At 47.5% G+C, this 72089-nt stretch overlaps 1 protein-coding gene across 10 annotated transcripts; it reads right to left on the reverse strand.

Moving 5' to 3' along the window:
• Positions 1-14204: 14204 nt before the first annotated feature.
• Positions 14205-54549, reverse strand: pogzb (pogo transposable element derived with ZNF domain b). 10 transcript variants are annotated; one of them, XM_048525805.2, is made up of 21 exons: positions 54281-54548; positions 43218-43359; positions 41219-41317; positions 40209-40390; positions 39270-39384; positions 35704-36069; positions 35375-35497; positions 35043-35240; positions 33865-33965; positions 31917-32236; positions 29350-29507; positions 27484-27584; positions 26628-26774; positions 26016-26150; positions 24944-25170; positions 23798-23947; positions 22431-22487; positions 21020-21141; positions 19933-20088; positions 18371-18407; positions 14205-16100 (listed from the first exon to the last, which is right to left on the reverse strand). In XM_048525805.2, the coding sequence occupies exons 2-21, from the start codon at positions 43345-43347 to the stop codon at positions 14264-14266; spliced, it is 4761 nt and encodes a 1586-aa protein (XP_048381762.1). In that variant the 5' UTR covers positions 43348-43359; positions 54281-54548; the 3' UTR covers positions 14205-14263. The 10 variants fall into 10 exon arrangements, with proteins under 10 accessions (XP_048381762.1, XP_048381761.1, XP_048381760.1 ...); XM_048525804.2 differs by having other exon boundaries at positions 35704-36072; XM_048525803.2 differs by having other exon boundaries at positions 39249-39384.
• Between the last annotated feature and the right edge of the window lie 17540 nt (positions 54550-72089).

Below are 72089 nucleotides of genomic sequence, written 5' to 3' on the forward strand. Positions count from 1 at the left end.
ACTATGGGACAATTTGGCACGGCCAATCCACCATAACCCACACATCCCTGGGCACTACAGGACAATTTAGCACGGCCAATCCACCCTAACCCGCACATCCCTGGGCACTACGGGACAATTTAGCAGGGCCAGTCCACCCTAACCTGCACATCCCTGGGCACTACGGGGCAATTTAGCACGGCTAATCCACCCTAACCCGCACATCCCTGGGCACTACGGGACAATTTAGCACGGCTAATCCACCCTAACCGGCACATCTCTGGGCACTACGGGGCAATTTAGCATGGCCAGTCCACCCTAACCTGCACATCTCTGGGCAATACGGGACAATTTAGCACGGCCAATCCACCCTAACCCACACATCCCTGGGCACTATGGGACAATTTGGCACGGCCAATCCACCATAACCCGCACATCCCTGGGCACTACGGGACAATTTAGCACGGCCAATCCACCCTAATCTGCACATCCCTGGGCACTACAGGACAATTTAGCACGGCCAATCCACCCTAACCCACACATCCCTGGGCACTATGGGACAATTTGGCACGGCCAATCCCACCCTAACCCACACTTTCCTGGGCACTATGGGTCAATTTAGCACAGCCAATCCACCCTAACCCGCACATCCCTGGGCACTACGGGACAATTTAGCACGGCCAACCCAACTTAACCCACACATCCCTGGGCACTATGGGACAATTTATCACGGCCAATCCCACCCTAACCCGCACATCCCTGGGCACGACGGGACAATTTATCACGGCCAATCCCACCCTAACCCACACATCCCTGGGCACTACGGCACAATTTAGCATGTCCAATTCACCCTAACCCACACAACCCTGGGCACCACAGGACAATTTATCACGGCCAACCCACCCTAACCCACACATCCCTGGGCACTACAGGACAATTTATCACGGCCAACCCACCCTAACCCACACATCCCTGGGCACTAGGGGTCAATTTAGCACGGACAATCCACCCTAACCCGCACATCCCTGGGCACTACGGGACAATTTATCACGGCCAATCCACCCTAATCTGCACATCCCTGGGCACTACGGGACAATTTAGCACGGCCAATCCCACCCTAACCCACACATCCCTGGGCACTACGGGACAATTTATCACGGCCAATCCCACCCTAACCCGCACATCCCTGGGCACTAGGGCACAATTTAGCACGGCCAATCAACCCTAACCCGCACAGCCCTGGGCACCACGGGACAATTTGTCATGGCCAAACCACCCTAACCCGCACATCCCTGGGCACTACGGGACAATTTATCACGGCCAATCCACCCTAACCCGCACATCCCTGGCCACTACGGGACAATTTAGCACGGCCAATCCACCCTTACCCGCACATCCCTGGACACTACGGGACAATTTCACATGTCCAATCCACCCTAACCCGCACATCCCTGGGCACTGCGGGGCAATTTAGCACTGCCAAGCCACCCTAACCCACACATCCCTGGGCACTACATGACAAATTAGCACCGCCAACCCACCCTAACCCGCACATCGCTGGGCACTACGGGACAATTTAGCACAGCCAATCCACCCTAACCCGCACATCGCTGGGCACTACGGGACAATTTAGCACGGCCAATCCACCCTAACCCGCACATCCCTGGGCACTACGGGACAATTTAGCACAGCCAAGCCCACCCTAACCCGCACATCCCCGGGCAACACAGGACAATTTAGCACGGCCAATCCACCCTAACCCGCACATCCCTGGGCACTACGAGGCAATTTAGCACGGCCAATCCACCCTAACCCGCACATCCCTGGGCACTACATGACAAGTTAGCACGGCCAACCCACCCTAACCCGTACATCCCTGGGCACTACGGGACAATTTAGCATGGCCAATGCACCCTAACCTGCACATCCCTGGGCACTACGGGACAATTTAGCATGGCCAATGCACCCTAACCCGTACATCCCTGGGCACTACGGGACAATTTAGCACGGACAATCCACCCTAACCTGCACATCCCTGGGCACTATGGGACAAATTAGCACAGCCAATCTACCCTAACCCGCACATCCCCGGGCACTACGGGACAATTTAGCATGGCCAATCCCACCATAACCCGCACATCCCTGGGCACTGTGGGACAATTTATCCCGCCCAATCCACCCTAACCTGCACCTCCCTGGGCACTACGGACCAATTTAGCATGGCCAACCCACCCTACGCTGTGCGCCTTTGGGCCATGGGTGGAAAACGGAGCACTCAGGGGGATCCCACGCAGACACGGGGAGAATATGCAAACTAAACACGGCCTGTCGCCTGACGGTGCAATTGAACCCGGGTCCCTGGTGCCATGAGGCATAGAACAAATCGCAAATTTTGACAGGGACCTTGCAGAATGAAATGTAAATGTCACGCTATCAGGGTCGCCCACTGGTCACAAAAGGCCTCAGGTGTACCACTGAGGGACCATCTGTGCCCACACCATGGGCACTGAGAGATGGATGTTGGGGTTAGAGGCCACTGTCCGATGCTGTCTGGCTGGACCCGTTAATGGACACATTGGCCAGGGGCCACAATCGGCCAAATGCGGAGGTCCTAGAATACAGTGCAGACCTCACACCAGTTCGCAGGGTGTGTGGGGGCCTCAAAAATATCAAGAGCATGGATCTGCAGTAGGCATGAAAGATTAGCAGCACTGTCCCACCCCCTCACCCAACGTTTTCCTGGCTACCATCAGTTCTGAGCAAGGGTCACCGGACCCAAAATTTTAACTTTGCTTTGTTTTTTGGTCTTCGCAGATGCTGCCAGACCTGCTAAGCTTTTCCAGCAACTTCTGGTTTTGTTCCTGATTTACAGCACCCTTGGGAATCTTTTATGAGCCCTTTCAACTTTCACGACATCCCTCCTGCAGCAGGGAGACCAGGATTGAATGCAATATTCCAAAAGTGGCCCTAACCAATGTCCTGTACAGCCGCAACATGGTCCTCCCAACTCCCTGTACTCAAAGCTCTGACCCATAAATACCAAGCACTTTTTTCACTGTTGTATCTACCTGCGGCTCCGCTTTCAAGGAACTATGAGCCTGCACCTTCAAGTATTTGTTCAGAAACACCCTTTCCAAGTCTACTGGATCCTTCAATGTTTTGTAGACATCAATTAAACCTCTTCCCTTTCCTCTCAACTCCAGAGAATACAGACCTAGCTCATTCCATCTCTCCTTGTTACACGCAGCCTCTTAATCTCAGGAAATAAACTGGCAAATTTAAACAGCAAAGTTGGTCTGTTTGTGAATGTCTCCATCTACTGGTACCGATTCGATGGCAGGTAGGGAAAAGAAATATCAGGTGTCATGTCTTTAAGAGGTGTATTTTGTCCTGATATTTTTTGTGAAGAAAGGTTGAGACAGAGGAGTGGAGTGGTCTAGTCCAGGCTGATAAACAGCTTGTGAGGTTCTGGTATTTTTTTAAAAATTGGAATAATAGACGCAGCCTGAATGGGTGGGTTCAAGCTCCCACAGATCCAGCACGTTTAGTTTTAGCTCTGAGCAGTTGCCGGGGTCTTGAAGTGGGACATGGAAGGTCTTATTCCTCTCTCTATGTGATAGCTAAAAGCTGGGGTTCTGTTCCTGCTGCTGGAATTGCATGAGACAATCTGTATTACTGAAGTTGCCTTTATCCCCATCTCCCACCTCAAGCCACACCTCCATTTCCTACCTCCTAACCTCATCCCGCCCCCTTGACCTGTACATCCTCCCTGGACTGACCTATCCCCTCCCTACTCCCCCACCCAATACTCTCCTCTCCACCTATCTTCTCCTCTATCCATCTTCGATCCGCCTCCCCTTCTCTCCCTATTTATTTCAGAATCCTCTCCCCATCCCCCTTTTCTGATGAAAGTCTAGGCCCGAAATGTCAGCTTTTGTGCTCCTGAGATGCTGCTTGGCCTGCTGTGTTCATCCAGCTCCACACTTTGTTATCTCAGATTCTCCAGCATCTGCAGTTCCCATTATCTTTGCTAAGGGTGTGTTTAGGGGATGTTACTATATGAGAAGATTTACTGCTTACTGGTTAATTAATCTATTATTGTTCTGCTTTCCAATTGAGTTAAGATATTCCAATTCTTCTTTCCTTTCATAGAATCCCTATAACGTGGGAGCAGGCTGTTCGGCCCATTGAGTCTGAAGGGCATCCCACCCAGACCCAACACCTTACCCTATTCTATGTGACCCTGCAATTTCCACAGCCAATCTATCCTAACCTGCACATCCCTGGGCACTACGGGACAATTTAGCACGGCCAGTCCACCCTAACACGCACATCCCTGGGCACTATGGGAGAATTTAGCATGGCCAATACACCCTAACCCGCACATCCCTGGGCACTACGGGACAATTTAGCACGGCCAATCCCACCCTGACACGCACATCCCTGGGCACTACGGGACAATTTAGCACGGCCAATACAACCTAACCCGCACATCCCTGGGCACCACGGAACAATTTAGCACAGCCAATCCACCCTAACCCGCACATCCCTGGGCACTACCGGACAATTTAGCACGGCCAATCCACCCTAACCTGCACATCCCTGGGCACTACAGGACAATTTAGCATGGCCAATCCACCTTCACCTTCACCTCTGGACGATGCTTTCAGTTCAGCAGTGGCTGCAAAGCACTTCCATTCTGGTCACTGCCCAAAAACAGGTCACAATCCGTTGGTACCAGCTACACACACACACACACACACATAGACTCTTACTCAGACAGAAACATACAGACATTGACACACGCTAATTGCCAATTCCTTAGGATGTTCACAGCATGTCTTCAATGCTCCACGAGGGAGCACAGCCCTATGTTGCAGGGTGCACCAGGAACTAGCATTGAAAAGCTACAACCTGCACAATTTATAGGCAAGGGTAGACACCAACATGTGATTTCATCAGGCTACATTTCAGGGGCTGTTCACTTGCTCTCTTAATGCTCACTCACCTAACGCCCAGCCACATTGGGCAGTCCTGCCGCAGTAAGACGATGGTAGCCTCTGATTCCACTCCAGAGGTTAGCCACAGTCAGCCACCTGGTTCAAGGAGTGGTCATTGCTCTGTAGTCTGGGGAATTGGTCATGATCAACACATTGACTCCATAGTGGCCACTCTGAGGGGCAGCAGGGGGAGGAGAAGGGTGCCATGCAGTTGAGGAGATGTACAGATCTCAGTTAAAGTTCTGGGCTATTCTCCTCCTGTGCTGTTCACTGAAACCACTCAAGGAAGCAGAATACAGTCAGTCCGTTGGGTCCGCACAGAGGAACTGAGGATAAAGTTGACCACTAGCATGGGAAAGGATCTCAGGAAACAATGCATAGGAATTGGAGACTGAGGGAAGGCAGATGACAATTGTAAAGGGAAGGCAACTTCTTGTTTGTATTTTAACTACAGAGTAAAAATAAATCTTTGCTTAAAAGCTGTGTAGTGTGACCAACCGAGTTACACCTGCAACACGGCACCTTACCCTTGCCTTCAACTGAAAGTTAGGGTCTAGGCTTTTTTCTTATATATTTAGTATGGTCCATAACACAGTCACTAAAATTGGCTTCACTTTTCTCTCTCTGCTACAGGGTTAACATGAATTACTCTTGCAGTGTGGACAAGGTCAGAAATCACACGATACCACGTTATAATCCAACAGGTTTATTTGAAATCACAACCTTTCGTCGCCAGTGGTTATACAACCTGGCGCTGTGAGACTTCTGAATTTGGCCAGGGGTGAACAACACGATGATTCGTGGCTACCATCATCCACCACGAACAGATGTGACTCAAATAACGGAGATAGTAGGAACTGCAGATGCTGGAGAATCTAAGATAATATGGTGTGGAGCTGGATGAACACACAGCACGCCGAGCAGCATCAGAGGAGCAGGAAAGCTGATGTTTCAGGCCTAGACAATGCCTACAATCCCAGACAGAGGGTTTTTTGAGATTTGGAGCTCTTCCACCAATGGCAGTAGATGCCGGACCAGTTGTCAATTTTTCATCCGAGTTCGATAATAAGGTCCAAAGGCAGGTCTGTGGAGTTAGGCCACATATCAATCACAATCTTATTGATTGGAGGTATGGTTAGTTAAGTTTGCAGACAACAAAATTCGTGGTTGCAGTGGACAGCGAAGAAGTTACCTCAGAGTACAAAGGGACCTTGATCAGACTGGTGGAGGAGGAGCGGCAGACGGAGTTTAATTTAGGCAAATGTGAGCTGCTGCATTTTGGGAAAGGCAAATCAGGTCAGGACTTACACACTTAATGGAAAGAGCCTGGGAGATGAACAAAGAGAGCTTGGCGGGGGCAGTTTGGTAGCTCCTTGGAAGTGGAGTTGCACGTAGACAAGACGGTGAAGGTGACGTTTGGTACGCTTGCCTTTATTAGTCAGTATATTGAGTATAGGAATTGGGAAAGTCATGTTGCGGCTGTACATGACATTGTTTAGGGCCACTTTTGGAATACTACGTTCAGTTCTGGTCTCCCTGCTATAGGAAGGATGAAGAGAAGCTTGAAAGGGCGCAGAGAAGACTTACAGGGCTGGAGGGTTTTAGCTATAGGGAGACGCGCAATAGGCTGGGGCTATTTTCCCTGGAATGTTGGGGGGTGGGTGCGGTGGTGAGGGGTAACTATATAGAGAATTAGAAAACCATATGGGACGTGACAGGGAGAATAATCAAGGTATTTTCCCACAGTAGGGAAGTTCAAATCCAAAGGGGCATAGGTTTAAAGTGAGAGGAGAAAGATAAAGGGACCTTAGGGGTAACTTTTTCACACAGAGTGGTGCGTGTATGGAACGAGCTGCCAGAGGAAGTGGAGGAGGCTGGGACACTAACGTTTAAAAGGCATCAGGATGGAGACATGAATACTGGAAAATGGGACTAGAATTATTCAGAATATTTGGATACCTGGGCAAGTTGGACCGAAGGGACTGTTTCTGTGCTGTACGTCTCCACGACTCTACATCAGACTTGAGGGGCTGAATGGCCTATCGCATTCGTATCTAATGTTGAAACTGCAACATTTTGGAAAGCACAAGGTCCAGGCTTGTTTTCTTCTGAGCGAAGGTCCAACCTATGTCTCTACAACAAAGCTGTAGGTGCACTGTTGTGGAAGAAATGTAACTATTCTCATGATGGTGATGTACCGAAACAGAGCCCCAAAGAGGGCTTTGGGGAGGACTAGGTAAGATTCTTGCCCCAGCCCGTGGGGTGCAGGAATCAATGACCGTGCACATTATTCTTGCTCACGTGCTCTGGCTGCTGAAACAAAAGTGGAGAATTGCTAGAGAAACTCAGCAGGTCTGACAGCAGAGACAGTGAGTGTCGGAAGAGTTCACACTGCAGAGTTGGATAGGAGTTTTCTTCAGAAAGTCATGACATACTGTCTCAGGCATTTCACACACCCTCCTCCCCCAAATCAATTCCAAGTGTTCCACTGGGGGTGATCATGCCTTCTACCACTCCCAACCCCCAAACTGTACAAATGAGAGGGTGAGAGCAGCAAGACTGACAATACAATGCTCCTCCTCAGGTGCTGAGGGAAGCTAGATGTGACAGCAATTGCTAAGGCAGGGGGCCATGGTGCAGAGGATAGACAAGAGACAGCCTCATGCAAGTTGTGGGGCTGGAGTCACGCATAAGTCACCTCCCCATTTGTGAATGTGATCGGGAGCATTCAATCGTAAATCTATGAATGCATGACCACTAATCACCCAGGCCACCAGAGTTGCTCACCAGGAGGAAGAATCTTGTGATGCAGTGGTGACCTCCCCACCTCTGGGGCAGTAGACGAAGGTTCAAGTCCCACCTTCTCCTCCAGAGACATGTAGCAACATTTCAGAACAGGCTGGTTCAAAAATATCAATGAAGGCATCGTTAATTGAATTGACAGAAAACCACCCAGCGTATAGATTCAATGGGCCTCTTCTGCACTTTGACAGTATTGAGGCAGTCAGGACACTTACCAGTGTTATTTTAACATCTTTATTTATTGGACATGGCCATCACTGCCTGGACTAGTGCTCACTACAGGTCCCTAACTGTCCTCCTTGAGAAGGTGGGAATGAGCTGCAATCTTGAACCACTACAGGGACACTCCCATTTCTTAAGAAGGGTCCAGGCCCGAAACGTCAGCTTTCCTGCTTGGTCTGCTATGTTCATCCAGCTCTACTCCTTGTTATCTCAGCGGTCAAAGAGGTCATTTTTACCTCAAAGGGTTACACGTCTTTGGAACTCCTTTCCATAAAAAGGTGGTGGAAGCAGAATCCTCATATTTTCTCACAAGGTAGAGTTCAATAGGGTCTTAATGGCAGAGTAGGGCTGGAGTGGCCTTGCCCTAACTTATTTGTTGCTCACAGCCAGAGTATCACACCCTGGTCTCACTCGCACATTGGTGCTGACAGATGCCTTGGAGCTTGAAGGAGGGAGAGCTTCAAGTCTGAGATAGTGATAAATTCAACAGGGCTTGCATGGGGACGAGGCACAAGACAAAACAGAAGGGAGGGCGACCCTGAAGCATCGAACACACTCACTCATCACTTCAAAGGGCCACCTTTGCTCTCACGCGAGCATCTCTGTCCCTGGCATGTGGCGATGTTCCAATGAAGCATGATGCAAGTTGCAGAAACAACACCTCCTGTTCCACTTCAGCACTTTACACCCTCAGCAGCCTCAAAACACTGAATTCCAGAAACTGACCATGTTGTGCCTGTTCTCTATTCTTCTTGCATTCATTCCCGCCGCATCTGCGTCTTACTTAATTCACTCTTAATTGACAAGTCCTTCTTCCACACATTAATTTTACACACGCGCTACATCTTTTTCTCTTTCTCCATAATTAAGCCCCACTGATTTTTGGAACAAACTCTCAGAATACTGCAGAAACTCGGGTCTGCCAGAATCAAAAGAAGAGAGGAAATAAAAGGGTTGACCTTTCTGACTTTCAGAAGTATAGATGTGGCTGTTGGAAGTTTTCTCTCACATTTATACATTTTCCAACATCTCTCAGTTCTGAGGTCATACCAGACTGGAAATGTTAACTGCTTCTCTCTCTGATGTTGCAGACCTGTTGAGCATTTCCAACATCCCGTGTGCGCGCTTTCCTCTTTCAGATTCTAAAACAACAATGAACTCCCATTACCTTTCTTCACTACAACAATTGGCTGGAAAAGCTCGGAGTTCTGAGCAAGCATCTCCAGGCCTGAAATGTTAACTCTGATTTCTCTTCACAGATGCTGCTAGAGCTGCTGAGCTTTTCCAGCAACTTCTGTTTTTGATTCTGATTTAAAGCATGAGCAGTTGTTTCGGTTATTAGCTTTCTCCACTAAGCCACAATGGTACGTATGTGGGAGGAAAAAAAAAGTCAAATCAGAATCATACAGTACAGACAAGACCCCTTCAGCCCATCAAGTTTGTACTATCAGCTACTAGGGCCATAGCCTTTAATATTATGACAACATTAGAAATAGGAGCTGCAGTCGGCCATCTGGCCCCTCAAGCCTGCTTCTCATTTCAATAAAATTATGGCTGATCTTTTTGTGGACTCAGCTCTTGCCCACTCACCATAACCCTTAATTCCTTTACTGTTCAAAACTTTGCTTAAAAACATTCAATGAGGTAGCCTCAACTGCTTCATTGGGCAGGGAATTCCAGATTTACAAGCCTTTGGGGTGAAGTTCTCCCTCAGCTCAATCTCAAATCTGCTCCCCCTTATTTTAAGGCTATGCCCCCTTGTTCTAGTTTCACCTTCCAATGCAGAAAACCTTCCTCTTTCTATTCCCTCCTCAATTTCATCTGTTTCTATAAGATGCCCCCCTCATTCTTTGAAGATTCCCATGAGTATAGTCCCAGTCTACTCAACCTCTCCTCATGAGCCAACCCTCTCAACTCTGGGATCAACCTAATAAACGTTCTGAGCCCGCTCCAGTGCCAGTACAGCCTTTCTCAAGTAAGGAGACCAAAACTGTAGAGTACTCTAGGCGTGGCCTCACGGATAAAGAATCATTCAAATATTTTTTAAAAAATAAGATTGCAGTTTCCTGTCTCAATGATCCTGTCAGATGGTGTATTCTAGATTCCTACCATCTTTGGGTGAAAATGTTTCTCCTGAAAACGTCCAGCCGCTTGCTTTAAAATTATGACTACTCCCGCCCCCCAATTTTTGAAGGACCCCCGTGGAAAGCAAAGACCGTCTCCCAACAGCAAAATAAACCATCACAAGCAACCAGCTTACAGTTTATAGAAATGTGTGTGTGTGTTTTTTTTTAAAAAAAACTTTTATTTCCTCGTCCCTTCTCAATTACAGGTACATTGTCCATTACTTACAAAGCAACTGGGGTGAAGGGGTCAAAACGTAAACAAAGTTCAGTGACACAAAAAGTTCAAAAGTTACAGTAATCCATGCAAATTATCGTACATCAGCTTAACTCTCTAAGAGAGGGAGAAAAGAAACCCCAATGGCCACCGCTCGGCGAACCGTGACTATATTTTATTTTTAGAAAAAAAAACTAAGGTTTATTTACCCCTGTCATGACGAAAAGAAGATTTTTTTTAAAAAAATGTTTTTGTTTTCCTCTTTCCAGCCATCGTGCCGGGGCCGATGCCGAGAGAGGGAGGGAGGGAGACAGAAAAAAAGAAAATCTCCCCTTAGACAGCACCAGGCCGGCCTGCGTCTCGCACAGCTCTTGTTCCCACTTCTGCGCCCGTCCTCCTACGCTACGCTCAGACCCCAGGGTGAAGCGGAGTCTCGGATAATTCCCCACGCGAGCACCTTGAATTTAGTTGCACCCAACCCTCACAGTAAATGACACTATAAAATGAAAAGCTGGGGGTGGCCCGTGTGATAACTAAAAATTCACTTCCATTCACAGCCGTCAACCTACAACTGCGCTAGGGTAAAACAGCTACCACATCCCTCACCCCGTCCACAAATTAGCCCAGAACTAACCAATGCAGGGGGATAGGAGGTGTTTCATGTGAAAGGGATGACGGGGGCACCCTGAAATGGGGTGGCTAACTTCTAAAAGGGGTCACACCATTGAGCACAAGTAGTTTTACCTAAATCAGTCATCACCTGCACACACAAAATTTGCTCTTAAGGTTAAAAGAAACACAAAGGTGGTTTAGCTTTCCCAGCTGCACCCTGCCAGTGGATTCCAGTTTTTTGATGATGGAGGGAAGACACGTACCATGAGTCAGGGGAGGGAGTGGTGTTGGACTGGACAGCAATTTTTTTTTGGAGGGGTGGGAGGAGGAGAGAGAGGAGTGTGTTGTAGCCTTGAGGTCCCACTACGTAAACAGGCACTCTTGATGGGTATGGTGTCCAGTGGAGAGGGCACCAGTCAATAAATGGGCAAGGACAACTTGAGGAGAGTAGCCACAGGCAAGGAGAAGGGGGCGGATGGGTAACTTTCTTTCATAAAATGCAGAGGACCCCCTATGACTTGGGTGTCTGCCATGTCCAAAATCAGGATAAATATTCAAGGGAGGGGGGGGGTAAAAAAATTGCCAGGTTAGGGAACAGAGGGGCATGGTCTGAGTGAAAGCTTCTTTCAAAAAGGGCTGGCACAGGCAGGAGGGCAGAATGGTCTCCTCCTGCAATAAGAGCAGATACCACAGATGCTGGAAACCTGTAAGATGGGGGGTGGTGGGTGTGTGGAGAGACTGTGGGATCTTCATCAGCCTTGCAGCCCTTACAGGCGGTGACAGTCAGGGAAAAGAGAAAATGACAGCAAAGGTAAGTGCACAGAAGAAAGACAGCATCAGAGAAATACAAAACAGACAGAAAAAGGGACTGCCAGCAAGACAGGAAGAGAGAAGGAAAGAAAGAGAGACAGGCACAGAACCAAGGGACAGCAAGCACAAGAGAGGCAAAGAAGAAAGGGGGAACGAAAAAGTGGGGCGGAAGCAAAGTGAGAGGAAGGAAAAAGGAGAAGCCCTGTCCTGGACACTAACCCTACCACTCCTCACACTGAACCTGCATTCTGAAAACTTCCTAAACCAGCTGGCCATATGGCAGCCCTAGGTATCCACAATGGGGAAGGTGGCCAACTGGGTCCCATATCATCAGGATATTTGAGTGACCTGGTGACTTAGCCAACCGTATAAGAACAAAAATACCAAGGAAGACAGAGAGCGAGAGGGAAAAAAACACTGATCCTTATATACATCAATTATTTACAACTGTGGAAAAATAACTGAGCAGAGATTAAACATACATTATACACTCATTTAGAATATCTGCTTTAGGAAAGTTCCGTATTGCTGAGTTTCAGGCTGCTCCCTAAAAGCTAGTGCCTGTGCAGAAGTCAACACAAACATACACAGGGTACAAGCCCCAGTTTCACACACACAGGGCCATTCCTCTAACATACCTGGTGACCTGGGAGGGAGAGTATGTTTTCGAACTTGTCCATTGCCTTCACCCTGAGGACAGAGCTGTGGCAGAACTGACCAACGCCCCTCCCACCAAAGTGCCACCTAAGGGCCATTTTACCTGACACGCGTCTCCCCTCCCTGACATATCCTGAAACCGACGTGGCACCACCCTGAGGCCAGGAGACTTTCAAAGCAATATACTGACACTGCCAGCGCGCTCTGCCAAATAAAAAGAACTCGACCCAGTTGACGATACCAATCCCCTTCCCCCATAGCTAAAGTTTCAACAAACTTCTAAAACATCCCCCCACCCCAAACCCCTGTGGATTACACCCACCCCGTTAAAAACAAAAAGTAAAGCTAAACTCCCTTACTGTTCAATTGTGGTAGAAATCACACCACTGGGTTTTTCTTTTGAGGAAGTGGTCGTGGCAAATTTGCAATTGGCTACCTCAAGGAAGGACATTACTCAACCCGCCCAGCTATGGGCCAAAGACAGAAATCCACACCCCAAGGCACCCAGAACAAACTCAACCATTTCAGAGGATTCTGGATTTGACTCCTTGTTTCCTGTTGGCATTTTGCCCACTCACTCCTCTCCTGTGTCGCAGTCTTTAACCGATTTACTTTTGAGGCAGTGTAGTGTTTTCGGGAAAGCAGTCAAGACTGCACATTGCCATCATAAGCTTATTCAAGAGTACATGGGGATGGGGCCACAGCAACAAAAGATCCCAGACGAGCCAAGGTGTTGTGGAGTTAGCTGATTTCAGCAGCTCCATTTGGAAAGGGTGGAGAGGATACGGTAGTTTTCAAATCCCAGCTGTTCAACTGTGTGTTGATACATACACATACACATCTGGGGCCAGGGCTCTACTCAGCGGAGCTGACCTGCCAGCTGGGTTGATTCATTCCTCTCCGGCAACTCTGCAAAAGCGAACAATGATCTGCAATGGAAGGCCAAGTAGTGAGGCTTGGGGTTGATGGTGGGACAGGGAGACATGGTTAGAGTTCCTCACACCTCAAGCTACCAACCATCAAGGCGCTACTGGAAGTGGTCCCATGGGAGTCCTGCTCCATTGTTGAGGTAGGTTAAAACTGTGTCTCGAGCCCACCCTTCCACCCCCAAAACAGTCTTAGCTCACCTGCAGGCCCCTGTGCCCTGAGGTGACCGGGTGGGAGAGCACAAGGAGCGACTCGGGCCAAGAGTCCATCTACCAGCGATCGGGATTGGCCCGAGGATCAGACCGGCTTGAGGGACACCCTTCCACCTGATCCCAAAATGGAAAAGAAAGGGGGGTCAGACCGGGTAACCCACAAGGCCTTGACACCCCCAGTTCTGCTAGGTGTGTGTGTGTGTGTGTGTGCGTGCGTAGGACAAGAGAGAGGGAAAATTGTGTTTAGAAGTTAGAGACCCTCCCCACAACAGCAGAGATTGGAATCTCGCACAGAAATGGCCAACCGTGGACAGACACAAAAATGACAGTTTGATTCCAGTGCTAATGATCAAGCGCTTCTGACAGCACTGTGATGGTTTTTTTTGGGGGGGGGGGGGTCGGTCTGCGAGGGAGATGCCCCAGAGGCAGCAGCTGATGTTCCAATCAGAGGGAAGAGTGGGGAAGCTCGCAGGTCAGGCTGGTGATAACATCATTCTTGCTCGAGGAGAGTCCCACCGACTGTCTGTAAAACTCGGCCTCAGTCCCCCACCTCTCTCTCACATTTGCACATGCCCTCTCTTTCCCCCACCCTATCTCCTCCCACTCCCTCTGTGCCTGGTTCAATCTAAACTCCCGCCCTCCCCCTCCCCCATCCCAACCCACCAACCATTCCCAGGAGGAAGAGCGCCTGGTCACAGTTATTTACAAATCGTTCTCGGGGAAGCCGTGGAAGGAATCGGTGTCACTCTCTGCCTCAAACAGCCTGGTCAGCAGCCTGGGGTCTAAGGGCAGGCCAGTGGGACTACGGTCTCCTCCACCGTTCTCATCCAGCCTAGTACCCAGCTCCAGCTGCTCCTGCAGGAAGCTGACTAGCTCCTCCTGCACCGCCACCCTGCGCTGTGCCGAGGTGGTGCCCGGTAGCAGGCTGGAAGCCACAAATGACTGCCGCACCAGGTCCCCATTAGCGGCAATGAAATCGGCCACCTCCGCCACCCAGTTGAGCAGGGACTGTAGCACGTCGCCATAGACATCGCGGTAGCAGCGTGCCTCACGGGCGTACTCAGCCCAGCGTTTCTGCAGGAAGTTCCGGAAAGCCTGACTGACACACATGTCGAGGGGCTGGAGCCGGGAGGTGCAACCACTGGGGACGACGAGGGGCAGGGAGCAGCAGCGGCTCAGGCGGTCAATGAAGCCATCGGAGAGGTGCTGCCGATTGGCATCCAGCACCAGGGCGCTCCGGCCACGCCGGGCTTGGGCCGCGTGTTGCCTCCACACCCGGTTCAGCCATAGCTCCAAGACCTCAGACTCTCCATGGCCTGTCTCCTTCACCTCCAGGAGGACACCGTTGGGTACCATCAGCCATGGCGGCAGTCCTCCTCGAGAGAACACCATAGTGGGCAGCAGGCCACCATCTGCCAGGATGGTAAAGACAACCACAAACTGCGGCTGCCCGGTGCCGGTCACCCCCAGGCCCCCTGGGGTGCCCTCAGGCCGGCTCAGGACCTCAGGCTCCAGGAAGATCGGGATCTCGTCCATGTTGCCAATCATACGGCGGGGGAAGTCACGGCCAGCGATATGGCGCTGGGCAAACTCCAGGAAGCTACGGGCATTGTCCTCCATCTCCCTCGGCAGTTCACGGGCCACCGTAATCTTGGCGTAGGCGATGAGGTTGTGCCTCAGGAGGAAGCCCACGCCCCAGAGACAGTGGAAAGAATCGGAATCACCGACCTGGTCCTGGGATCCCAGCAGTTCCGAAAGTCTCAGCAGGAAGGTCTCCTCAGTGAGGGGTAGCTGCCTCTCCCTCTGCACCAACACCCACTCGACCAGCCGCTCCTCGGCCTCAGGGGACAGCAGGGTCGAGGCCCCAGACTCGCTATGGACACTCAGTAAATCAAGCTGTTGTGCGCACTCATTCAGCCACTGCTCCACCTGGCTCCGTGTCTCGCTGTATTGTTCTGTGGCAGCCCGCATGCCACAGCACAACGCGTGCAGCACCACCTTAAACTCGTGCTCGGACAAAGACTTCCTCCTCGGGGGCAACTCTTGACGCTGGCTGTCACCGTCATCATCTACCTTGGACAACTCGTTCTTCTCTTCAACAGACTCCAGATTCGAGGCAGCCTCATCCTTGTTTGCCACACACAGTGGACTCGAACCATTCTGGTTCTCCTCTTCGCGCACAGGAGTCGAAACATTCTTGTCTTCTTCTACGAGCACTGGGCTTGAATCGTTCGTGTCCTCCGTGACGCAGGCGGGACTTGAGCGGTGTTCCTCCTCTGCAGGATGTTCTGGGCTTGAGGTGCTCTTGTCCTCCACAACATAAATGGGAGTTGAACTGTTCCTGTCTTCCTCCACACAGATTGGACTCCCAGGCTCTGGAGGAACTGAGTGGCCTTCTCCTGCTCCTAATTCATTACCATCGCTGGCAGCAGCAGGAGGGGTTGGTGAGCTGGCGAGGGCTGGCCGGGTACTGATCTTTGCGTTGATGTAGTTGCTGGAACAGACAGTGCTCAGCCGCACAGTCTTGACTTGCTGAGACCTACGAGAGGCAGATAAACAAACAAAACTGATTAACTAATTCTGGACTGGAGGAAGGAACAGAGAATCCAGGACACTCATCAACGGATCCGTGAAATTTCAAACAGATTCTCTGACTACTGCTCTATCTGCCACTGGGCACACAGTCATCCATCTTACCTGCCATCCCCTTCTCACCCAGGAGGATCTACAGTATACTGCTTGAGAGAGTGGTATAGACAAGTTCAATTGAGGCATTCAAAATAGAATCAGGCTGTTATTTGAAAAGGAACAAGGTATAGGATTATGACGACAAGACAGGAGAGCTGCATTAAGTGAAATTGTTGGACACTGAGGGGCGACCTGCTAGAAGCATAAGAAATCTAGAAAGGCATGGATAAAGTGGATAGTCGGAGATTTTTCCCAGGGTGGAAATGTCAAATACTAGGGTACTTAGGTTTAAGGTGAAAGGGGGAAACGTAACCTGAGATGTGGAGGGCAAGTTTTTATTTATAGGTGCTGGAACATGCTGCATGTAGACATTTAACAGGCAGGGGACAGAGAGATATGGGCCACATTCAGGCACATGGGTCAAGTTTATAATGGCATTATGGTCAGTGCAGACATGGTGGACAGAAGGGCCTTTTCCTGTGTTTTACAGCTCTATGTCCCAAACAATAACATAAACACCAACGAGAAATTTATCCTTGCCCTTAGTCCTCAACTTTCTAAAGAAGGAGACCCGTGCAAAGATACACTGACAATGATGGCACACCAGGGATTGGATACACAGTGAAGCTTTTGCTATTCTTTAAAGGTGAACACAAAGATTCCATAAAACCATAATACATAGGAGTGGAAGTAAGGCCATTTGGCCCATCAAGTACACTCCACCATTTAAATCATGGCTGATGGGCATTTCAACACCACTTCCCTGCACTCTCCCCATAGCCCTTGATTCCTTTTGAGATCAAGAATTTGTCGACCTCTGCCTTGAAGGCATCCAACGTCCCGGCCTCCACTGCGCTCCATGGCAATGAATTCCACCGGCCCACCCCTCTCTGGCTGAAGAAATGTCGTCTCATTTCAGTTTTAAATTTACCCCCTCTAATTTTAAGGCTGTGCCCACGGGTCCTAGTCTCCCCGCCTAACGGAAACAACTTCCTAGTGTCCACCCCTTCTAAACCATACATTATCTTGTAAGTTTCTATTAGATCTCCCCTCAACCTTCTAAACTCTAATGAGTACAATCCCAGGATCCTTAGCCGTTCATCATACGCTAAACCTAGCATTCCAGGGATCATCCATGTGAATCTCCGCTGGACACGCTCCGGGGCTAGTATGTCCTTCCTGAGGTGTGGGGCCCAAAATTGGACACAGGAAGTCAAAAACTACACAGACTCCATTAAATACTCCCAAGGAAAGGGACAGAATAAGATTACATACAGAGTAAAGCTCCCATGACTCTTTCAAACTGAAAGTAAACCTTCCTCAACACTGTCCCCATCAAAGACTCCAGGACAGGTCCTCAGTGGGAATTACATAGAGAGTATAAAACACCCTCTACTTGAATAAACCGCAGGTAAAGCCTCCTCTGTACTGTCACCATTCAACACTCCCAGTACAGCTACAGCACGGTGTTAGATACAGAGAAACGTACCCTTACGTGCTCCCCACCTTGTGCTCCCAGGATAGGGGGAGGACACATGGTATGGCCAACTCTACTCTTTTAAACCAAAAAAAAAAGTAAAGCTCCCTTGACATTGTATCTAACCCCTGGTGTCTTGCCCTGAGTTGTGAGATGGGGAACAAAGTACAGGGAGCTTTACTCTGTACCTAACTTCATGCTGTCCTGGGAGTGTTTGGCAGGGTCAAAGTAAAACGCTCTCTACTGTTTTAAACTAAAGGTCAACCTCACTCTACTTCTTTAAAACTGAAAGTAAACTTCTCTCTGCACCACCCACATCAAAGCACTCACAGGGCAGTGACTGCGTGGTGTTAGATATTGGGTAACTATCTCTACTCTTACACTGAAAGTAAAACTCTCTACTTTTTAAACTCAAAGCAAAGCACTCTTGACACTGTCCCCTTCAAATATTTCCCAGACAGCACTGGGCTGAACTACAAATTATAGATGGGAAGGGAGTACAGTGGGGTTGATGTAATCACTTTTGCACTAACTTTTTATTGCAAGACCAATCGCAGTGACCCCCACATAGCTCCTCACAGGTCACATCAACCCCACCACCCAGCCAATGGAAGCCCAGTGAACTCAATGCAATATGTACTTACTTGGCAACTGGATTCCTGACCTCGCTGATAGGCGGATCTAGAGGTGAGAGATGTGTTCAGAAATCAGATAAGGTCATGCAAAACCCAAAACTTATTTCCGATCTGTTCAGAGATCGGAGAAATGACAAACGCCTGATATATAATAACTGGCTTACATGGTTACGCTGAAGGTTCTTGTGGCACAGAGGTGGTGTCCCCACCTCTGAGCCACAAGTTCAAATCTCACCTACTTCAAAGTGGTGCCATAACACATCTGAGCTGGTTAATTAACATCTACGCGGTTATGGCTAGCCTGATTCCTTGACAACGTCTTGTTTTATTACATTACATGTTTGAGAATGCATACATCACAAGGTGTAGTGGATGTAGGCCATTTGGCCTATCAGATCCACTCCACTATTCAATGAGATTGCGGCTGATCTGATGATCCTCAATTTCACTTTCCTGCCTTTTCTCTGTAACCCTTGACTCCTTTCCTGATTAAATATTTAGTCTTAATGAGACAGTACATTCCCCATTCTGAAATGCATTTAAGCAATCCATGTGGGGTTCCATTAACAACTCAGGATGCTAATCCTGCCTTTGATTTTCACATTCCAAATATACCTCCTCTGAATCGTCAAATATACACGCAAGTGACATCAGAACAATATCACTGACGCACGTCTGATGTATTTTAACTCTGAAAATCTTCTTGCATTATTCTGTTACCAGGAAGATAGGCCCTATTTTGTTCTGAGGACTACAAGCACGTGTAGGCAGGGTCAGCATTTCTAAGTTCTTCACGGACATGGCTGCGTGTCGCAGCTTCCATCATCTATCTCCCCTTCCTTCCTGCTTGAATGACAGAGGCCACTGGCAAACCCCTTGCTGGTTCCTTCCTGACCGCAAGCCCCGTCAAAACTTACTGCCCTCCAAGCAAACCCTAAAGCCACACCATGCAGGCCGCCTCTCCTCTTTAGCAGGCAGTGCTTAGGTGACACAAACAGAGAGCTCAGAAGTTGCCCAAACGGATAGATAGACGTGACAGTTGCTGAAAGAAAAGCTCAACACTCTAACAGCTGGTATTTCCACACAAGAACCATGGGATCATTTTTTTGTGGGGGGTGGTGTTATTAGTACAAGCACCCTCAGTTGCAGCATCCAAATTCACTTCCCACCAGGATCACAGCAGCTCCGTCATCACAGAGCTAGAATGCTTACTGGCTTGTCCTGTCTGCTAGAGTTTCCCATCTTGCCCTTTTGTCAAGGTAGATGTCTGGCTTCGGAGTCAGGATCTTGGGCCTCAGTCTCTTTGCTCTGTGCATAATGCCCCATGAGTTCCATTGCACCTCCTTCATATGGAGACAATGACAGGTAAACCTTGTCTCAGCCTCACCTTCAATCTACAACGTGCCTTTGGCCAGTCCCAGTGACGGAAAGTCCCAGTAAACTAAAGGCTCCAGGTGCTTAGATGGAAGATTACAAGCAAACGCAAACACTGTGTGAACAGCATTTATGACGGATGGGAAGGAAAGCAGCTGGTTGACTTGTGCAACACAGTCTTTTTAACACTTGCTTACCCAGACTTTCATCCTTCCGTTCTTCATCAGCCTTAGGGTTCTGCGCACTGCCATTCCCCACCTCTTCCATTTCGGAATCAGAGGCTGTGAGCTTTGACTGTGAGACTGGCGATGGTTCCTCCATCACTTTGGCTGCTTTCCCCTTGCGATCCCCCACTGTCAAAGAAAGATGAAGGAGACACGTGAAAGTGCAACAAAAATAAACAGAGGGATTCTGGTAATTGTCAAAACCCAGGACAACGAAACTCTTGCACAACAACGAGGAATCCTCCTCTCGCACTCACCAACATTCTTCCACCCCAGCCAAACCCCATCACCCTCTCACATGCCTCTTCACCATCTTGACACTGCCAAGCCCCTCTCCTTCCACAGGCGGAACAGAGGCTCAGCAGTTAGCACTGCTGCCTCACAGTGACCAGGGGCCTGGGTTCAATATCTGTGTGGAGTTTGCAAGTTCTCCCTCTGTCTGTGTGGTTTTTCCCTGGGTGCTCCGGTTTCCTACAATGGTCCAAAGACATATAGGTTAGGCGGACTGGGAGACTGGCCATGCTAAATTGCCCAGAGAGATCAGGCAAGTGCAGGTTGGTTGGATTACCCATGGGAAATGTAGAGTTACAGGGATAGGGTAGGCAGGGTGGATCTGGATGGGATAGCTTTCATAGAACATAGAACATTACAGCACAGTACAGGCCCTTCGTCCCTCGATGTTGTGCCGACCTGTCATACCGATCTGAAGCCCATCTAACCTACACTATTCCATGTACGTCCATATGCTTAGCCACGTAGGGGTGTGGGTGGGTGGGGGTTCAGTGTGGACGCGACAGTTGAATAGCCTGCTTCCACCCTCTGGGGATTCTACATCTCCTGTATCTGCAAACCTGCTTCAGCTCCCAACAACCACCAACACTCCCCTCTCCTTCTCTGACTCCCTTGTCCACTCCAAACAGCACTGCCTCCAACTCCTGATTCCCCCCCCACTTCCTCAGCAACCACCCACTACCCTAGCTCCAGCTGTCCCCTCTATTTTCCCAGTTTCAGCATTCACTTTGCCAACCTCCAACGTCAATTGCCACCTGCCCCCGTTCACCTGAAAACGTCACAAAGCAACAGGGTCCGTGGCCCGGGTTCTGATCCAGATGCTGGGCCATCTCGTCTCCGTCTCCTGTCTCAACAGCAAACGTACAGGATGTGCAGACAAGTAGAATTGCGCTGTCAAGAAGCAGAGATTAGTCCTGTTGGTGAGGGACTTGGTCAAACGAGACCACACCCTGCCCCCACCCAATTCACACCATCCCACAAAGAGCAAAACTGAATGACAAACATTAAGTATGAGCTGCAATTCAGGCCCAGAGGCCAGTCACCCTGTCTCAGAGTTTGAAGGTCATGGGTTCGGCTTGAGGACCCCACTCCAGAAATTGGGTGGGGTGGGGTGGGATGGTTCGGTTCTGCCCAGTGCCAGTATTTCTCCCCGAACCACCAGCACTGAAAGAAGAAACTGAACTGGGTCATTATCACATTGTTGTTTCCTGGAGCCATTTGCATGCAAGTATTTATGGCACTTCAAAAATAATTGATTGGCTGTACAGAGCTTTTGGATCTGAAAAGCACTATAGGAATCTAAGTCTTTCTTATCAACTGTCCCCTACTGTGTCACTGACATAGCCATGTGTTATACAAGTGAATAGGCTGTATGAGTCCACCAACAAGAGCATGGGTACACCTTTCCATCGAGGACTAGAGTCTAAAGGTGCAGAGCAAGAGCTGCAGCAGCCCAGTATTGCAGGCTGACCAGCACTGCACCCAAGAATAAGGGTCCCCCAATTTAGCAACCACTGCTACTTCACCTATGCTACTGTTAGCACACTGGGAGAGCAACAGGCTGGTCAGGACTGAGACTGGTGCTTAGCGTGGTAAGGGTTCAGTGGTGGTCAGATGAATATGCATTTTTCTCACAAGGGCACTGACTCTGAGCCACAAAGCCCCAGTTCAAGTCCCACCTGCTTCAGAAGGCATCTGAACTGGTTAAAAGAGATCATCTACACACTCATGGTTGGCCTGATTCCTTGACTATGTTTTGTTACTTCGCATGTTAGACAGAGCGTGTACATCACAAGACAGCAGCAGGGGTCCGGGAAGCAGATGTTTTGCCAAATCCCAGGGTAGGGTGGGACAGGGTGGACTTCATGGGTTAGTGTTTGCGTGTGTGTGTGTTTGGGATTGGGAGGAGTGTATTTTAGCAGTCCAGACCTCTTTATCCCAGCTGCAAAACATACCAAGACACCAGAAAGCATATAAGCCCAGAAAGAGTAGGTTGCCCCATATGTACGGCATCACAGGTACATGCTGTGCATTTGCAGCTACCACTTCCTCAGGCATTGTTTAGGGCCCACGGCAGTCCTCTGGTTTTTATAACGTGACAGTTCAGGAAGAGGACATAAAGAAGAAAGAAAAAAAAAAGTGGGCTCGACTCTCAAGGAGCTGAAGTTGAAACTAATTACCTTTTCTTCACTTTTCCAAACATCAAGTATTTTGGTTTCCCGCGTTGAGTGTGGTAACTGCAGAATAAAGAAGAGCTGGACTAATGAACATTGCTCAGGAGTATTAAAACGCACCACTGACAAAAACGCTGGGAAGGTATTTAACACACATGAACCGACCTGGCACTCGAAAATATCAGCGTTTTAATTTTGCACCTTGCAGATGACACAAAACTTGTGAAGGCAGCAATCAAAATACTTAGTCAAAACAAAGGTATGATGCATTTCATTGCTCACAGAAACAGTGAGTTTAACTGGGTACGTGTAAACAAAATGCCCAAGAGATGTAAGCAACTTAGCTTAATTTTTGACGGTGAGAGTTGGAAAATTAAGTGAGAGAAGGGTGCATTACAAAACAGACCAGATTCAGGCTGCATGTTGCTATAGTCAAGATGACAATTGTACTAAATAGAACCACTAGATCAAAACAGTGGGAGTTCAAAAACTCTAAAAGACTAAGAACCTGGGAGGGCAGCTACAATTAATCAGCAGGGAGCAGGTTTACACAGCTTCAGTTGTAAACATCGACACTGATTTCCTGTGTCAGTGGTACAGTTGGATTACGGGTGGAGGCATGGCAGGTGCTGTGAGCAAAGAGCTATCGCTAACAATGCATATATGCATGGGAGCAGGCTGCTCAGCCTCTCTGCTCTGTGCTGATACTTCTGCTCCACATGACCCTCTTCCTGCGTCACCACTCCCTCCATCTTCCAAGCCCTCCTCCACCCCTTCTACTCCTGACTCGGTCAAAAATTTACCCAGTTTCCACCTTTAAAAACTCCCTGCAACAGTTTTGCAAGATAACAGGTGATCCATTGCAAACCGTGTTTTCCTGCCTGCTCCCTCCACCTCCACACCCCTTTGTCAATCCAAAATCTAACATGGGCTTTAGAATGTATTCAGTGACTTGGCTCCCAATGTTCTCGGAGAGGGAATTCCACAGACCCATGACCCTGCAAGAGAAGAAATTCCTCCACAGCTCCATGTTGAACAGGAGACCCCTCATCATGAAACCGTGTCCCCTTGCCCTGGTTCTACATTGTTCCACAAGGTGGGTAGTGGGTGGGAGAGAGGCATCCTCTCAGTGTCCACCCTTCCAGGATCTCATCTGTTCCAATGCTCTAGTGTTCTTCTAAATGCCCATGTTTCCAGCTGATCTTTGCCTCACCTTCCAGGGAAGAGTTTTGCATCATCTGTGCACTCGTATGTCCAGGTCACGGAGAAGACTGTGCGTATAGGTGTGTGCATGCGTGTGTGGGGACGGTGAGTAGGTGGGTGTGGAGGGGGGAGGTTGGGGGATAAGGGGAGTGGGTTTGGTGGTGTCCTACCTGATCATGTGATCAGCATAAGCCCGGCTGCAGCTCGTGCTGTACCGACAGCGGGAGCAGTGCACGTAAGTGGGGAAGTGGTTGCTGACGTTGCTGACGTTAGTGATGTCTATGTTGCACTCCAGACAGACCTGGTTACCGTACAGCTTCCTGTCAGGGTTGAAGAGAAGAGAGCAGAATTTCAGCCCCCCCACAGGACAGCAGCGCGTTAAAAACAACGCCAAGGATTTTGGAAAAAATCAACAGGGTAAGTACAACTTGCTGGTGTCTTGTCTGTGCGTGTGTGGAGGGAGTCCTCCAACACCTTTCACAGCTTTGGGGTGATCCAGAAACAATCCACAGCCAATGAAGTACCTTTTCTCACGCCGACCCAACACAAAAGGTCAGTCGTTGTTGTCACATGGGAAAATGCCACAGTTCTGCACAGCAAGATCCCACAAAGAGCAATGCAATAATGACCTAATCCGATCGCCTATGCTTTTAACCCACCCCTCCCCACACCCACCTCAGCTGATGCTGATCAGTGGGCAGTGAAAGCACCTGCCCACCCACTGCATGGGGGCTATGCTTCCAAGCCACAAGTGTGTGACTGCAACGTCCATTATAAAGGGCACTTTTGTGGGGGTGGTTGGGGTTTCAGAGTAGTTTCAGTTTAAATTTTCCATCTGAAGGCTGGCATGTTTTGGAAATCCGCTAGCACAGCACTCCACCAACCCTGCCACTGGGAGAATCAGCTTGGATAAGTGAGATTGAGTCTTAGAATGGGAACTCAAACTCCCTTCCACGAAGGAGGAGAGTCAGAGATCACTCACTGCGTACAACTCCAAACTAGACATTTCCTACTTCTAGCAGCTCACCTCATGCCTTTCCTTCTCCAGTTGGAAGGAAAAGGAATGCCATTTTCAGGAGGCCCACGTGCAAATAAATGCTACAGATAATACCTTGGGAAAAAGCAAGGGTGCTGCAGTGGAAGGCAGCCGCCACTCACTGTCGAGAGACACCTTCCTCCAGAGGTGCAGCCTCAACCAGAAAAAGAACGAACAAAATCTAAAAGACCCATGCTCCTTGGGGCTTGTACATGTCCATTGCGACAGGGTGTGTGTGTGTGTGCGTGTCTGTGTGTGTGTTTGTTTGCACGGCACCCACCTTATGTCCTGCATGTCTATGAGCAACGGGCTTATCCTCTCCACCGCCTTCCTCTTCTCTGCCTTGGGCATGGGCTTGGGGACTGAAGGGACTGTGTGAACCGCTGAGCAAGCTGGAGGCTCCTGTGGCTTCGGAGGCACCACTGGGGGGTACACCTTTCTGGCAGGGACCTCCTGCACGGGCCCTCCAGCAGCACGGGCCTGTCCCATCGAGGTTCTTATTGTGACCTGAAATTCAAAATAAAAAGATCGGTAAACTCAATCTATTCCTTGACTGCCCGAACATGTGCAGGTGTGTCTCCTAAGTTGTCAAACATAATAGCTAAAGTGGAAAGCTCTGCAGGCCTCTGATGGAAACAGCAAGGTGGGGCAAGAGGACACAAATGGCACTGCTCTTGGTTAGTGTCACCACATACACAATAAGCCTCCTTCTCTGCTATAAGCACCACACACGGGTGCCATGGCTCAGTTCCTGATCTGGAGATGATACTCCACTTTCCTTCTAAGGAGGATGAAAGGTAGGGGAGGTAATGGTCAAAAGGGAGCAACAGGGACAGCAAGACAGACAGAGTATGAGAGAGTGTGGAGAGAGAGAGAGAGAGAGAGAGAGAGATAGGGTCTGAGAATGTGTGTCAATGAGTGTGTGAGAGAGAGACAGACAGTATGAGAGTATGAGTGAGAAAGAGAGAAGATGGGAAGAGAGGAGTAGACGAGAACACTAGCTGGTGATTGTCCAACCAAAGCAAGGGAAATTCATGTCAGTTCTGTTGACACAGACACACTGATTAGGCTGCCCTGCCTATTAGGGAAGGATAATTCAGAATAAGATGGACTGAACAATCCTAGACCCTGGTCTATAATCCAAATGCCGTACATGTCGACACTCATGAAAACCTTTGCTTCAGAAATGCATCCTGCAAAGTGAGGTGGGAAGGAACAGAAAGACAGTATGCAAGAGACACAGCATGAGAAGGAGAGAGAGAGCGCACACACTAAAGAGAGACAGAAAGAGGAGGAAGAGAGACAGACGGGGGTTTAGGCTATGGAAGGAAGATCACAAATCTGTCCCCAACCTTGGTACCAGGCTGCAGTCCTTCCAGCTGCTTCGGTTTCTTAAATGTCTTATGGTGTTCAACTTTGTGTTCCATTTTCTCCTTGGCGCTGATGAACTGGAGTCTGCACTTGTTACAGGGGTAGACACTCTTCTTCTGAAACAAAGACAAAACGATGAAGAGAATGCCGAAAAGAGTACACCTGACCAGCAATGCAACAAGTGGCAGGAAATCATGACCCAATCATCTACCCTGGAGGAGGACAAGGACAGCAGATACATGGCCTCATCACCAACTCTAAGGGCAACCTGACCAGTGACACCTACATCCAAAAGACAAGAGAAAATGATCAGGTAAAAACTTGCTGCTCTTGGACCATTCCAGACATTGGGACAAGCCAGACTCAACATCTTTGACCCTGGAAGACACCTTCACAGGAGCACCATTATGAAAGTGCTGTCGCAACAAGTGCAAGGCCAGAAGGCTGACTCGCCCCAGGAAAATTCTGGAACTTGGAAGCAGCGCATGGTGTGCAATAACTGACGCAGGGTGAGGAAATCAGATACAATTCTGCTCAGGCACTGACACAACCTGACTCCGATGGAGTGCACCCACCTTCAGAGACACACTCACCTGGTGCTTCATGTAGTGTTGCTGGTAGGCACTACTGTTCTTCAGCACTTTGAAACAGTATGGGCAGAGCAGATTCTTAGTGTCCTCGTGAATCATTCGGAAATGGTTATCCACTTCCAAGTACACCGACGAGCGATATTCACACACCTACCAGACACAAAATCAAACAAGTCTGAGAAGCTGACCCACAGTACCTGAACTGTCCAAGGGAATCTTGAACCCACCCACAACAGACCCTTCCTTCTCCCAGAAATTTCACTCTCCTCATCCACTGCAAACTTCAACTCCCCTCCCCGGGCTCAAAATCCTGTTAGCATCCAGCAGCCATTGACATTCCCAGTGATTAAAGACTGTTCCTCTGCATAGTCTTGACAACGTAAGGTATCAGTCAGCACCTACGATTTCCCCAAAAGTAGATGCTATGTTCCCACCCGTGCACAAATAGATCCTGCATTCCTGTTTCATTCCTTTGGTTTTTTAAGCAAGAGAGACGGACAAACAAAAGCAAGGCAGTTATGCTAAAGATGTCACAACCCATCACCTGGTAGAGGCCAGTATGAAGACAGACACACACATACACACACACCCCTCGCCCCATCCTGGCTTGGAAATGTATTGGCCTGCCTTTCTGTGCTGCTGGGTGAAAATCCCAGAAACTCTCCTAACGGCACTGTGGATACTGCTACATCACACAGAGGCTTCAGCAGGTTCAAGGAAGCAGCTCACCACCATCTTTTCTAAGGGAAACTAGGGAAGAACAATAAATGCTAGCCCAGCCATTAACACCCATGCCTCACAAAATGTTTTTTAACAAATGCACCGGATTAGTACCCCAATTATGAAAATGGAACTTTACCTGACAGACGTATGGCATTTCGCCTGGTTTGTGGGTGTCTTTCATGTGCTGCAGGAAAAGCTGCTCGGTTTCAAAGGCCAGCTCACAGATCTTACACTTTGCTGAAATCAGAAAGAAACAGGTGACAGCTTTGAGAAAAATCGTCACAACCCCGAGACCATCTCTCGATTACATATGCCCTTTATCAGCACATCCCAAAACTGCAATCTCTATTCCCAAGGAAGAAGTTGAACGGACACTCGAGGGAAATAAAAACTGACTGTGGTTATGGGATAAAAACAGGAGAATGGGATTGACTTTGCTGCTCTACACAGAGCCAGCATGGCCTCAGTGGGTTATACAGCCTAATTCTGTGCCATGAATAACCATCGCCAACAACTCTGTTTGACTGGCACATCATCCACCATCTTCAACATTCACACCCACAATCACTAACCGTGTTAGCGCTGCGTGCAATCTGCAAGATGAACGGCAGAGATGGGCCAAGGTTCCCTCCACAACCTTCCAATCCCATAATTTCTAACTGCCAAAAGGACCAGCACCACAGATACTGGGGAACATCATCCCCTACAGTATCCACTCAAGGTCTCTCACACAAACTTCCAAGTTGGGATGGTGTGTATCACCATTCCTTCACTGTCACTGGGTCAAAATCCTAGAACTCCCTCCGATTTGAACGCAGACCCTAAACTTGGCAACGAGGTTTTCAATAATGTTGGCTGTGGGATTAGAGTTCGCCCAGACCACAGGAGAGACTACTACCACACTCCCAGTCTTCTTCCTGTGCAGCTCTTGAAATTTTTACTTCCAGCTGAGGGAGTCATTTGGGAAACACAGTTTTACCCTGAAAAACATCCCTTCTAACACTGTGGCAATCCCTCACCAGTGACCCTCCGCTACTGACACTCCCTCAGCACTGACTCACCATCAGTGCGTTGCTCCCTCACTGTTGACCCTCCAACTGCGCCTATTCCCTCCTCATTACTGACCCTCCGATAGTGCCCATTACCTCACCGCTGACTCTCTGATAGTGCCTATTCCCTCACTGCCGACCCTATGAAAGTGCAGCATTCCCTCAGCACCAGACCTCTGCCAACGTGAAATGGAATCATAAAATACTGGGGATCACAGTGGGTCAGGCTGCATTCATGGACAGAAAGCGAACTAATGTTTTGAGTCTGGACGGCTTTGAAGAAGTCATCTAGATTGGAAACATTAGCTTGCTCTCTCTCCACGGATGCTGCCTAACCCCCCATGGGGAGGTGATGGCCTCATGGTATCATCACTATTAATCCAGAGACCCAGATAACGTTCTGGGGAGTTGGATTCAAATTCTGCAAGGCAGACGGCAGAATTTGAATTCAATAAAAATATCTGGAATTGAGAATCTAATGATGACCATGAATCCATTGTCGATTGTTGGAAAAACCCATCTGGTTCACTAGTGTCCTTTAGGGAAGGAAACTGCCACCCTTACCTGCTCTAGCCTACATGTGACTCCAGACCCACAACAATGTGGTTGACTCTTAACTGCCCTCTGGGCAATTAGGGATGGGCAATAAATGCTGCTAAGCCAGCAATGCCCTCATCCCACGAACGAATAAGAGAAAGAACTCCAGCATTTTTTGTTTTCAGTACAGATTCCAGCATCTGTAGTAACTGGATCCTGCAAATCATCTGCAGTAGGGACTTAAAACTTCTGATTTTTGAGGGGTGGGGGCACCACTCAGCCAGGGACTGATGCGCATTAGTCTCAATAGCTCCCCTGCTCCTCTCTGACCCGATCCACCATTGCCGCTCTGATGCAAAGCTGCAACACTCGAGGCAAAAGGGTGAAAAATGGGGTTCTGATAAGGCAGCACTTACTGGTGGTCTCATAGGGACTGTGCACATTCTCGATATGGCACTGAAGCTGGAACGGAGTGGCGTACTGGCGGAAGCAGTGCTGGCAGGTCGTGTGATTCTCGATGGTGTCTTCATTCTGTTGCTCCAGTTCCAGATGGTGCTTCATGTGGTTCATAAACCTGCAACCATTTAGGGTGACCATTTAATTGCATTAATTTTGGTTGAATATCATCACTGCAGCAACATAACAAAAAGAACAAAGATGGAGTTTTTTGGTGGGGGAGAGAAGGGAGGAGGAATGCACTTGCCCCAAATCCAGTCAATCAATCATACAACTCCTCACCCACCTGCTGCAACCTAGTAGCTTTAGAACATGTGGCTGAGTTGGAGTGAATTTCTAGAATAGAGTATAATGACAGTAGCAATATACTTAAGGGAAATCAGGAGAGCATCAAATAGCTTTGGAAAATATGGTTAAGGAGAATCCAAAGAAATTCTACAAATACATTAAGGGTAAAAGGGCAACTAGGGAGAGAACAGGGCCCCTCAAAAGATCAGCAACTCTGCAAATGTATAGAACCAGAGGAGATGGGGGAAGATACTAATTGAGTATTTTGCATCAGTGTTTACTGTAGAGAAAGATATATAAGTTACACAATGTTGGAGAAATAAATAGCGACATCTTGAAAAATAATCATATTATATAGGGAGGTAATAAAACACACAAAAGAGGATAAATTCCCAGGACCTGATCAGGTTTACCTTAGAGCTCTGCAGGAAGCTAGCGAAGTGATCGCTGAGATATCTGTATCATCAATAGCCACCGGAGGGGTGCTGGAAAAGCCAGGGAACTACAGACCGATGAGCCTGACACTGGTGGTGGGCAAGCCTTTGGAGGGAATCTCAAGGGATAGGATTTACATGTATTGGAAAGGCAAGGGCTGATTAGGATAGTCAACATGGCATTATATGTGGGAAATCATGTCTCGCTACTTTGACTGAGTTTTTTAAAGATGTACTGAGGAGGACAGAGCAGTGGATGTGATCTATACGGACTTCAGAAAGGTATTCAATAAGGTTCCTCACGGTAGACTGGCTAGTAAGGTTAGATCACATGGAATTCAGGGAGAACTAGCTATGTGGATACCGAACGGGCTCAAAAGTAGAAGGCAGAGGGTGGTGGTGGTGGAGGGGTGGTTTTCGAATTGGAGACCTGCAATCAATGATGTGCCACAAGGATTGGTGCTAGGTCCACAGCTTTTTCTCATTTACTTAAAATGATTTGGATGCGAACACAGGAGGTATGGTTCGCAAGTTTGCAGATGACACTAAAATTTGAGGCATAGTGGACAGCGAAGGTTACCTCAGAGTACAATGGAATCTAGATCAGGTGGACCAGTGGGCCAAGGAGTGGCAGATGGATTTTAATTTAGATAGATGTCAGGCGCTGCATTTTGAAAAAGCAAATCAGGACAGCATTTATACACTTAACGGTAAGGGCCTGGGGAATCTGGTTAACAAAGGGACCTTGGGGTGCAGGTTCACAGCTCCTTCAAAGTGGAGACGCAGTTAGATGGGATAGATGGCATTTGGTATGCTTACCTTTATTGGTCTGTGCATTGGGTATAGGGGTTGGGAGGTCACGTTGCAGCTGTACAGCACATTGATTCGGCCACTTCTGGAGTACTGCATGCAATTTGGATCTCCCCCCTCTAGGGAGGATGCTGTGAAACTTGAAAATGTTCAGAAAAGATTTATGAGGATGTTGCCAGGGTTGGAGGGTTTGTGCTACAGGAAGAGGCTGAATAAGCTGGGGCTATTTTCTCCTGGATTATCAGAGGCTGAAGGGTGACCTTACAGAGGCTAATAAAATCATGAGATTCAGGGACAGGGTAATTAGGCAAGGACCTTTTTCCAGAGTGGGCGAGTGTAAAACTAGAGGGGCATAGGTTTAAGGTGAGGGAGAAAGATTTAAAACGGTCCTAATTGGCAACATTTTCATGCAGAGGGTGCTGCGTGTATAGAATTAGCTGCCAGACGTAGTGGAGGATGCTTGTACAATTCCAACATTTAAAAGGCAAATGCTGACAAACCGGACTAGACTTTTTTATAGGATATCTAGTCAGCAAGGACAAGTGGGATCAAAGAGTCTATTACTGTGTTGTGTACCTGACTCTGTTACTGCCATTTCAACATTAATGTGTGGGCTAGCAGCGTCTGTCAAGATATCACAGGTGTAAACTAGAGGTGGTGCTGGTGATGGCCTTGCCAGTTCAGGGTAAGGGTTCCACTTTCATCTCCCCATCAGGTCAAACCCAAAAGCTTCACCACACTAACCTAAGGAGGCTCACCAAAAGTCAGTGCTTTCCACTGTCCTCTAATCCCTTTCACCCCTTGGTGACAAGGCCAGGAGATTCTGAGCTCTTTTAATGAGTCCCAGTCTCTCCCAAAAGGGAGAAAAATTTTGTACCGGTGTTATAAACCAGCGAAAATAGTTTTAATGTAAGGGTTAGAGGGGGCATCCACCAGAGGGTGGTTGGTGCCTGGAGAAACAAGATGAGAAGCGTTTTGGGAGTGACTGAGAGTACCTGATGTTGTTCTTCAGTCGTTTCAAACAGCTGAGACACCTGAAGGTCGTGTTGGTCTTCATTTCCTGAAGCATCTGATAGGTGCTGCCCTCATCCCGCCCATAGTAGAAATCGTCCACCAGCATGATGAGTTTGCCCTGTGAGGGCTCAGCCAGCTTGGCAGATGGTTGCTGCTGCTGTTGTGGTACTGTGGGTGGGGTGGGGGGTGGTGGCGGTGGGGGAGGGGGTGGTGGCGGTGGCAGTGCAGGGGGTGCTGGGTGGGGTTGCTGCTGAGACACCTTGCTGGGTGCCGGAGGATTCAGCAGCTGGGGGCAGCAGTACTGGAAGAAGGAAAACAAACAGCAAAGTAACAGTCAGTAGCTTCGACTTGCCTCTCTCCTCCCTTCACACGGGCTACTCCCAACAACCTGCAAACAAACCAACGTCAGTCCTTCCGTTGACCGCAAGTCTCTTACTAGGAATAAGCTTAGATTAGTGAGATGACAAAACCCACTGAGGAGAGGAGAAGCAAAAGCTCTGGACAGTGCCATCTACAAGATGTGCTGCAGTCAACTAGTGTCAGCTCCTATGGCAGCACCTTTCAAACCTGCAACAGCTATCTCTTCTAAGGGCAGCATTGTTACCTGAAGGATTCAGCAGCACAGGCGGTGAGGAAGGCAAAGGTGCAATGTGGGTGTACACGTACAGCTGAAAGCAAGCACTGCAGGTCTAGAAAGTGGCAAATGGTACGATGGCCTTCATAGGGACAGAATTCAGAGACTGGAGCAGGGATGTCTAGGCAGTTGTATAGGGCCTGGGTGAAGCCATGCAGTGTGCAAAGTTTTGGTCTCCTCATCTTGGGAAGGATGTTCTAGCTATGGACAGAGTGCAACAAAGGTCCATCTTCTGATTCCTGGGACGGCAGGGCTTCTTGCAAAAAATACGTTCTTGGGATGTGGGTGTCACTGGCCAGGTCAGCAATTGCCTAGAGGGCAGTTCAGAGTCAACCACCTTGCTGTGTGGTCTGGAGTCACATGTCGGCCAGACCAGGTAAGGGTGGCAGTTTGTTTCCTTAACAGACATTAGTGAATCAGATGGGTTTTTCCAACAATTAGTAGTGGATTCATGGTCAACATCAGACTCTTAATTCCAGATTTATAGGGAATTTAAACTCCATCTGCCATGGTGGGATTTGAACCCAGGTCCCACAGCATTATTTGGGAATCTGGATTAACAACCCAGCCACAATACCACTAGGCCAATGCCTATATTATGAGAGACTGGATTAGTCAGGAATATATTAACTCGGGTTTACAAGAATGTGGTGGTGACGTTGGCGGAGGCTGGAAGGGAAGGGTGCAAGTGCCAGAGGCCTCCAAAGTTCTAACATGATTATATAGTGTAAAGGCAGGAAGGGCAGTCCTGATGTCTGGGGAGTTCAGAAACAGGGCTCACAGTCTAAGGATATGGTGTAGGCCATTTAGGATTGAGATGAGGAGAAGTGTCTTCAGCCAGACAGTGGCAAGACTCTGGAATTCCCTGCCACAGAAAGTGGTCAGGACAGAAACAATGAACATTTTCAAGGAGTTGGACTTAGTTCTTAGCATTAAAATGATTAAAGGGTATGAAAAGAAAGTGGGAACAGGATGACGGGACACAATCATATTGAATGGACAGCAGACCTGAAGGGCTGAATGGCCTTCTCTTGCTGCTATATTCTATGTTTCCACGCTCCCCTCTGAACCACACACCACCCCAGGACTGGGAAATATATCAACCGTTCAGTGTCACTGGGTCAAATCTTGGACCTCCCTCATGGTATTCCGCCTGTCCCTGCACCACACGGACTGCAGCAGCACACCATCACCTTCTCAAGGAGCTAGAGGGGGACTGGCAAGAAACCAGCCTGCTGTATTACCACAAACACTTCTCTCTGACTGGCAGTGAGACAGAACAAGAAACTACTTACTGCCATGTGAACTTTCAAGGACTCCATTATGTTGAAATGGATGTTGCATTTCGGACAATCCATTGGGATAGGAACGCCATTGTTCATATTGCTCTCAGGCACTGTCAAGGAAGGTTGAAATGGGCCAAGTAAGAAGAAAAAGTGAAAGGTTAATGAACACAGCAACGTGTCACAGACTACACTTCTAAACAAAAATATTAGGAGCAAGAGTAGGCCACTCAACCCCTCAAGACTAGCCCTCCATGCATAAGATCACAGCCAAAATGATGACTGCACACTTTCCTGGTAACCTTTCACATTCCCCTTACTTATCAAGAATGTAACCACCTTTCCTTAAACAGTCTGGAGGAGTTACAGACCCACAATCGCATGTATAGGAGAACAAGTCAGGAAATTATTAAATCTGCCTGGCTTATTTTGCATTTCCAGTTCTTATGTTAAATTTCTGGTGTTCTAGCATTCACACCATGAATTACACTTTGAATTTGAGCTTATTTGTAGGTGAATCGGTGAAACGTCTATCAATTGCTTGGATACGATTAACAAACAATATACAAATGACACCCGCCTTCACAATGAGACAAAAGCAGGCAAGCGTAATGGGAATTCCCTGGTGAAATTCCCCACAGCACCACCTTGACATACTGCCCCAGTGAGGCAAAATAATTGAAAACAAATAAATGCTGGAACTCACAGCAGGTCAGGCAGCATCTGTGGAAAGAGAACAAGCTGACTTTTCAAGTCCAGATGACTCTTGTGTCATGTGACTCGAAATGTTAGTTTGTTGTCTTCTCCACCGATCTTCCCTGATCTGCTGTGAGTTCCATCATTTTCTTCTTGTTTTCAGTACAGGTTCCAGCGTCTGCAGTAATTTTCTCCTACAGGCAAAATAACTGACACATCAAGCCAACTTAATGGGTTGTCTTTCCTGAAGAAAAGGTAAGAGCATTTTTTGCATGATTAATGGGCTTAGCACCTGATATCAAGAAGGAGAAATATCAAGATAGCAACTAAACTTCCAACTGTGCTCTGGATGGAGGCAACCAAGGCTCGCATGCAGGATGGAGGAATCTGCTTGGGCCCGAGCCCTCCAAACCTCTAATCGTCACACGCTACGTATCTCGAGAAGCCTTGGAAAATGGCAAAGAATTAAGAAGATGAGAGATGGGCTTGCTTACGTTTGAAGGGAGTGGTGTGGTTGAGTGAGTTCTTGTGTATGAGCTGGGTGGCAGCAGCAGCAGTGGTAGTAATAGTGGTGATCTGCACTGGTGGGAGAACGCTGCTCTTCACTACTTCCTCAGGTTTCGGTCTGATCTCAGGGCTGGCGGACTCCGTTGCCTTTAGCCGGATGAGGTTAGTGTTCTGGAGGAAGTTAACTGGGGAAATTGAGGAGGAGAGGAAAGTTTATTTTATTTTTTTTTTTACACAGCAGCAGCTAAAAGTGCTGTCCCTTCACCGCCGCTCTTTTCCCCCAATGGCTTTGCAAATACCCCGGTTTGAAAGTTCCTACCGAATCTGCTAGCAGGAGGCTGCGGCCATTCGGCCCATCCTGACTGCAAATTCACATCTCCTGCCCCCTTCTGGCTCTTTTGCCGATCCTCTTCGATCCGTGCCCTTCCGGCGACTGACCCTCCTGCCGGCAGAAACAGTTGCTCCCTCATTGACTTGATCGAAGTCTTCCCCACCTCGCGATTTTCAATGCTTTGATTAAATCTCTCTCCCTACTCCCACTCCTCGACCCTCACTCCTCTGACACATACGATCCCGGATTCCCCAAGACCGCACTTCCCCGCCCGATCTCACATCACTTGGTTACTTGCCCTTCCGTGGCCTGCTTACCGAGTTTGTGATCGTGGTTTGGAAGCTGAAGAGAGTGCGGATGATGCAGCATGCTGGGCTGAGAATGGGAGTGGGCTTGCGGCCGAGGCAGAGCCGGGGGCTGGGGCTGGAGGTGAGAGTGTGGGGGCTGGGACGGTGCCAGGGAAGCCAAGGGCTGGGTCAGGCACTTGGGCTGCAGGTGGGACTGGGTGGGGCTTGTCTGCGCCGGCGTCTTCTGGGTCACAGGCGGCACCGTGCTCCGGATGGTCACCGTGGCCGGAATCACTGTGGTGACCGAGCCCGGGAAGGTGCTGGTGGCGGGCCTGATGGACGTGACCGGGGACCACAGCTGAGGCACTCCCACTGCAGACTTGACAAACTGTGTAGCTGCTGGAGGGGGGGGGGGTAAACGTTGGGGTGGGGAAGAGAGAGAGAGATAAATAAAGAAACAAGCATATGTTACGACTTCACACCAAAGCGTACCATTAACATACAACAGAGAACATCACAGAAGACTAACATTCCAGTTAATTTTTGTTAGATGGGTAGTTGGAATCTTTTTCCTGGGTGCCAGTGACAAATACCAGGGAATGGGGGCAGTGTTTAAAGGAGATATGTGGGACATGGTTTTGTTTTTAAAAACAGAGAGCAGTAGGTGCCTGAGCGTGCTGCCAGGGAAGATGGTGGAAGCAGATACAATTGCAAATATTTAATAGGCATCTAGACAGACATGTGAACAGGCAGGGAATAGATGGATATGGACTATGTGCAGGCAGATGGGATTAGTTTGGAATGGCATTATGATTGGCACAGACATGGTGGGCCAAAGGGCCGGTCCCTGTGCTGTACTGTTCTCTGTTAAAAAGATTCATCAGATGTGCGGTTATTACATTTGCTAATCACTGTTAAAATATCTTTTCTCCCTCCATTTGCATAGAGGCAAGACCCTAGATTTTCAGATGCATGCTGCTCCAGAATGGAATCTCCAGAAGAACAAAGAGTACGTGGGGAGGAAAGCACAAGATAATTTTGCAGGAGCCAACCTCGATCTTCTGCAGAAATAAAGTGACAGAAAAGCACTGCAATACAGTGGTAAGCGCTGCCAATGGAGAGGCCCAGTTTCCTTCAAATTAGACACGAATATATAGCGGAAAAAAAAGCCAGACACTCTTCATCCTCTCCTCTCTTGCCCCCGTGCCCTCAGCATTTATTCATCTGCACTGGTTGTGGAAAAGCAGAGATGCCCTCTACTGTGGCGCTGCAGAGGTGACCAGTCTGTATTTGGGAACAACCTCAAAAAGACTTCCAGAGTGAGGAGAGGAGCTATTCTAGACCCATATCATTCATCCACCCTGCTGCTTCAGGCAACCTTAATTCTAAAAGTGAGGCAGAACTGTCAGAACCGGAACGGAGAAATCTTATTCAAAAAAGAAAAGGGATAGTGTCCAACATAACAACGAAACAGTGGCTTCATGAATAAAAAGGCACCCAATCTACAACTGGGTTTTCAGTAAAGACATCAGCTGAAATCTTCGAGCTGTGTTGTAACAGCTGTTCAGTTATATATTTTGCTGCAGTTATACAGGGCTTTAGCGAGGCCACACCTTGAGTTTTGTCTGCTGTTTTGGTCTCCTAGTCTGAAGGAGGACATTCTGGCTATTCAAGGAAGTATCACCAGACTGATTTCCAGGATGACAGATGAAGAAAGATTGGATTGACTGGGTACTCGCTGGAATTTAGAAGAATGAAGAGGGAGATCTCATAGAAACATCTAAGATGCTGACAGGGCTGGACAGGCTAGATGCAGGAAGAATGTTCCTGATGTTGGGATAGTCCAGAATTAGGGGGGGTCACAGTCTAAGAATAAGGGGCAAGCCATTCAGGACTGAAATGAGGAAGCATTTCTTTACTTAGAGTTGTGAACCTGTGGAACTTAGTCCCACAGGAAGCTGTTGGAGCCAGTTTGTTCCCAGTTTGTTATACTCTAGAGGAAGCTGGATGTAACCCTTGCAGCTAAAGGGATCAATAAGTATGGAGAGAAAGCAGGAGTGGGATACTGAAATTGCATGATCAGCCATGATCATATTGAATGGTGGTGCAGGTTTGAAGGGCTGAATGGCCTACTCCTGCACCTATTTTCTATGTGCTCTGGGGCAGTACAAGTGCCAACGGGGAGAGGTGCTATCCAACTGTTTTCTCCCCAGTATTAAACAGTCCTGTTGACATCAGGAATTTTGGCAATTCAGGCACCCACCCCAAGCAGCACAGTGCAAGGGAGGGATAGCAGGAACTGCAGACGCTGGCGAATCTGAAACAACAAGGTGTAGAGCTGGACGAACACAGCAGGCCAAGGCGTAGACCCTTCCGAAACATCAGCCTTCCTGCTCCTCTGGTGCTGCTTGGCCTGCTGTGCTCCTCCAGCTCTACATCTTGTTATCTCAGTACGAGGGAGGATTTGGGACAGGTTGGTATGACAGGAAACAGATTCAGAGGTATCTTAGGGCATCAGGCAGGACACACTTTCGCAACTGTTCCTTTGGGACTGACAGGCTGAGCATCAGATTCGGAAAGGTCCATTGCCAAGGAGGCAGCAGGACTCAGAATCTGGTGGCTAGCTCTACACCTTGATCCCTTGTGCTCCCTGAGGTGTGTATACGCTAACAGTTGGAGAAACCAGAGGTGAATATGTCAGCATATCGATGGGTACGTGCAGGCCCTTCGGGAACGTCAGCACAGCTGCTGTACTGTGTGATGGACAGCACCTCTCCTGAAGGGGCTTTCACAGTCCCAAAGACAGCGAACAGCCACGTCCAGCACACTGACTGCCATACACTGCCAAACTTCAGAAAGTGAGACAACAGTTGACCAGGGCTCTGCTGCAGGTCTCAGCAGTATACATCAAGACAAGTAAAACTTTATTTTTTAGAATTAGCTTACAAAGCAAACAATCCTCTCAGAAGATCCCTCTTCCCTTCCCACCCACTGCCACTCTCTAGGGGACAAGCACATGCCCAGACGAGGCCTGGTATGCTCAGGGGAGGAGGCAGGCACGAGGACCAGAGAGGGGAAGGGGGCAGCTGCGGGCAGGGGCTAGTCTAGAGGGGGGGGTGGGCCCAGAGAGGGGATGATACAGTAAAAGAAACAAGACACTGACAACAAAACAAACAGAAGAAGAAAGAGAAGAAAACTGATAGCAAGAGCAAGACAGCGAGAGAGCGAGCAGCACAATAATGCACAAACACTCCCTTTACCCTACAGCTAACAGCATGGGAAACACGTGCTGGTTGCCACACAAGACTGGGGACAGATTTTAAACAGGGGGCCAAAACAGGTATGAGGAAAGCTTGAGCCCGAACCAAAGCCCACAAGAACCAATTCATCAATTTCCCATTCTGATTGCTGTGAAATCTGCAAAGTGCAGGGGATGCGATGCCACCCCAAGTGCTGAGTCAAGTTCCCCATTGTGTGATAGAAATTCTGGAAGCTTGTGCCTCAGAACCCACAACAGTTGCAGCTACTCAGTTTAAAAGTAAATACTTAGTGTGACTTTTGCCCTGTAAACCTACCTGGCTCATTGTTCCACGTACCTGGCACTAACGTCAGAGGTTTAGTCTGGTACGGGACAGCTCCCTGACCACCCTGGACATTCAGTACAATCCCAACTGGATTCTGCACAGACCTCAGATCTTTCATGGTGAAACCCTGAAGAAATGGGGGAAAAAGAAAATGACACACTAATCAGCAAAATGATTAATTACAAATAAACCACATAAAAAATACAATTTTTAATTAAATAAGGTTTTTCACATTTCAAGCCAGGGATGGGAACGATGCAAGAGTCTGCTGTGCAGTTTACGCCTGTTTATCCAAGGAAGGGTAGAATCATAACAGGCATGAGTACAGTTAAGGTTCACTAGGCTGCTTCCACACAATGATGTTGAATGATCTGCACCCATATCCCACAGAGTTTAAAAGAATGAGAGATGATCACCTTGAAACATGTAAGATTTTGGCAGAGTGGATGCCCAGAGACTTTGTGTCAAGAGCACTATGGTACTGGGCTCAAGACAGGAGGTCAGCCATTTCGGACTAAGACGAAGAGAAATGGCTTCACTCACATGGATGTACATCTTTGGAATTGTTCATGTCAGACAGATGCGGATGATCATGCATTGAGTCCACACAACACATATCAACATTTATTTTTGGATACTAAGCAATCAAGGAGCAGGGATAGAAAGTCAGCCATGATTTGGTTACATGGCAAACCAAAGCTGAGGTGCCAACTGCCTGGCCCCTGTTCCTGTTCCTTCTGTTCAAATTCGCACAAGAGAAAGCAAGGTAAAATGGGAGCCTTGTCCTGAGAGTGTTTAACAGGAGCATAGTGTCATGGGAGCTTTAATCTGTACCTAACTCTGTGCCATTCCTGTTGCAGGATGGAGACAGTGAAGAAGGAGCTTTACTGTCACTAGCTGCCTCCACCCCTTTCATGACAACAACAAGGAGGAAGAATCTCTTTTTCTTACCTGTGTGGTGATGAAGATAGGCTGCCCTGGGACATTGCTAGTCGCCCCGGTCTTTGTATCCTGCAGTACTTGCATGGCAGTGGGCGAGTACATTGGTGGCACAGCCATCTGTGAGCTGAGGCCTGGAGGATTCTGGGCTACTATCAGAGGCTGACCACTTGAATTCATCAGAGGACCACCAGCTGAAAGGGAGAAAAGCGGCTGTGAACACAGGACGGACCAAATGTAACTTCATAACACATCCCCTGTTCACAGTTGAAGGCAGACCTCAGTTGACTCCCAATTGAACAGCAATCTGTAGCAGCACTTTCTTTTATAATCATTCCTGGGATGTAGGCATCACTAGCTGGGCCTAGATCAACTGCAATGTGGAGGTGCTGGTGTTGAACTGGGGTTGACAAAGCCAGAAGTCACACAACACCAGGTTACAGTCCAACAGGTTTACTTGAAATCACAAGCTTTTGGAGAGTAGCCCCTTCAATCAGTTGAAATGAGACAGAAGCACACAGATAATTTTGGGCAGAGGGATCAAACAATCATACAAATGGTGCAAGTGGAGTGTTGAATAAGTCTCTGCAGATGTTCAAAAGTGTTGGTCTGGTTTCCTCCCACAGTCCAATGATATGTAGGTTAGGGTGGATTGGCCATGCTAAATTGCCCATAGTGCCCAGGGATGTTCAGGGGTAGGTGGATCAGCCATGGGAAATTCAGGGCTACAAATATGCGTGGATGGGTGAGATGCTGTTTGGAGGGTCAGTGAGGATTCAATGCTGGAAGAGGCCATTCAACCTACTGCGGGCATTCTAGAGGGAGAGGGGTAGAGCGACAGGAGGCGGAGAGAGAGAGAGAGCACATACACGAGAGAGAGTGAGCCCTCACAAAAGCATCCAAGGATTTTGATCCCTGCCTCAAGGCTGAGGGACAAATTGGAGGCAAAGGATCTCTGGCAGAAAATAAAGGTTACCCACTTCACCTCATGAAGGTTTTCCAGAAAGACCCTGTTCACTTACCATTGCTGTTTGGGGACAGGACCGCCAGCATTGTCTTCTTCTCTACCTCATTATTTGGCAGCTCGCCCACACTCGCAGGTGCAACTCCCGGCTTCATACCTAGACAAGTAAGTAGAAACAGGTACCCCTTACAGAAACTATGCCTCATGGTGCTGCCTGACAACACAGTCAATAAGATCTGTTTCGGACTTGTTGGATAGGATTAGCTATTGTTCTCACTCTCCTGCCCAACATCTCTGGTTCAGGTTTCAACTTTGTTAGGACAACGCTTTTTTTTTGTGCATCTGAGGGCTGGTGGTGGGGGTGATCATCACACAATCTTTGTGGGCAATTGGTGCTGCAGGTTTGATCTCACTTTGAATCTGTCGACAAGGATTGGTGGAGTATTCCAGTTGGCCACCCAGGAATTTTCTAACCCAAAAAATTTCTCGTTAGACAGCCAAGCAGGAAATTACAAAGTCTACGACATCAGGAACTTTTATTGCCACCAAAACGTGACCTGCATTCAGGCAGGCAGCTACCAAAAATGACACGTCCCACAATATGAGCCAGGAATTAAACTAAATTAAACAAATATATCACCACATTTTGCTTGCTGACCGCAGAAAGTGCAATTCAACACCACCGCTGGAACGCAATCAAAACAGTCTGAAATTGAGTCTGAGCTTTCTGAGCTCAGGTCCCACCTTCTTAACCCCATACACTGCGAGTTATCTGAGCACTTTGTCTTCTTCTGATGATACTATGGCTTTAAGAGGTGTACTTTGCCATTTTTTTAAAATGAAGAAAGATTGCAACTGAGATATCAAGAGGTCTGCTCAAAGGCAATACAGTAAACAACTTGAGGCCTTTAGATTTTTTTCCAAAAAATGTTGGAACAATAGAAGCAACTTGAATGGATGGGGGCCAAGATTCCACAGAACCCAGATATTTTGTTTCAGCTTTCTGCGAGTGCTGGGTCTTGGATGTGGATGCCCTTACTGCCCTCTCTTTTATATCTAAAAGCTAGGGGTTCCTGCTGCTTGAATTGCATGAGATACAATCTATTTTAGTGAATATGCCTTTGCCAAGGGTATGTTTATGGGATGTTATTATATTGGAACAGTTAATTAGTATTATTTTTTTAATAAGCATTTCAAGAGTTACATTTTCTTTTCTCTTTATTTTGTCTGTATTTTAACTGTAACGTAAAAATAAAGCGTGTTTTGCCTGAATTCAAATAATTTGACTGAAAAGTAGCTGGAATGTAATGCTTTATGCACCTTTTAAAATAAGAAAAACTTTGGGTCCAGGCTATCATCTTAATATATTTTGAGGGGGTTTGGTCTGGTCCATAATATCCTGCTCCAAGCTAGTGAGACCCAGCCTGCTCTACAAAAGACACAGGTGGCTGCTTTCAGCGACAGCAGTCACGAACCAGAGAGCTGTGAGTGCATTCCAAACACTGTCATAAGCAAAAAGGTATCAGGAGTACAAATGCTTGCGGCAGCACACCCCAGAGGAAAGATGCCGACAGTCAAAAAGAGTGCTCAGAAAAAGCCAGTGCTATTTCGCAGGCAGCATTTGGGAGGATGCCAATCATTTGTGGCTGGGGATCCAGGGCCAAGTGCCAATAGCTGCAGGTGAGGAATCTTACAGAGAATGAAACTGGCTGGGCTGGGGTTTGTCAGGGATTCCCAGGCTGGATGTGAGCATTAAGGTGAAAGAGTCATCAAGAGGTCATCAATGAGGTGCAGGTAATGGGTGGGGTTAAGAGATTGCCTGCTGGGCCTTTTGCGATGATCAAATCAACACCATGTTGTTCACATATTGCATGGGACGAACACAGATGCACAATAAATTGGGAACGGGAACCAGGACTCCTACCACTGCCGCTGTGGGTGGGGACTTTGGCAGCAACACAGAGACTGCAAGTTCGCTATTCAGCCGTCACCTTGACTGAAACGAGCCAGCTCAGTCTGGGGACCAGCAGTATTTGCCTCTGTTCCTGCTAAATCACCTGTGCTGACATTGTTGGTTGCAGACAGCAACATCCCACCACCGGTATCATCCACCACGTCATCTTCTATGAGCTGCCAGGGTTCCAGCTCCTCCTCCTCACACTCCATGAATAGGTCAGTGTCCGCCATGTTGATAATCACCTGAAAAAGCAGCAAGAGAAGCCATTGTGCATGCTGTTACAATATGTTAATACTGGTCAAGTCAGGTTCTCAGCTTGCAATTCTTTTCTTAAAGCCCATTGTGGGAGTCACATGTTGAACATATACATAGGAGTCTGCTGGTGTACTTCTAAGGTGGAAGAATAAAAATTTATCAAAATAAAAACAGGAACTGTATCACACTGGACAAAAAAAAGTTGAAAAGATTTCATTATAAAACATCAGAAAAGAATTCAAACTCTCACTATTCCATTGATCCCAGCAACATCTTAACAGATACCAAAATCCCAAAGATTTATCATGGTATTCACACTAAGGCTAGCACAGCTACTACTGGTTTCCTTCCAGTGAACCTCTAGGGATCTAGGCACAGAGGTAAAGTCCCTACCTCTGGGCTAAAAAGTCTGAATTTGGTCCCACCACCCTAAGGTATGCAACTTGCCCAAAAATGCTGATTAAAATGATTTAAATGTAGTTCACAGCCAGTTCTGATATAACACAATAGTTGCGACCTCGTGCTACAGAAAATCGCACGACAACTGCGACACTTAAAGTGATGGGGACAGAACTGCGTTACAGGTAACACAAGTAGGGAAAGTTTGCCTTTTACAAATAGCGTTCTCCTGGGCTTCAATCGTGTTACAGTCAATTCGGGTTGAAGAAACACGCGTTGTATCAGAACTATCTGCATTTAAAATGAAACTAGAAGTATGGCTCCTCCTTCTTGAGGCAAGTAATACATAACAAATTAAATTTGAAGTTATACACGGTCTCTAACACCGTGCCCTGGACACATGTAAACCATGACCATGTAAACACTGTTAAAGAAAGCACATAATGAACTATTATTTAGTATGCTGGATTTCACAGAGATATTTTCTGGTTTCCTCTTCCCACAGGCATGATTTTATTCGAGTTTAGCAACAGTTGTTCACATACTGACAAATCAAGTAATGTTGACTCATTGGCAATTTTCTAAAACAAAAACATGGTACCAAATGAGGTCAGTCTCATTTGTGAGGAAGTCATTCATTATTTCATAGCATTTAGAATACGTGTCACTATCTTAAAGGCAGAAGCAACCCAAATCCTACTTAAAAACCAATACTTATATACACTGTGATTTTCAAAGCATTTGCAAAAATATTCTAAATTAGTGGTTTCAAATTGGAGTTATGAACAAATATTCCATCCAAATATTTGCTCGGGGATACACACCTTAGACAGTACTTTAAAAAAAAGCACAAAACTCAAAGTCAGAACTAAAACACAAGGAAACCAAGCTTTTATTGACCCTACAATAGTCATGCAAGAAAAGTGGAAATTGTACTTGCCGTCAGTGAACAATGTGCAAAATTCTGCCCAGTAAACGCGGATGTGAGAAGGTCAGCAGAAGAAATACCAGACAACACCACATGCGTTCCACCTGAATCCCGAAACAATGCGTACACCTGGATGCAGCGCAGCTCACTAGCAACCCATTTGGTCACAAACAGGTTTCTGTTGTTGTACAGCAACACTATAGCACTCTGATATTCTGCACTTTACAACATGTTTTGCCCAGTGAGCAACTGACCTAGAATATTAAAGAATGGGCAACACCAATTCTGGACAAATCCCATTACTCCATTCACCTGCATGATATCAAGTCTACATTCCTGAAAGGAGTATCACAGTTGTTTTGACTTCTTCATTTTCCCCACATTCTAAGATATTCTAAATACAGTGAATTTGTAGCACAGCATCATTCGGCCCTTCTGTTCCAAGATACCATTCCACATTAGCCTCCTCCCAATCTTTCTCGACTTCCAGTAACTGGTCTTTCTATTCCTTTTTTCCATGATATCCTCTGGTGTAAGGATGATCACATAACCACTGTCAATTGTCATAAACACCCATCTGGAGGGAAGGAAATCTGCCATCCTGTTGTCTGACCTGCACGTAACTCCAGAACCAAAAGCAATGGAGTCGATGTGCAGCTGGCCTCTGAGAAGGCCCAGCAAACAACTCACTTCAAGGGCAATAAAGCATGTGCAATAAACTCAGGTCCAGCCAGCAATGCCCACATCTCATGAACAAAGCCATTTGTACAATCACATTTTAAGGCAGAAGTGGATATATTCTCGTGAAGTACGAGGGTGGAAGGGTTATGGAAGTCGGCAGGAACACAGATTTGTTGTTACAAATTAGATCCAGAACATCTTTTTGAAAAACAAAACAAAGATAAACATTCAGGCATTTAGGATTCCAGCATCTAATGCTATTTGAATAAAGCATTTACAACTTAATCAACTTTTCTATGTTAAAGATCACTGTGGCTCCAGGCTAAACATCCTTCCAATCTCAAATATCCAAAAAATAGAGGCTTCAGATGGTTGAGATGTAAAAATATTCTTTCAGAAAAAGAACAGACTGAACTGGGTTTCAACCCAGTCTTCACTGAAAGAACTGTTCCAAAATGAATTAAAAGGCATTTTAAATACCTACCCTTTCAAACTATCAGGACACAGAATAAGCTACCATCCCATGCCTTGACAATGTCCATGCATGTAGCTTACCAGGTCAAAGTGCACAGCGACTCAGTCATTCCCATGTGTAACAGATAATCAAACTTTGTGTACAAGATCATCAGAAATAGGAACAAGTGTAGGCCATTGTGTCCCTTGAACATGCTCTACCATTCAATATGATCCAATCTAATTTTGGCATCAACCCTATTTTTTGATCTGCCCTGATAACCCACAACTCCATCCATCAAAAATCTGAATATATTCAAGGCCAATATAGACAATGAATGAGGCCCTGCCATTCTCTGGTGGAGGGAATTCCACAGATCTCCAACTTTCAAAGACAAAATTCCTCCGCATCTCGGTCTTCAATGGGAGACCCTTCATCATGAAACTAGAAACGCCCCCCCCATTCTAAATTCCCCCCACTGGGGGAAAAGCACCCTCAGCTTCCATCGTGTCATGGCCCCCTTCAGGATCTTATATTTAGATAAAATTGTGTCTCATTCTTCTAAATGTAAATGGATACAGGCCCAACTTTTTATCATCAGAAATACAGCTCAATCCCAGAAATCAGCTGAGGACCTTCTCTAAACTGCTTGCCTTTTCCCAGTATCCCTCAATTCCTTTATTAGATTTTTTATTCACTATTCTTAAGGCTTCATATTAACATTTGAGCATCAATAACCACTAGCAGAAATGTCAACTTCCAAACTCTACCCCCAGTCACCATGTGCAAGATCTTGAGGTATAGGAAAAGAAGTAGGTCGCTCAGCTCATCAAGTCTGCTCAGCAATATAATGAGCTCCTAATTCATTGTCACCACCACATTGGAAAGGTACACCTCTAGTTTTTAAAAACCTGACCCATGCACTTCCCTCCTCCCCAAACAGTTTCCACCGCTCCCTCTCTTGGCTTGCTTCAATATCTCGAAAGCTTTGAGCAAACAACTTTCTTAATTCCAAGGAATACAACCTTAGCATGAGTACATCATCTCTCCTCTTACAATTCCAGGACCACTCTGGTGAATCTCCATCACACTCCGTCAAAGGTCAGAGCATCCGTGGTGAGCTGCAATGCCCAGAACAACTCTCAGGCGATTCCAGTGTGGTCTCACTTTGTGCAGCTTCCAGTCACAAGTGGGCCATTCCTCTCAATATAAAGGCCAGCACACCTTTAGCTTCTTTCATTATTTTCCATCCTGACAAATTTCTAAATAATCTGCACGTATAAGCCTCTCTTTGGATCCCACTGTGGTTTCTAGTTTACCACCATTTGGAATTATTATACTTAACAGAACTATTCAGCACAGGGACCAAGCATGTTGTCTTCTCACTCACTGAGTCTGTTCGTCCACATATTGAGTGAGCATGAGTGAAAATAATTACGTGGCACACTATGGAAATAAAATATCAAACATCCATATCTTTGCACCATATTAGCCAGATGTCAAAACGAGGCTGAGACCTGTACACCGACGCAGAGTTGCAGTGTAGCAACTGGAAAGCAGGTTGGCTCACCAGATAGCTTGGGAATAAGTTTATTAGGATATTGGATGGCCACATAAGCCAGCCATTAGGCAGTGTTGGAGACAGCTCCCATACGGCGTCAAGTCACTACTAGGACCAGGATCTACTTCTCGGCTTTCATGCCTGTCCGACAACACCACTTTGCATCGGTGATAATCCAACACTGAACTGCCAACCCAAGCTCCCAGGCACAGTGCTGAGTCAACCTACAAGGAGAGTAGACAATGGCACACTGCCAGCCCACCTTTAAAATGACTCGAACAAGTGGGTTTTTGTCAGTGAAATGCTGCTGGGTGGACAGGAAGCCTAAGAATTTGCTTCCATTCAATTTCCTTGCAACCCTTTTCTCTCCTTTTAAAAACTCCCAATGTTAATTCTGAAGCTCCCCCTGACATTCAGGGTTTCTCCTTGAAAAGGGAACAAAAATCAGCTTGGCTCTCACATTGATTGAACTGTCTTTTAACTAATCCTCAAGCCTACTAATTGATTGTCTGGGCCAAGAATAAATCACACCAAGTTTGAGAGCACTTTGCAAAATGCCCACTCCAATGTCCCAAACCAGAAAACCACTATGATGCCAGTGTATATGAAACAGTATCATCTCTTACCACAGCAGTACTATCAAGTACTAGGCAGCACACATGCCTTCAAGTCCCAAGGGACCTGGATTCAGGTCCCACTTCAGGGCTCGAGCACCACAAATAAACACTTGTGCTACTTCCAGGACTAAGGGAGTGCAGCACTGTCAGGAATGCAGTTTTTCCAATTAGCCATGAAACAAAATCTTCACGGTCTGATCCAGAGGCCTGCAAAGGATCTTACTGCAATATTTTAAGGGTATTTCAGATGTCCTGAGGCTAACATTTACTCCTTAACCAAAGATCACACGTGCAAACAATAAAGATTTGCCATGCATGATCATATTCTTGTCTGCGCAAGTTTGTCAGGTTCAAGTCAGCCACCACATTTAACAGCAATTAAAGAACTTTTGAAATAAAGTATTTTGACACGTATGATAATCAAAAAAAGCACGAGAAAAATTTAAGACTTTCCTTCTACCTCGCCCTGGAGAAACAGCACCTGGTGTTTGGCAGTTCATCCCAGACTTTTGTGTCTCTGATTACACAGCATTGATGACAGTCTGCACATCAGGCTTCTGAACAGATGTGAGTGAAACACTGAACGAACATTGTAAAAACCACTAACTGTGCCGCAACTTCCATCTGGCATTAACTGAGCATCCAGTTGGATTGCGGGATGGATCGCAAAAGGTAAACGACAATTTTAAATAAACCTGACCACAAGGACACAGACGAGAGCCATAATATGTACAATCTCACAAATGTTTGTTTTCACAATCAAAGCCTTGATGGATGTCAACTTCACTGTGAATTACTCACTGTCTTGTTTTGCATCCTCAAAAACAGAGGCACTAACCAGGACCTCAAGCAGCTGCAGAACATATTATGCATGTTACATGTTAGAATGCAGGGTCACAGTCGAAGAATAAGGGTAAAACCATTCAGGACTGAGTGAGTGAAGTAATTCTTCCTCATGAGTTGCGAACCTGTGGAATTCCCTACTACAGAGAGCTGTTGGGGCCAGTTCATTAGATATATTCAAGAGGGTGCTGTACATGGCCCACGTGCCTGAAGAGATCGGGGGTGTGGAGAGAAAGCAGAATTGGATACTGAAATTGCACAATCCCCAGCCACCATCATATTGAATAGCGGCGCAGACCCTAAGGACCAAATGGCCGACTCCTGCACCCATTTTCTATGTTTCTATGTGCCCGACCTCATCCCGAAGGTGACGCAAGATTAACCATGCAGTCATAAATACAAAAGTTCAAACCTTCCCATCCATCATGATGCTAATTAAAGAAGGGGGAAGGCTCTCGTTGAAATCTCTTTCAACTTCATTTTTTGCAGCGCACAGGCTTGCAAATTATGACATGAGAATGATAAATTATTGCACAAGACACCACCGGTCGACAGGAACTGCTGTACAGCTTAATTTTAATATAATTCAGCAGGATCTGAAATTCTCGGAGCTGTTGTTTGCTCTTTTGCAGCACAGGCGTATTTACCAAGCCTTGATTCCCTGTAAAGTTGACCATCGTGGCTTGGGAGGATGGGCCATGGCATAAACAGAAGAAGCACCACAATTTAAGCAAGAGGAACCGCAGCCACTTGTAAATTTACTAAAGGTGTAAAAATTGCACTTGTTTCTTTTTTGAAGATGATTCAGGTGCTTTCATGCATCTTGTGGGCTTGACGAATTAACCTCAAGCTGACTTCTGATTCCATCCCTTCCTTCAGTTGCTGTCCCAGAATCATGTTTGCTCAAGAATTAGAAATTTCACATTGGCAGTGTTATAGTCTACATGTCATAGTTGAAAATGAAAACACAGCCGCAATTTAAAATGCACTCAGAGATGCAGATGCTGAAGTCATAGAGAACACAATGTGGAGCTTGAGGAACACAGCAGGTCAGGCAGCATCAGGGGAGCAGAAAAACTGACATCTCTGGTCGGGACCCTTTCTTTCTTTTTTTTGAAGGGTTCCAACCTGAAACGTCAACTTTCCTGCTCCTCTGATGTTGCCTGGCCTGCTGTGATCCTCCAGCTCCATACACAATTTAAAATTACCACGATTGAGATCAGAGTAATCTACTTTTACAAGAGATTATTTGGAACTAATGCATTTTCATCCCACAAAGGAAAACAACACATTCTGATTGCCCCAAGTGCATTGCAAATTATTTCCTCACCTCTGTTACCGTTATTATTATTTCCAGCTTCTAGTGACACACTTAAGTCTAAGCCTAAACTGTTCCGGGCAAATTTCCTGCAGCTTATTAACTAACGCAGAGCTTTATGAAAACCATATTCAAAAATAAACTGCATTCAAATACCTGTCATCAATGTCTTGGAAGATTTACTACTCCTGATAATACAGGATTTTTATTTAGGCCTGATGAGGAAAAAGTCCTACGGCTAGAAACAAGGCGTCCTCGCCGTCTGAACATGAGCAATGCCAAAGAAGATCCACAAACATTTAGAACTAAGCATTGTACTCAATACTGCATTTGAAGATGCAACTCATTCATCTTAACAAGCAATGCCACAGGAGGCCAACAAATTTCATTAATAGTACATTCTGGCCAAAATCCCTGTTATGACAAAGCAAGTCCTTTCACCTTAACATGAACAATGTCACGGAAGACCTACTTTTTATTCTAATTCACTATGTCCAAGACTGCCGTTATCACAAATTGTGCCCTCGCTATTTTAGCCTGAGCAATGTCATAGAAGATAAGCAAACGTTCATCATAATGCATTGTGCCCAAATCCTTTGCCGTTACGAACTACATGGTCACTCCAACTTAACGTGTGCAGTGCTATGGAACATCTGCATATTGCAAATGTTTCCATTGCACTGTGAACTCCTATCAAGAGGTAGTACATGATTCCTCCACAACATAAGCAATGCCACAGATGATCAGACACTTACAACAAAACCTTGTGTTCAAACCTCCACTCGTTACAAACCACGTGCTCTTTAGCCTAATATGCATACTACCACAGAAAACCTACATCATAACACCCGCTCCTCTCAGAAACCCATAACTGCTTGACAGTTAACAAACTGTGAAATTATAATCAGGTGAAAATGAGTCAAGTACTCCCACAAGTGAATCACCCTACCAGGTTGGGTCTCAGAATGAAGGCTGATTAGGCCGCTATTTTGAAAAGCAAAACCGTGGCTGTAAGATAAATCAAAACAGTGCTCCAAAGACTTAAAAACATACACATGGATGGATCCAGCAGTTAAGATAACGCCTCATGTGCACGGAACACCACACAGATTCAGGACTTTGGCGGGTACTGGGTAACCACTAGGCATGGGAAACCTGAAGAAGCTCACTGGATCAGCGTGAAGATTATTGGAAGATTATTGCTCTGAGACATCATCTTGCCCTCACCTCACCTCCATTCAACTCATTTAGGCAAATTTCACATCTTTTTGGGAACTCTCCAACATCCAGATTACAACATTGTAACATCAGCAACTGTAAAGCCACCCTCCTCCATTCACTTCGACAGAATGAACCAACGAGCTACATAACATTCAGCTAAGGTAACAAGAAGGTCCAAACACAAGATTAAGTCGGCAAGGTGCGAAAAGGGAGCAATCCGCAGTGGTGGCGGCAACATTTCCTATGAAGAAAATCTACCAAGGGAGTCACGGCAGGGATTCCCAGCCACAAACGGCAAAAAAAAATTTCTGCCCATCCTTTATCCTTCACAGGCACACAGTCCATTGAGGCCATTCGCGCCCGAATTGCTGCAAACCCAATGAAGGCAGATGCTACTCAGAACATCATGCTTCTTTGAAACAGCTATCCTGCTCACGGCATATCCTCACCCTTGCACTTTACAAACGACAAAAATTCCGGGCACTTGCCTGATTCCCTCTCTAATCTTTCTGCCACGTCGCCTTGGAAAGGAATCCCAAAACCTCCTGAAGGACTTTAAGTGAACTGTCGCGTGCTTCTCGAATCTGGGGCACGTGGATCGGAACACTCTCCTGCAGCCAACAGTCACCCACCCCCCATAAACACCACCACGCAAACCGTAAAAGTGACCTGCCTTTTCCAAATCAATGCAAACCTTCTTGGCAGGACAAGAGAGGAATTTTTCTTTTCAAAATTAGTTAAAATCCTTATTTTCATTTTGTGGGGGAAAAGTTTGCAGAGATGAAGTGATACATTTAAGGAAAATGCAAAGGGAAGAAAGAAGAAACTGTACCACAAAGGAAGATATGAGCGAAAAAAGACCTGACAGGGCCTCAGAGTGAAGACAGAAGAAAAGGAATACGAAAGAGGGTCATTTTGGAGTGGAATAAGTAAAAAAAGAAGAAAGAAGAAAGTTTAAAAATGCATGCGTAGAATAGGGTGAGAAGAATTTACTTGATTTTTTTTTGTTTGTCTGAATTTTTGTGCAGGAAATGTGGGGAGGTGGTGGGAAAACACTACAAGAAAACACCCCATAAAAGTCTTCAAGCCAGAAGGAAATGCCCACAGTCAGCCATGTCGGGGGGGGGGGGGGGGGAGGTGAAGAATACAAGGGAATATTAAAAAGACAGGCAGGAAGAGGAAGTGGGGAAAAGAAAAGCAATATTGAAAAAGGGGGAAGGGGTAAGAGGGAGAAAGTTAAAAAGGGTAGGGGAGAATATTAAAAGAGACAGGAAGAAAGGGGAGAACATTTTTAAAAATGACCGGGAATATTTAAACAAGGTGGAGATATTGAGTGTAAGAAAGAAAAAGGAGGGTATGGAAAGGAAAGGAATATTTAAAAGAGAAAAGGAACAGAAAGAAGGGGCAAGGTGAAACTATTTTGAGAAGGAAATAGAGGGAGAAATATTTACAAGAAGTCAGAGAAGGATATTTAAAAAAATGAGGGGGGAATGTTCTAAAAAAAGAAAAGGGAGGGGATATTTAAAAAACAAAGGAAAGGAATTTCAATAAAGGGAAATAGAACATTTTTAAAGAAGAAAGGGAAGGGGGTAGATAGAATGAGTATTTTGAAAAAACGGGAGGGGAAGAGAGAGAGAGAGGATATTTAAAATAAAAAGGAAGGGAGGGGGAAGAGAAGGCATATTTAAAAACAGAAAGGAAGAGAGAGAATAGAGGGAATATTTAAGAAATGAAGGGGAGAAGAGAGGCAATATTTAAGAATTGAAGGGGAGAGGAGAGGGAATTTAAGAAAAGGAAGGAAGGGGGAGGAGAGGGAATTTTTAAGAAAAGGAAGGTCAAAAGAGAGGGAATATTTAAAAAAAACAAGGGTAGGAGGAAGAGAGAGAAAACATTTAAGAAAAACATAAGCTTTGTAGAGAAGGGGAATGTTTAAAGGAAAAGGGGATTTATTTAAGAAAGGGAATGGGGGAAGAGGGGAAATTTCTGGTTTTAAAGTAGGCGGAGGAGAAAGAACATTTTGGAAGGAGCAAGGATATATTAAGAGGGAATTGGTGGGCAGGGGGGTCAGAGGAAAACACTGTTGGGGGGGTGGATGTCAAGTTAATAACAGGAGGATTCAGAAAGAAAACTGTTGCTGTGGGGGGTGTCAAGTTAATAAAAAAGGGGGATTTAAAAAGAAAACTGTTGTTGTGGGGGGATGTCAATTTAATTAAAAAAAGGGGGATTTAAACAAAAACTGTTGTTGTGAGTGGGGGATGTCAAGTCAATAACGGGGGATTTAAAAAGGAAACTTGTGGTGGGGATGTCAAGTTAATAACAGGGGATTAAAAAAGAAAAGTGTTGCTGGGCGGGGTGTCAAGTTAATAACAGGGGGATTTAAACAAAACTGTTGTTATGGGGGGGGGTGTCAAGTTAATAAAAGGGATTAAAAATGAAAACTGTTGCTGTTTCGGAGATGAAAACGCCCCGTTCGAGCTTTTGAAATTCTGGGGGGGGGGGGGGGGGGGGGGGGGGTGAAGAGAAAGAAAACCGTGACCCCCGCCGCGATCGAGGTCATTTATTTTATTTTATTTATTTATTTACCCCGCAACCTTAGTTTTCCAGTTGCCCCTCCCCCCTCCTAAAATGGCGGCCCTACCCCTCCCCCCACCACACACACAGACACAACCACCTCCCGCCGGCGCGAGAGGCCGCCCGCAACCGCCCCCCCCCCCCCGCCGCCAGGTCCGTTTCAAACCGCCGCGCGCCGCTTCCAACCGTAAAACCCAATTTGAAATTCAACCGTCAACCGTCGCCCCCACCCCGCGCCGCGCGCCGCCCGCCCGCCGCGCGCCTTTTTTCACCGCCCCCCCCCATCCTCCTCCTCCTCCTCCTCCTCCTCCTCACCTTGCTACGAGACGATGTTTTTTTTTGTTGTTGTGTGAGGGGGGGGCGGAATTCTAAAGGTGGGGGGTTTGCGTTTGTGTGTGTTGTGGTGGTGGTGGTGGTGGGGGGGGGGGAAGAAATGTGTGGGTTTCTTGAAACGGAACAGGAACGGTTTCTCTCCGTTTTTCCAGGCCCCCCCCAGGGGCGGGCACGCGCGCCACACACACACACACGCGGGGACACGGTTTTGTTTTTTTGGGGGGGGTCCTGCGAACGGCGGCTGCGTCACTTCCGCTTTCTCCGCCAGACCCCATCCCCTTTTTTCCTGGGTCCGTGAGGTCACTTCCTGCCACCACCTCCTCCTCCTCTTCCATCGTTGACATCCCATAATTGGTGGAAGACAAGGTAAGATTCCCTTTCCTTTCTTCTGGTGGTGCATCAACTCTACCCCCCCCCCCCAACTCAATCCATCTTCCACCCCCCCCCATTGCAACCATTAGTAACACTCCCCCCCCCCCCATCACCACCATCTCTCCACCTCACCCCCCCCCATCACCACCATCTCTCCACCTCACCCCCCCCCATCACCACCATCTCTCCACCTCACCCCCCCCCATCACCACCATCTCTCCACCTCACCCCCCCCCATCACCACCATCTCTCCACCTCACCCCCCCCCATCACCACCATCTCTCCACCTCAACCCCCCCCCATCACCACCATCTCCCTACCTCACCCCCCCATCACCACCATCTCTCCACCTCACCCCCCCCCATCACCACCATCTCTCCACCTCATCCCCCATCACCACCATCTCTCCACCTCACCCCCCCCATCACCACCATCTCTCCACCTCACCCCCCCCATCACCACCATCTCTCCACCTCAACCCCCCATCACCACCATCTCTCCACCTCACCCCCCCCCATCACCACCATCTCTCCACCTCACCCCCCCATCACCACCATCTCTCCACCTCACCCCCCCCATCACCACCATCTCTCCACCTCAACCCCCCATCACCACCATCTCTCCACCTCACCCCCCCCCATCACCACCATCTCTCCACCTCACCCCCCCATCACCACCATCTCTGTACCTCACCCCCCCATCACCACCATCTCTCCACCTCATCCCCCATCACCACCATCTCTCCACCTCACCCCCCCATCACCACCATCTCTCCACCTCACCCCCCCCATCACCACCATCTCTCCACCTCAACCCCCCATCACCACCATCTCTCCACCTCATCCCCCATCACCACCATCTCTCCACCTCACCCCCCCATCACCACCATCTCTCCACCTCACCCCCCCCCCATCACCACCATCTCTCCACCTCACCCCCCCATCACCACCATCTCTCCACCTTAACCCCCCCATCACCACCATCTCCCTACCTCACCCCCCCATCACCACCATCTCTCCACCTCAACCCCCCATCACCACCATCTCTCCACCTCACCCCCCCATCACCACCATCTCTCCACCTCACCCCCCCATCACCACCATCTCCCTACCTCACCCCCCCATCACCACCATCTCTCCACCTCACCCCCCATCACCACCATCTCTCCACCTCACCCCCCATCACCACCATCTCTGTACCTCACCCCCCCATCACCACCATCTCTGTACCTCACCCCCCCATCACCACCATCTCTCCACCTCACCCCCCCATCACCACCATCTCTCCACCTCACCCCCCATCACCACCATCTCTCCACCTCACCCCCCATCACCACCATCTCTCCACCTCACCCCCCCATCTCCTTCTTTTCTCTACCTCATCCCCCATCACCACCATCTCTCTACTTCACCCCCCCATCACCACCATCTCTCCACCTCACCCCCCCCCATCACCACCATCTCTCCACCTCACCCCCCCCCATCACAACCATCTCTCCACCTCACCCCCCCCCCATCACCACCATCTCTCCACCTCACCCCCCATCACCACCATCTCTCCACCTCACCCCCCCATCTCCTTCTTTTCTCTACCTTATCCCCCATCACCACCATCTCTCTACTTCACCCCCCCATCACCACCATCTCTGTACCTCACCGCCATCACTCTACCTCACGTCCACATCACCACCATCTCTCTACCTCACGTCCACATCACCACCATCACTCTACCTCACGTCCACATCACCACCATCACTCTACCTCACGTCCACATCACCACCATCACTCTACCTCACGTCCACATCACCACCATCACTCTACCTCACGTCCACATCACCACCATCACTCTACCTCACGTCCACATCACCACCATCACTCTACCTCACGTCCACATCACCACCATCACTCTACCTCACGTCCACATCACCACCGTCACTCTACCTCACGTCCACATCACCACCATCACTCTACCTCACGTCCACATCACCACCATCACTCTACCTCACGTCCACATCACCACCGTCACTCTACCTCACCCGCATGATCACCGTCTCTCTACCTCACTACTCCCTGATCACCACCCTCACTCTCCCTCACCACACCCATCACCACCGTCACTCTACCTCGCCACCCACCATCACCCTACCTCACACCCATCACCACCATCACTCTACCTCGCCACCCACCATCTCTCTACCTCACACCCTATCACCACCATCACTCTACCTCACACCCATCACCACCATCACTCTACCTCACACCCATCACCACCATCACTCTACCCCACCAGGGTCCATCATCACCGTCATTCTACCTCACCACCACCCCCCCATCACCACCATCACATCTCTCTACCTCACCCCCCATCACCACCATCACATCACTCTACCTCACCCCCCATCACCACCATCACATCTCTCTACCTCACCCCCCATCACCACCATCACATCTCTCTACCTCACCCCCCATCACCACCATCACATCTCTCTACCTCACCCCCCATCACCACCATCACATCTCTCTACCTCACCCCCATCACCACCATCACATCTCTCTACCTCACCCCCCATCACCACCATCACATCTCTCTACCTCACCCCCCAACACCACCATCACATCTCTCTACCTCACCCCCCATCACCACCATCACATCTCTCTACCTCACCCCCCATCACCACCATCACATCTCTCCACCTCACCCCCCCATCACCACCATCACATCTCTCTACCTCACCCCCCATCACCACCATCACATCTCTCTACCTCACCCCCCATCACCACCATCACATCTCTCTACCTCACCCCCCATCACCACCATCACATCTCTCTACCTCACCCCCCCATCACCACCATCACATCTCTCTACCTCACCCCCCATCACCACCATCACATCTCTCTACCTCACCCCCCATCACCACCATCACATCTCTCTACCTCACCCCCCATCACCACCATCACATCTCTCTACCTCACCCCCCATCACCACCATCACATCTCTCTACCTCACCCCCCCATCACCACCATCACATCTCTCTACCTCACCCCCCATCACCACCATCACATCTCTCTACCTCACCCCCCATCACCACCATCACATCTCTCTACCTCACCCCCCATCACCACCATCACATCTCTCTACCTCACCCCCCCATCACCACCATCACATCTCTCTACCTCACCCCCCATCACCACCATCACATCTCTCTACCTCACCCCCCATCACCACCATCACATCTCTCTACCTCACCCCCCCATCACCACCATCACATCTCTCTACCTCACCACCACCCCCCATCACCACCATCACATCTCTCTACCTCACCCCCCATCACCACCATCACATCTCTCTACCTCACCCCCCATCACCACCATCACATCTCTCTACCTCACCCCCCATCACCACCATCACATCTCTCTACCTCACCCCCCCATCACCACCATCACATCTCTCTACCTCACCCCCCCATCACCACCATCACATCTCTCTACCTCACCCCCCATCACCACCATCACATCTCTCTACCTCACCCCCCATCACCACCATCACATCTCTCTACCTCACCCCCCATCACCACCATCACATCTCTCTACCTCACCCCCCATCACCACCATCACATCTCTCTACCTCACCCCCCCATCACCACCATCACATCTCTCTACCTCACCCCCCATCACCACCATCACATCTCTCTACCTCACCCCCCATCACCACCATCACATCTCTCTACCTCACCCCCCCATCACCACCATCACATCTCTCTACCTCACCCCCCATCACCACCATCACATCTCTCTACCTCACCCCCCATCACCACCATCACATCTCTCTACCTCACCCCCCCATCACCACCATCACATCTCTCTACCTCACCCCCCCATCACCACCATCACATCTCTCTACCTCACCCCCCATCACCACCATCACATCTCTCTACCTCACCCCCCATCACCACCATCACATCTCTCTACCTCACCCCCCCATCACCACCATCACATCTCTCTACCTCACCCCCCCATCACCACCATCACATCTCTCTACCTCACCCCCCAACACCACCATCACATCTCTCTACCTCACCCCCCCATCACCACCATCACATCTCTCTACCTCACCCCCCCATCACCACCATCACATCTCTCTACCTCACCCCCCAACACCACCATCTCTCTACCTCACCCCCAATCACCACCATCACATCTCTCTACCTCACCCCCCCATCACCACCATCACATCTCTCTACCTCACCCCCCATCACCACCATCACATCTCTCTACCTCACCCCCCATCACCACCATCACATCTCTCTACCTCACCCCCCCATCACCACCATCACATCTCTCTACCTCACCCCCCCATCACCACCATCACATCTCTCTACCTCACCCCCAATCACCACCATCACATCTCTCTACCTCACCCCCCATCACCACCATCACATCTCTCTACCTCACCCCCCCATCACCACCATCACATCTCTCGACCTCACCCCCAATCACCACCATCACATCTCTCGACCTCACCCCCCATCACCACCATCTCTCCACCTCACCCCCAATCACCACCATCTCCCTACCTCACCCCCAATCACCACCATCTCTCGACCTCACCCCCAATCACCACCATCTCCCTACCTCACCCCCAATCACCACCATCTCTCGACCTCACCCCCCATCACCACCATCTCCCTACCTCACCCCCAATCACCACCATCTCCCTACCTCACCCCCAATCACCACCATCTCTCGACCTCACCCCCAATCACCACCATCGCTGTACCTCACCCCCAATCACCACCATCGCTCTACCTCACCCCCAATCACCACCATCTCTGTACCTCACCCCCAATCACCACCATCGCTCTACCTCACCCCAATCACCACCATCTCTCGACCTCACCCCCAATCACCACCATCGCTCTACCTCACCCCCAATCACCACCATCTCCCTACCTCACCCCCAATCACCACCATCTCTCCACCTCACCCCCAATCACCACCATCTCTCGACCTCACCCCCAATCACCACCATCTCTCGACCTCACCCCCAATCACCACCATCGCTCTACCTCACCCCCAATCACCACCATCTCCCTACCTCACCCCCAATCACCACCATCTCCCTACCTCACCCCCAATCACCACCATCTCTCCACCTCACCCCCAATCACCACCATCGCTCTACCTCACCCCCAATCACCACCATCGCTCTACCTCACCCCCAATCACCACCATCTCCCTACCTCACCCCCAATCACCACCATCTCTCCACCTCACCCCCAATCACCACCATCGCTCTACCTCACCCCCAATCACCACCATCGCTCTACCTCACGCCCAATCACCACCATCTCTCCACCTCACCCCCAATCACCACCATCTCTCCACCTCACCCCCAATCACCACCATCGCTCTACCTCACCCCCAATCACCACCATCGCTCTACCTCACCCCCAATCACCACCATCGCTCTACCTCACCCCCAATCACCACCATCTCTCTACCTCACCCCCAATCACCACCATCTCTCTACCTCACCCCCCATCACCACCATCTCCCTACCTCACCCCCCCATCACCACCATCTCTCTACCTCACCCCCCATCACCACCATCTCTCCACCTCACCCCCAATCACCACCATCTCTCTACCTCACCCCCCATCACCACCATCTCTCTACCTCACCCCCAATCACCACCATCGCTCTACCTCACCCCCAATCACCACCATCTCTCTACCTCACCCCCAATCACCACCATCTCTCTACCTCACCCCCAATCACCACCATCTCTCTACCTCACCCCCCATCACCACCATCTCCCTACCTCACCCCCCCATCACCACCATCTCTCTACCTCACCCCCCATCACCACCATCTCTCTACCTCACCCCCCATCACCACCATCTCTCCACCTCACCCCCAATCACCACCATCTCCCTACCTCACCCCCAATCACCACCATCGCTCTACCTCACCCCCAATCACCACCATCGCTCTACCTCACCCCCCCCCATCACCACCATCTCTCTACCTCACCCCCCCCATCACCACCATCTCTCTACCTCACCCCCCCCCATCACCACCATCTCTCTACCTCACCCCCCCCATCACCACCATCTCTCTACCTCACCCCCCCCCATCACCACCATCTCTCTACCTCACCCCCAATCACCACCATTGCTCTACCTCACCCCCCCCCATCACCACCATCTCTCTACCTCACCCCCCACATCACCACCATCTCTCTACCTCACCCCCCCCCCATCACCACCATCTCTCTACCTCACCCCCAATCACCACCATCTCTCTACCTCACCCCCCCCCAATCACCACCATCTCTGTACCTCACCCCCCCCCATCACCACCATCTCTCTACCTCACCCCCCCCCATCACCACCATCTCTCTACCTCACCCCCCCCCATCACCACCATCTCTCTACCTCACCCCCCCCATCACCACCATCTCTCTACCTCACCCCCCCCATCACCACCATCTCTCTACCTCACCCCCAATCACCACCATCTCTCTACCTCACCCCCCCCCAATCACCACCATCTCTCTACCTCACCCCCCCCCCATCACCACCATCTCTCTACCTCACCCCCAATCACCACCATCTCTCTACCTCACCCCCCCCATCACCACCATCTCTCTACCTCACCCCCCCCCATCACCACCATCTCTCTACCTCACCCCCAATCACCACCATCTCTCTACCTCACCCCCCCCCCATCACCACCATCTCTCCACCTCAACCTCCCATCACCACCATCTCTCTACCTCACCCCCCCCATCACCACCATCTCTCTACCTCACCCCCCCCCATCACCACCATCTCTCTACCTCACCCCCCCCCATCACCACCATCTCTCTACCTCACCCCCAATCACCACCATCTCTCTACCTCACCCCCCCCCATCACCACCATCTCTCCACCTCAACCTCCCATCACCACCCTCACTCTACCTCACCCCTCCATCACCACCATCACTCTACCTCACTCCCGTCACCACCCTCACTCTACCTCACTCCCGTCACCACCATCACTCTACCTCACTCCCGTCACCACCCTCACTCTACCTCACCAACCCCCAATCATTAGAAATTTCAGTTATTGAAAAAAAATTATGATTTTTTTTTTAGTATTTTCATGATTTTACTGCTTCGCCCATCTTTGGTAGCTACCCACTACTTTTATTTTACAGTATTAATTGTCAGGATATAAATGGCAATGGGATAATCAGAATTTTTTATTCCCCATCCTTATTGGCCCCTTGAAGAGCTCACCTTCTTGAATACAATCCTGTGCCTGCTGATAACCTTCCAAGGGCAGTCGGAGTCAATCAGAGATAACAAAGTGTGGAGCTGGATGAACACAGCAGGCCGAGCAGCATCAGAGGAGCACAAAAGCTGACATTTTAGACCTAGACCCTTCATCAGAAAAGGAGGAGGGGTAGAGGGTTCTGAAATAAATAGGCAGAGAGGGGGAGGCGGATCAAAGATAAGATGCTGCTTGGTCTGCTGTGTTCATCCAGCTCTACACTTTGTTATATTGGATTCTCCAGCATCTGCAGTTCCCATTATCTCGGGAGTCAATCACATTGCTTTGAATTGGGAATCACATGTCGACTACAGAAGGGGGTGCAGAGAAGGTTCACTAGGTTGATTCTGAAGTTGAAAGTGTTGGTTTATGAGGAGAGATTGAGTAGACTGAGATTATACTCATCAGAATTTTGAAGAATGAAGGGGGATCCTACGGAAACATATAAAATAGATAAGATAGAAGCAGGGAGGTTGTTTCCAGCAGTGGGTGAAACGAGAACTAGGGGGTATAGCCTCAAAATAAGAGGGAGCAGATTTAGAACTGAGTTGAGGAGGAACTTCTCCACCTAAAGGGTTGTGAATCTGTGGAATTCCCTGCCTAGTGAAGCAGTTGAGGCTATCTCACTGAATGTTTTTAAAGTAAAGATAGATTTTGGAACAGTCAATGAATTAAGGGTTATCGTGAGCGGGTGGGTAAGAGGAGCTGAGTCCATAAAAAGATCAGCCACGATCTTATTGAAAGGTGGAATGGGCTCGAGGGGGCCAGGTGGCCTACTCCTGCTCCTGTTTCTTATGTTCTTATTGTCACGCTTGTTATAATGTTATAAATCAAATATCACACTTGTAAATATTTACAATTACCACGAGCCTATCTTGGAACATGGGAACAGATCATTCAGCCCCTCAGACCTTATTCAACAATTTCATTTATGATCTGTGGCCCAGCTCCATACATTTGCATTTGGCCTGTATCCCATAATACTCTTAGCATCATCCCATCTCCACCACGAGAAATTTTCTACTTTTATTAACTTGTAATATGTTTATATATTTACAATCACTGCAACCCCATTATCCCCATGTCTTTTTCCATAGTTATTATCTTGCTATAATGTGTTAATGCATTTACTTTTCACACCATCCCATTTCTCCCAAGGCATTCTCATTGTTTATTGGTGTTTTTTGAATTTGTGGACTGGGGACATTTATTGCTCAACCCTAGTTGTCCCTTGAGAAGGTGGTAGTGAGCTGTCTTCTTGAACTGCTGCAGCCCATCTAATGTGTGTTGCCCCATGATGCCCTTAGCGAGGGAATTCCAGGATTTTGACCCACAGTGAAGGAATGGCTGATATGTTTCCAAGCCAAGATGGTGAGTGGCATGGAGGGGAACCTGAAGGTTTTGGTTGTTACCATATATCTGCTGCCTTTGTCCTTCTACATGGAAGTGGTTGTGGATTTAGAAGGTGGATAGCAGGAACTGCTGATGCTGGAGTCGGAGATAACAAGATGTACAGCTGGATGAACAGACCAGGCCAGGCAGCATCCGAGGAGCACGATAGCTGATGCTTCGGGTCTGGACCCTTCTTCAGAATTGGTATCCTACATCAGACTCCTACTTATTGTCTATAGCTCCACCATCAACACTAATTCCAAACAAACTCATATCCAAACTCCAGGACTTGGGACTCTGCTTCACACTCTGTAACTGGACTCTTGACTTCCTGACTAACAGACCACAATCAATAAGGATAGGTGACAACACCTCCATGATAATTCTCAGCACCGGTGCCCAGCGAGATTATGTCTTCAGCACCCTATTGTACTCCTTATGCACACATGACTGTGTGGTCAAATTTCGCCCCAATTCCATTTACATGTTTGCTGACGACACCACTTTGTAGGTTGGATCTCAAACAACGAAGAGCTGGAGTATAGAAGGCATGGTGTAAATGCAGCAATGTTTTCATCAACATCAGTTCTGGGCGCCCTATTATAGGAAAGATGTGGATGCTTTGGAGAGGGTTCAGAGGAGGTTTACCAGGATGCTGCCTGGACTGGAGGGCTTATCTTATGAAGAGAGGTTGACTGAGCTCGGTCTCTTTTCATTGGAGAAAAGGAGGAGGAGAGGGGACCTAATTGAGGTATACAAGATAATGAGAGGCATAGATAGAGTCGATAGCCAGAGACTATTTCCCAGGGCAGAAATGGCTAGCACGAGGGGTCATAGTTTTAAGCTGGTTGGTGGAAAGTATAGAGGGGATGTCAGAGGCAGGTTCTTTACGCAGAGAGTTGTGAGAGCATGGAATGCGTTGCCAGCAGCAGTTGTGGAAGCAAGGTCATTGGGGTCATTTAAGAGACTGCTGGACATGCATATGGTCACAGAAATTTGAGGGTGCATCCATGAGGATCAATGGTCGGCACAACATTGTGGGCTGAAGGGCCTGTTCTGTGCTGTACTGTTCTATGTTCTATGTTCTATGTTCTATCAGCAATATGAAAGAGGTGGTCATTGACTTCAGCAAGTGGAGTTGAGAGCGTGCCCCAGTCTGCATCAATGGTGCTGAGGTGGAGATGGTTGAGAGTGTCATATTCCTAGGAGTGACAGCCACCAACAATCTGTCCTGGTCCATCCACATTGAGTCTTTGGTCAAGAAACCACAACAATGCCTCTACTTCCTCAGGAGGCTAAGGAATTTTAACCATAAAGACTTGTACACATTTTTAGATCGAAAGCATCCTATCTGGATGCATCACAGCATGATATGGCAATTGTTCTCCCCAAAACTGAAAGAAACTGAAGAGTTGTGAACACAGCCTAGTATGTCATGCAAACCACCCCCACATCCATTGACTATACTTCCCACTGCTTCAGGAAAGCAACCAACATAATCAAAGACCCTGGTTATACTTTCTTCCACCCTCTTCTGTCGGGCAGAAGATGTAGAAGTTTGTATACATGGACAAACAGATTCAAGAACAGCTTCTTCCCTGCTGTTATCTGACATTTTGAATGGACCTCTTTAATGTTAATGTTGACCTCTCTCTGGCCCTTCTCAGCAACCATAACATTGTATCCTGCATTCCGTTCTGTTACCCTATTGCACTTGTAGAGCATGACCTGCCTATAACGCATTTAAAACAATGCTTTTCACTGTACCTAGGTACGTGTGACAGTAATAAATTATATCAAATAACTTTATTGGAAACCATAGTGTAATAGATTATTTAACTACTCGACAACAACTGTTCCCGCATAGTAACACCCTATAAACATAGCCTTGACAAAGGTAAAGTCAGTAAAACAGATTGCCTCACATGCGATTCTGCAGGGGGGGGTTAGATGTAGCTGCTTCAAAACCCAAACAATTGCTGAAAACTAAACTAAAATTTTGGTTATGTGGGAGCCTGACTCCACCCATTCATGCTGCTTCTATTGTTCGAACTTTAAAAAAAAACTGAAGAAGGATCCCAACCTGAAATGTCAACTTCCCTGCTCCTCTAATGCTGCCTGGTCTGCTGTGTTCCTCCAGCCCCACACTGTGTTATACCTCACAAGCTGTTTATTGGTTTGGAATGGCTCAAAATCTCTCTTCAGAAAAAAGACAGGACAAAAATAATAAAATGTGAGGCTGGATGAACACAGCAAGCCAAGCAGCATCTCAGGAGCACAAAAGCTGACGTTTCCCATCAGATGAAGGGTCTAGGCCCGAAACGTCAGCTTTTGTGCTCCTGAGATGCTGCTTGGCCTGCTGTGTTCATCCAGCCTCACATTTTATTATCTTGGAATTATCCAGCATCTGCAGTTCCCATTAGCTCTCACAGGACAAAAATATACCTCTTAAGCCATAGTATTGTCACAATATACACATAACATGGATATAGTTATGCATTTAAATGGAGCACTGCCCCATATTCCCCTATGTTTTTTTCATCATTGTTATATTGTTAAAATTTGTTTGCATATTTATATTTACCACTATCTATCTTTCCCAAGTCTTTTTCTAAAATTATCTGGTTATAATGTTTTTATATTCACATTTACCTCAGCCCCATCTCCACCAAATCATTTTTGTCATTGTTATCTGTTATAATGTCTTAATATATTTACATTAACCACTACCCCATCTAGGAACAGGAGTAGCCCTTTCAGCCCTGAAGCCTGTTCTGCTATTCATTGAGATCATAGCTAATCTGTGGCCTAACTCTATCTACTTGCCTTTGGCCCATATCCATCAATACATTTACCACCACCCCAATTCTCTTTCCATATTTATTTATTGTTGTAATGTGTTCTTATGTGTTCATTTTCTTCCAACCCATCTCCCTCTAAATCTCTTTTCCTAATGATTACCCTGCTATAATGTGGTTATGTTATTATGGACCAGACAGACCCCCACCAAAATATTTTAAGAAGGCAGCTTAGACCCTAACTTTTCTTATTTTAAAGGTAAATGCTGAGTTCCAGATGTAATTCAATTGGCCAAACTCCTCGATGTGAAGCAAAACAGAATTTATTCAAACATTACGTTAAAATTCAACAAAAAATCTTAGCATAACAACTCTAGTGGAAAATTTAACAGAATAATAGATACAGTGACTATTTCTAATTAACTGTTCCAATATAATAATATCCCCTAAACACACCCTTGGTAAAAAGGCATTTTGGAAAAAAACAGATTTTGTCTCACATGCAATCTAGCAACTCAGGAAGAGAAACCCCAAATTTTGGCTGCAATTGAGAGAGGGGGGAAGATAGCTCCTACCTTTTCAAGACCCCAACTGCAACTGGTAAAAGCTAAAACTAAAAATCCTGGATCTGCGAGAGTTTGATGACACCCACTCAGGCTGCTTGTATTGTTCCAACTCTGAAAAAAACCCAAGGCCTCACAAGTTGTTTATCTTCTCATGACTGCTCGCCACCTGTTCCCCAATCTCTATCTCAAAGATATCAGAACAAAACACACCTCTTAAAGGCACAGCATTGTCACAATATATTTATATTTGACACAACCCCATTTCCCCCAAGTCTTTTTCCACAATTATTATCCCGTTATAATTTGTTTATGTATGTACACTTACCACAATCACATTTCCCCCTCCCAAGTCTTTTTCCATAATTATCCTGTTATAACGTTTCTATATTTTACCACCACCCTATTTCCACCCCAAGTTACTTTTTGGAATAGTATTATTGTTATAATATTGACCTGTTTACATTTCTAATGACCCTGTCTCCAGCCATCAGTTTCCATAGTCATTATTATCGAATCATTAAGTCATACAGATATCTCGGTCCAATCACACTCTATTGTTTTTAATTGTGTTTACACGTACACATACATTTAACAAAATCCAAGTCTTCTCTTGATAGTTAGAATCTTGTTATATAAATCTGTTTATGAATACCCCATTCCCCTGTCATTTTACATAATTATTATCTTGTTATAGTGTGTTTATAGAGTCATACAGAACAGAAACAAACCCTTTGGTCTAACTTGTCTATGCTGACCATGTTCCCAAACTAAACAAGTCCCACCTGCCTGTGTTTGTCCCATATCCCTCCGGACATTCCCTAAAAATATACCTGTCCAAATGTCTTTTAAATGTGTCTGTACCCAGCTCTACCACCTCTTCAGGCAGCTCATTCTACATATGAATGACTCTCTATGTAAAAGACTTACGCTGCCCAACCTTTTTAAATCTTTCTCCTCTCACCTTAAAAGCAGCCTTGAACTCCCCCACCCTAGGGAAAAGACCCTTGCTATATTCCCCTCATGATTTTTTTTAAACCTCTAAAAGGTCCCCCTTCAATCTCCTACACTCCAGTGAAAAAAGTCCCAGCCTCTCCTTTTAACTCAAACCTTCAATTCCTGGCAACATCCCAACCCCAGTTCTTTAACTTTATAAGTACTGACAATCTAGAGGTTGCTTTATTGTTTTCAAACATGTATTGTTTGGGATAAAAGAGGATGTTGGTTTGTTGAGAAGAGGCTGGACTACCTGAACTGTCTTCCCGATGGTCAGAGGTCTAAACTTTCATTTTAATATTGCGTACAGTTCTGGTCACCCCATTACAGGAAGGATGTGGAAGCATTGGAAAAGGTGCAGAGGAGATCTACCAGGATGTTGCCTGGTCTGGAGCAAAGGTGTTGTGAAGAAAGGCTGAGGGACTTGGGTCTGTTCTCATTGGAGAGAACAAGGTTAAGAGGGGATTTAATAGAGACATACAAGATGATCAGAGGATTAGATAGGGTGGACAGTACTTATAAAGTCAAAGAACTGGGGTTGGGCACAGATGGGGTAGGAGTAAATGGAAATATAAACATGTTATAGGAAGGATGTTATTAAATTGGAGAGGGGGTTCAGAAAGGGTTTACCAGGATGTTGCCAGGAATTGAAGGTTTGAGTCTTTTTCGAAGGATGATGACATCTGCTTGTACGAGGGGGTATAGCTGCAAATTGAGGGGTGATAGATTTAGGACAGATGTCAGAGGCAGGTTCTTTACTCAGAGAGTGGTAAGGGCGTGGAACGCCCTGCCTGCCAATGTAGTGAACTCAGACACATTAGGGGCATTTAAACAGTCCTAGGATAAGCATATGGATGATGATGGAATAGTATAGGGGGATGAGCTTAGATTAGTTCACAGGTCGGCACAACATTGAGGGCCGAAGGGCCTGTTCTGCGCTGTATTGTTCTATATTCTATGTTAAACTGGATGGTTTTTCAAGTTCCATGATGTCCTTCAGTCCTTTTGGGATACTTCTCTGGAAAAGTTGTATGACAATACTTTGGCTTTCAAGAGATTATTTTGTCCTGTGTTTTTTTTTAAGGAGAGGTTGTAAGGCACGGGCTTAAAACTGTCTGTAAGAAAGTAAACAGATTGTGAGACTTCGGGTTTTTTTTAAAAGTTGGAACAATACAAGCATCCTGAATGGCTGTGGCCAGCTCACGCAGACGGTCTTTTATTTTAGCTTTTAGGTTTAGCTTTAAGCAGAAGCTGTGAGGTCTCAAAAGAGTTGGAAGCTTCAGTGAATGCTTCCTGGCTGCAGCTCTTTCTGAATTTTCTCTTGATATTTTCCTCCTCGGTCAGAAAACTGCATGTGAGAATCTGTGACTGAATTTTACTTTTTTTTTGCCAAGAATTGGAGTGTTTATAGGCTGTGACAATATTGGAGAAATCAGTTAGTAATAGTTACAGTATCTGTTATTCCGTTAAGTTTCCAATTTGAGCTGTTATTCTGAATTCCTCTTTCTTTGGTTGTATGTTAATTACAGTGCTTAAATAAATTGGGTTTTGGTTAACATCGAGTAGTTTCACCAGTAATGCCGCATCTGAAACATAGCATGTTACACTTTGCTTCAAAACAAGAAAGAGCTAGAGCGTCGACTACCTCCCTGAAATATTTTGAAGGGGTCTGGTCTGGGCCAAAACAGTTGGGAGGTCAGGTATTTTGTTGACCTTGTCTCTTCCTGTTTACCTCAGCCTCTATTTGAATATTGAATAGATTGTTGCTCACTGGACTGCAGGGCACAGTGATTCAGTATGGTTCTTTGTCTGTCTGTTGGCATGCATCCTATCGCATGGTGTCAATGGTCTAGTTGCTATCTCTTTAGTTGTACATATGGATTTGCCACCAGTAGGTTGCAGGAACAGCAACTCTTATTCCACTTGGGAACCCTGCAGCCCAATGGTATCAACGTGGATTTCACCAACTTCAAAATCTCCCCTCCCCCCACTGCATCCCAAAACCAGCCTAGATCGTCCCCACCCCCCTAACCTGTTCTTCCTCTCAGCTATTCCCTTCTCCCACCTCAAGCCGCACCTCCATTTTCTACCTACTAACCTCATCCTGCCCCTTTGACCTGTCCGTCCTCCCTGGACTGACCTATCCCCTCCCTACCTCCCCACCTATATTCTCCTCTCCACCTATCTTCTCCTCCATCCATCTTCGGTCCGCCTCCCCCTCTCTCCCTATTTATTTCAGAATCCTCTCCCCATCCCCCTTTTCTGATGAAGGGTCTAGGCCCGAAACGTCAGCTTTTGTGCTCCTAAGATGCTGCTTGGCCTGCTGTGTTCATCCAACTTCACACTTTGCTATCTCAGATTCTCCAGCATCTGCAGTTCCTATTATCTCCTCTCTCTCCAAGTACCTGTCCAAATGTTTCTTAAATGACAAAATTGTACTCGCCTCCACCACTACCTCTGGCCCATTCAAACACTCACCACCCTCTGTGTGAAAAAATTGCCCGTCTGGACCCTTTCGTACCTCTCCCCTCTCATTAAACCCTTGCCCTCTAGTTTTAGGCTCCTCTTCCATGGGGAGAAAGCTATCTACCTTGTCTATGCCTCTCATGATTTTCTATAAGGTCACCCTCAGTCTCCAGGGGAAAAAAGAAATCCCAGCATATCCAGCCTCTCAATATAACTCAATCTTGCCAGTCCAGGTAGCATCCTAGTAAATCTTATCTGCATTCTTTCTAGTTTAGTAATATCCTTTCAACATCAGGGTGACCAGGACTGCATGCAGTGCTCCAAATGTGGCCTCACCCATGTCTTGTACAACAGCAACAAGACATTCCAACTTCTGTACTCAATGTGCTGACTGATTTTATATGACATTTGAAATCTTCTAGAGGTAGCAGGACAGGTAGCGTGAGCTGTTATTAAAAAAAAATGTATTCTCAACTTTATTAACAGCAGAATAGAGTACAAAAGCAAGGAAATCATGATGAATTTATAAACAACACTGGTTAGAACTCAGTTGGAATTTTTTTTACAGTTCTCGGCTCCACACTGTTGAAATTTTGTGAATGTGTTGCAGAGAGTGAAGGAGAGGTTTACAAGAATGAGACATTCCTGTTATGAGAAAAAAAAAGAATTTGGGACTAGATCCTAAGATGTGGGAGCAGAAGCAGATTACGAATGGGACAATAGAATTAAAGTGTACATACTATAGTGAAAGAAATGGGGTGCAAAATTAAAGTTTTAGAACAATTGCAGAATGAATTAGAAATTGAAAATCTGATAACGTGGAGACATTTAAAAGGTAAGATGAAACATAGTTTTCTGGATGATAACTAATCAAGGTGACTTACAAAGGCTATTATGGATTGCACAAAATCTCAACAGTGTAGAAGTAAGCCATCAAGTCCTCAGTGTCCCCTCAAAAATATCCGACCTAGACCCAATACAATGACCCAATCCTTATAACCCTGCATTTCCCCTGGCTAATCCACCTAAGCTGCACATCCCTGGACACTATGGACAATTTAGCACGGTCAGTCCACCCTAACCGGCACATCATTGGACTGTGGGAGGAAACCGGAGCACCCAGTGGAAACCCACACAGATATTGGGAGAATGTGCAAACTCCACACAGTCGCCCAAGGCTAGGCCCTGAGGTAGCAGTGCTAACCACTGAGCCACTGTGCTGCCCATCCTGACTTGTAAATCACTTTACTTGCATCAGCCAGGAAAAAATGCTTTCGCCCGTCCACGGCATTAATTTAGGAGAAGCATCACTCGGGAAACAAAAATCTTACAGACTCAATTTGGAGAATTTGGGTCATGTGAAGGGAGACACCAAGTTCACACATGATGATGGCCTTATCGACTGGCTTGTAGTGGTTGGAGCTGACTTAACACGATCATGCTAAAACTGAAAGACTCACAAAGACTAAGAATTGATTATTGTTGGACAGGTAAGAGAAGCAGCTGTCATCCTCTTCCAAGATTGAATGTTTGAAAGAATTACGCATGCACAATTCATACCAAGATTGACTTGCTACAAGTTGATTAACAAGTTCCATTGACTGATAGAGCCAGGGCAATGTCAGCTTTTATAATAACAGATGGACTTCATTCATGCTATTTTGGGATGAAAAATGGTGCCAGCAGCTTTCTAACAAAGTCATCGAAGATTAAATAACTGCATTTTCTACATTGTATTCAACACATATTTACACCACTTGTGCCATCTACAAGATTCACCGAGGCTCCTTGGACAGCACCTTCCAAACTCAGAGCCAACACCCCCTAGAGGGAGATGAGCAGCAGATACATGGGAATATGCCCAGTGCAATTTCCCCCCCGAGACC

The sequence above is a fragment of the Stegostoma tigrinum genome, chromosome 47, assembly GCF_030684315.1.
Source record: "Stegostoma tigrinum isolate sSteTig4 chromosome 47, sSteTig4.hap1, whole genome shotgun sequence".
Classification (NCBI taxonomy): domain Eukaryota; kingdom Metazoa; phylum Chordata; class Chondrichthyes; order Orectolobiformes; family Stegostomatidae; genus Stegostoma; species Stegostoma tigrinum.

Coding starts and splice junctions, on each gene's coding strand:
- pogzb (XM_048525800.2), bottom strand. CDS start 43,347: ATGGCGGACACTGACCTATTCATGGAGTGTGAGGAGGAGGAGCTGGAA. Junction 41,318..43,217: donor AACCAACAATGTCAGCACAG/GTGATTTAGCAG, acceptor TTACTTGTCTAG/GTATGAAGCCGGGAGTTGCA. Junction 18,408..19,932: donor ACGGAAGGATGAAAGTCTGG/GTAAGCAAGTGT, acceptor TCTCACCTCTAG/ATCCGCCTATCAGCGAGGTC.